The 72089-nt window shown below is 39.6% G+C and overlaps 1 protein-coding gene across 1 annotated transcript; it reads left to right on the top strand.

Annotated features, from left to right (window-relative positions):
* Positions 1-41521: 41521 nt before the first annotated feature.
* LOC150011509 (transcription termination factor 1-like) lies at positions 41522-44244 on the top strand. The gene is made up of 2 exons (XM_090275490.1): positions 41522-41578; positions 41841-44244. The coding sequence occupies exon 2, from the start codon at positions 41952-41954 to the stop codon at positions 44112-44114; it is 2163 nt and encodes a 720-aa protein (XP_090131616.1). The 5' UTR covers positions 41522-41578; positions 41841-41951; the 3' UTR covers positions 44115-44244.
* The last annotated feature ends 27845 nt before the right edge of the window (positions 44245-72089 follow it).

Below are 72089 nucleotides of genomic sequence, written 5' to 3'. Positions count from 1 at the left end.
TCAATACTTCTTTAGAGCTTAGTTGCCTTCAAACTCCTTAGGCACTTTCTGATTCTGAGGAAAGAAATATTATTCAAGATAAAAATGTTAGAAATTTAATTCAAAATTTATTTAGAAATACAGAATTCAAAATGAGTATTTGAGGCTTACAGACATATACTATTTTATCCCTGAATCAACAATATGCCCATTCTATATGTGCTTGGTTGTAAATTTCAACTCAGCTGCATAACCACTCTTAACATTCTCCCTTGCATTGCAGGGGGAGGAGCCTGAGAATTACATTTCCCAGAATCCATAGCCAGCAGATTTTAGATTATATTCCTTGATTAGAGGTTCTTCCTTGAAATATAGGAAAGAAAAGCCATTATTCTCCAGTGGCAGCCGTGGACAGGCAGGTGTGGGTTGGTGGAAGGTTCATGGGATGCTTTGCCAGTGGCTTCCAAGTATCCTTGGTGAAGAAGCTAATGTCAGTGGAAGAGGTTTTCCTGATATTCTTTCTCTTCTAGATTTCCTGAAAGCTTGCAGGGGCTTCCCTGACCTTTGCTCTCCCAGCCCTTCAAATAGTTTGGTAAGTCTTTAATTCCCAGTGTTAAACTCCATTTTGTTCAAAACACCTGGAGTGATTTCTGTTTTTCTGCCTGAACCCTGACTGAATGATCAGACACTGCCAAAACTAGCGGTGTGCATATCTGCTGCAAATGGTCTGGATGAGGCCAGCATACAATCTATTGTTAAACAGCCAAGACAATTGAGAGAAAAGAAGTAAATATTATGTCTGATCATTAGGGTTGGCTTCTTATTTGTCTTTATCTCCTTAGCATTTAGCACAAAGCCTAGCACAAATTAGTCACTCAGAAATGTTTGTTAAATCAAATTGGATTAAATAATCAATGAACAGATAAACAAACCAATTTTGAAGCAGACCGGGGCTGAAAAGCAGTTGATCAAAATAAAAGTAGACATAAAAAAGAAAATAATAAAATTATAAGTGACAATGAAAATATATATCTTGCTAAGGTCCTTTGGCAAAGAGAAAATTTAAGGTCAAAGCATTAATTAAGAATAGTCTTAGAATTATCCTGTAGTTATTTCTGGTTATATTTTACTTTTTAATGCTTTTCCCTACACTCCTTCATTTCTATTGCTGTCAACTCTCTCCAAACTAATTTCAAATCCATCCACTTCCTGCCATCTCGATTGTTACTAACCTAATCCAGGCAATGAGACTTCTGTGGTAACCTCTGAACTCATCTCTCTGTTTCCATTCAAGCTCCTTTCAGTTCATTCTGTAGACCTGCCCATCCCAGTAGGTAGCCACTGGCCACATGTGGCTACTGAGCACTGGAAATGCTGCTAACTTAAATCGAGATGTGCTGTAAGTTTAAAATCCACGCTGAATTTCAAAGACAGTATAAAAAAAGCTGAGATGTCAATAAATGTTTACAGCGATTACAGAATAATATGATAGTTTGGATATGTTAGGTTAAATAAAATATACTAGTAAAATTAATTGGATATGTTTCTTCTTAATTTTTAAAATGTGATTAATAGAAAGTTTTAACTTCCTGTGTGGCTTGCAGTATATTTCTATTAGACAGCACCACTCTAGACAATAGTCAGTGATCTTTTTAAAACAAAAAACAGCTCATATCGTTACCCTTTTCTCAACTTTGCACACAGGATAAAGACCAAAATTTGTAACATTACCCCTGTCTCACCTGGCCCTGCCCACTTCTCCAGCCCCATTTCATGCTCCTCACCCCTAGTCATTTTGTCTTTTTTTTTTTTAAGTATATTTTATTGATTATATTGTCATTTTGTCTTTCTTGTTGTTCCTCAGAGGCACCCTGCCTGCAGCAGTTTCTTTTCACATGTTCTCGCCTACCTGAAATGTAACTCCTATTAGACCCACTATTATTTTATCCTATAGCAATATTTTTTGTCCTGTGTAACAGTTATCACAATTTCTAATTCTATATTTATTATTTTGACATAGGTAGTATAGCAGAGTTTCTATTCAGTAAATGGTCGTGTTAATATTTCTACTGGGCTTCTGTAATTTCAGAGCCAGTGGGAGCCTTTGAAGTTACCTGGACAAATCTCCTTGTTTTAGGTATGAGAAAGCTGATGCTTCTAAAAGTTTTACCAAAAAAGGGGACATTCTTTTTCTAGGATTTACATCTTACAGAGTTAGTAACCTTTAGATGGGGAAACTGAAGGGGTGATAGGGGAAATGAGAAGATCTTGCCACAGTAAATGAGAAATGCACAGGTTTATCCCACATTTGGGATTATTTCATATGAACCTACTGTGGAATGCTGTGTGTGAGGCACATTGGGAGAATAAGGCTTTAAGCTTCAACAAAGCTTGGCCCATCCAAGTAATGCAAGTTTTTTTTTTTTTTCAAATAATTTATATTAAAGGATTGAAATGAATAGCTGAGTCTATCATTGCTCAGCTTTGTTTGTCTGAAAAAGTTTCCATTTAGCATTGATTTGTGAAAGATATTTTCACTGGGTATAGAATTCTAGGTTGACAATACTTGAAAGATATTGTCTGTTGTCTTCTGTCTTTCTTATCTTTGTTTTTCAGTATGTGATGTGTTCACTTTTCTCTTGTTGCTCTTAAGATTGTCTCTATTGCTGGTTGTCAAAAATGTGATCATGATATAACTTGCTGTGGTTTTCTTTATATTTATCCTTCTTTGGGTTTGTTGAACTTGGATCTTTAGGTCAATAGTTTTCATCAAATATGAAAAATGTTTAGCTACTCTTTCTTCAAATATTTTTTCCTATTCCTCTATCTTATCTCCTCTGGTACTCAATTTATGCATATATTATATCCCTTTATATCATTCTACAGGTCATTTTTTCAGTCTTCATTTTAATCTCTATGCTTATTTTGGATAACTTCTGTTGTTATGTCTTAAACTAAATTAATTGATTTTTTTTAGCAGTGTCTAATCTGCAGCTAAACCCATCCAATATAGTTTTTCACTTCAGATAATGTTCTCAAAAGTCCTATTTGGGTCCTTCTGATATCTTTTACTCTCTCCTTATCATGATTATGTTTTATTCTATATTTTAAATATATTTATTAAATTTACACTAGCATTTTAACATCATTGTCTTCTGGTTCCATAATATATGCCATTTCTGGGTCTGTTTCTCTTGATTAGTTTTTTTCTTGGTTATGAGTCAGATTTCTTGCTTCTTTGCATACCTGATATTTTAATTGAATTCTAGACATTGCAAATTTTACATTATTGGTACTGGATTTTGTTGTGGTCCTTTAAATAGCATTTGATTTTTTTCTGCATTCCATTAACTTACTTAGAATAAGTGAGTTCCTTTGGAGACTCAGCATTAATCAGCCAGAATGGAGGCAAAACAGTTTGTGGCCCAGCACTAATTTAACCACACTACTAAGGCCTTCTGAGGATTCTTACCATTGCACTGTGTATACAAGGTCTGTTTACTCTGGCGAGTGGGAACAGAAACTATTTCTAGCTGACCTATTCCTACACATTGTTTTGCCTATTCTTTTCTTGGTACCTCTATTTCTCCCTAGCCTTGGGCAGTTTCCTCACGTACATGCACGCTAATTAGTTTGGAGCTAAAAGACTCTGCAAATTTCTGGGTCTCTCTCTCTCTCTCTCTCTCTCTCTCTCTCTGTAGCTATCTACTCTTTGGTATGTTGCTCGATAAAATCTTGCCACCTTGGTCACCTTGAATCCTGACTTCTATACTCTCAACACAATGAGACTACCATGCTGTATTTGGTCTTTTCATGCCCAGTGCCCTGGAAGCTTTCTCTGGGCAGTAAGATAGTATAATCCTAGGGCTTGTTATGTGTGTTTAAAATGAAGAATAAATCAGTTTCCATTTTGGCCACTGTGATATCTGAAAAATTAGAACTGGACTAGAAGTTCAGTCAATTCTAAGTTCAGTGACTTCAAAATATATATTTATTTTGGGGGGGGGAAATAATTCAACAGAACCCTGCCTGTTAATATGACATGGGACCATGCTTTACTAGGAAATATTCCACCCATTGCCAAACTTATTACATGTGCCTTTGGTACTACACTTCTTACTAACCTTGCAGGCTGTTTAGGAAGCATGCTCCCTTTTAGTGGGTGAGACCATTTTGTTGTGGTTGTTTGAACAATCTTCCTAGTGCCTATGTGCTTTCTACCTCTCAGAGAAAATCAGAAACTGAGTTCCTACTTATTATTTTAGCTTAATCTTCTACTACAGTTCTTCAAATACTGCCTGCTTTAACCACATAATGATGTTACTATGTAACAAGCTCAGATATGTTAAGAATGTTGCAAAAGGAACATTTCCATTTGATACATGGTTGGACTAGATGACTTCCGAGGGTGACTGTCTCAGTTTTCCAGGGACTATTCCCAATTTTAACACTTGAAGTCCTCAAACCCAGGAAATCCTCAATCCTGGGAAAATTGGGATGGTTGTTTGCCCCTCCTGAGGTCCCTTAAATCCTAAGACTCTATGTCAGCGCTGTTCAGTAGAACTTTCTGCAATTATGGACATGTTCTATATCTACACTACCTAATTCCATAGCCTTGTTGGCTACGAAGCACCTGAAATGTGAATAGTGCAATTGAGGAACTGAATTTTTAATCAGTTTCAATTTAAGTAGCCACATGTGACAAATAGCTACTCTATGGGACATCACAGCTCATAGGTGAGGACTTGAAGATGATCACTAGTGACGTGCTTCATGCAGTATCCTTAAGGGAAGCACAGTAATCCGGGACCCTTATCTGTGAGGGATACGTTCCAAGATCCCCAGTGTATGCCTGAAACTGCAGATAGCACCGAACTATATATACTATGTTTTTCCTATACATACCAGTGATAAAGTTTAATGTATAAATTAAGCTCAGTAAGAGATTAACAATAACTAATAATAAAATACAATAATTACAACAATACACTGTAATAAAACTTAGGTAAATGTGGCCTCTCTGTCCCAGAATACCTCACTGTGATGATGTGAGATGACACAGTGCCAATGTGATGAGATGAAGTGAGGTGAAGGTCATAGGCATGGTGACTTATATACAAGCACTGTGATACTGTTACAGAACCCCTGGGCTGCTCCAATTGAAAACAAACCCATGGGCTCTTTAGTTAGGGGCCCGATTGCCCGCCGCCAAAATTATTAACTCTCAATACCAGAGTTTAGTGAAAAGAAAAAGAATTGTTTATTTAACAGTTATCTCTCGCCTCTCGGCAGCCGTCCGTCTCGAGAGACGATGGTGTAGCTTCTTAAGAGTCTATCTGCACCGCCGAGAATGGCTGTGCAGTCCAACTCGGGAGTGACACGGTATCTGTCTCCTCCCGTGTTGAATCGACATCTTGCGATGACGCTGGAGTGTCCTCTCCAGTGAAGCTGAAGCTACAGAGCCTGGGCAGGGTGATATGGAGGGTCTGCTGTTGCCCATGCAGCAAACCCCCCCCTCTCTTCGCAGCTGAAGGGTCCAAGGGAAAGACGGAGTCAATACAGCTTGGCTTCAGGTGCGCCGCAGGAGTTGCCGGTGTTGACTACAACGTCAAACCGCCTTAGGGACTCCGGCTCCGGATTTTCTGTCGGGGTTTACTCCCTTAGCCTTTCCCCTGAAGAGGTATGCCGCAAGGCAGCGGAGGTTTTTTGGAGTCAGAGTTTTCCTTCTCTGATGTGCCCTGACTGGAAGATCGAACCAGCGACACTTAGCTCGCAGGCCGACGCTCAATCCACTGAGCCAAACCAGCCAGGGTTACTTTTAACAGTTATATAGATTTAGTTATTTGCGGACTTCTGTTGTTAAGTCTTATGTTCTTTAAAACACCCATAAACACATATCCTTGCCTCCCCCTACCTAACCAGGCTAGTTTTAGGAAGGTTAGAGAAACCATTTCCCTACTTTCCACAGTTCAGCTTTACCAGCAGCTGCCAATCATTCAATCCTGATTGGGGAGGTCCTTTCTGTGCTGTGGTGCCCTCCAGCTCTCAATGCAGAACAGCCTGGATTCTCAGCCTCCTTGCAAACTGCCTTCTTCCTGCAAACTGCATGGATCTTCTCTCCTCAAAACCGCATGGCGAGAGCCTCTTAAAGCAGCCTGGAGACCCCTTCTCCAAGCCACATGGAGAACTTAGCTTCTTTATTCCGCATGGAGACGGCCCCTTCACCAAGCTGCATGGAGGGGGCGAGAGAGCGAGAGAGCAAGAGCAAGAGAGTGAGAGCAAGAGAGAGAGGGCGAGAGAGTGAGAGAGAGCTAAAATGTCCACAGCTGCTTATATATCCCTGACTGCAACCTCTGATGCAGTGGATGTTGCAAACAGTTCTGACCATTCATAGAACCTTACTGTAGGCTCTGTGTTCTTTTTCCATAATGTCCAGTGGTTCAAGACTCCTCCCATCTACCTGAGGCTTTGGATGCATTAAAGCCATTTTGCATAAAAAAGACACTAGCCACCAGCCTCAGGCATGTAGAGGCATTGTAAAAGCTGCTTCCTTCTCCCCATCCCCCAGCCGCAAACTCTGGGGATTTTTGGACTCCCCTGTTTCTGTAACAATACCACAGTAGTTCATCTGGTAAGGCAGATGGCTACTCCATGACCAAAGGGTGGGCAGCATATAAAATGTGGATACACTGGACAAAGGGATGATTTATGACCTGGAGAGTGAGATTCTGCAAGATTTCATCACACTACTCAGAATGGAGCACAATTGAAAACATATGAAATTTTTTTTTTTAATTTCTGGAATTTTCCATATAATATTTTCAGGCCATGGTTGATTACAAGTAACTGAACCCACAGAAAGCAAAACTGCAGGTAAGGGGGAAAACTATACAAGAGAAGTGGTATAATTGCACACCTGTGTGACACTAAGTCCTCAAGCTTTATGTCCTGGACCTATTGTTATACTGATAAGGCAGTATGATAAGGTTATCTAGGAATATCAATAAGATCTGTCTTTATCACACATGAGGTCAAAAGGTAGCAGTAATGATGGCCCTTAGAGAAATATGTGATTTAAGTTGTATAGTAAGTATTTCTGAATTTCAGTAGGTGGGTAACTACATTCAAATATAAACACGCTAGTAGTCAGTACTTAGTGGTTTTGCTGTTGAGACATTAATTGTGGCGTTTAGGTCTATGAAGTATGAACCAATCTTTGACCTAGCCTGGCAGTTTAGTGGAGGTAAGGACATTTTATCAAATTAAGTTCCAACTTGGCATAAGAACTGATTTAAAATTTTCTTTTGTAAGAGAAACCCAAGGAACTGAAATTTGCTTTATTATATCAAAGTAAGAATTCAACAGAGAGAAAAACACATTACATCCTAAAGGAGAACGAGTATTTTCTTGAAGTGCAGTATGTTGACACCATACATCTGTCTGACATCAAAGCTCTTGGTTATAAATCTTGCAGATAACTGATCAACCGGAATCCACAAAGGCAAAAGTTGAAAGAGGAGTTGGAACGTTAGAAGAAGCAAAGAGACTCCGCAGTCCCTGCAGGAGTTGAAGCCAGTTACAGTGTGACATATATCTTTGGTTTCTGCAGGACTTGGCTGTCCATTTAAATGCTAATGTGCAACTCTGGCATATCCTAGGAATTAAAAGTGCTGAAGCAGGCAGCATCACTGGAAATCTCAGAACACTGCTGAATATTTCAGTATCTGTGTGCTAAAGAGCTCAGGTATACTTTTAAATGTCAGAGAACAAACCACAGTTCTCAATATGCTCCACTACGAATTCTTTGGCAACATGCCACTTTTTGAAGAAAGCATGAGTGAAGTTCTGAGTTTTCAAAAGATTTGTATTGTTGTTTATTAAGCAAAACAAAAGGTCATCACCTAGAATTTTATGCATAGAATTTATGCATAGAATTTTAATTAAAAGAAAAAAATTAAATTCTTCTTGATTGAAAAAATATATATCTTAAAGTCTCAATCATCTTCAGCTATGAGAATTAAAAATTGTCAGGCATTTAGGTAAATTTCAACGTTTTGTCTCATTTTCCTATTCTGTATTTATTTAGCACATCAAAGCCATATTACTGTAATATCACTGAGCCAGCAACAGGCAGGCACTTGAGAGGTAGAAATAACTGTTACTGAAATTGGTGCCTTGAGAAAAGGAAGAAGCTATCCAAAGGCTGGGTCTCCAGAAGGTCAGTTATATAGGGAAGTATAATTGCTACATAGATAGCTGCTTTTACAGTCTCCAGAGAGCACTGGGTCTTGGCATTCATTCAATACTTAGATAATCTTCCACTTGTCAAGCATTGAGCTAGTTGCTGGGGATGCTCCTATAACGGAAGCCTGTGGGGAAATGTGCTTAATAAACTGCATGGACATCAGCTTTTCTGAAACACGTTGAGTCTGTGAAATAAGACTAAGTATTGACTGGGAGGGTATTTTTTCCCAAATAGAACACTTAGCTCAGTAATTTAGCAACTGGGTCTCTAACCCTCTCACCCCTTATTTGTTGAGTGGGAGGGGTGTGAATTGTATCTTTAAGGCCTTCTGGCCTCTTCTTTCCACCTTCTTTATAGCTTTTTTGCCCCACAAACCCCCAAGAGGAGACTACTATGCTAATGTGCCTTGTAGATCTCCAAGTGGGGGAACAAAGCATACATCGGTTTTCTTCTCTTTCTACCCATTTGTTTGTTTTCTCCCATTATCTCTTAAGAAATGTTTGCTGAGAGGTCATTTAATAACAGTTTAAGATGATAAGAAGGTATCAAAGAAAAGGAATTCTAAAATGCTAGGCAAGGGGGTCCATGATTTTGTGAATGCACTCTCCCTCACATCACTGCACACGTTGGCTTTCTGCTCTTCGTTTTAGGTCTGTTCCATTAATCTCCCATGAAGCTCTAGTTGCTAAAGTGAGATATTTATGTTATATCCACACCATGAACTTTTGAGGTAGTGCCTTCGATACAGTCTCATACATCCTTGCAATGGCTGGAACTGGTAGGTACCTGCTATACAAAAGAGAAAACAGAAAATGCCTTTAAATCTCCCTCCTCCCCTACTTTAAAAAAATATAACAACATGGAAACTTAAATAAATAAAGATTTGCAGATAGGTTAAGTAAATAAATCACTCAACTACAAAGCATTGTAGCTAAGATTTGAGCCCAGAGCTCATTGGCACCAAAGTCTGTGCTTTTCCACTTATACTAGCACCTCCCAAATTTTATACAGACATACATGAGGTCCACAAGGTATTAATAGTGTTATCCCTCCAAAGGCAACTATGGTCAAGTACATTTGGGAAACAGTGAACGTACTTGATTCCTTTGGAGATTCACAGTGTATATTTAGCAAATTATGACTTTAAGAAGTCCTGCTGAATAGAAAAAACAAAATCAATAATCTGTTTATTTGGCTTAACATAGCTTTTGGGTTTCTGCTCCCTCCCTGGTTTAAACACTTAAAACACTTGCTGTATGATGAAGAAAACTGAACTATGCAATGCATCAGTCAAAACAATGAGAAAATCAAGACAATTTCTAGAGTTCCCAGTGGAACCAAGGTTATCGTCTGGCTCAAGATGATCTTCTGAAATCTAGGGGGCAGTCTTAGGAACAGGAAGTGTCATGTAGGGAACGGAAAAGGTCCATCAAAAAGGAGAGTGTTCTAAAAACCTCATTGTGCCCGAAGTACTGTGCAGGTACAGTGCACTAAGTAGGCCGGAAGAGGCTACAATTAAAAAGACTCATTAGGTTATAATTTTATATGTGGTTAAGTTGACTTGTTTCTCATTCTATAGATCAAGAAGAATAAGAGGGATTGACTCATTTTCCTAGGGTGACCAATCATCGAAGTTTGCAAGACTTTCAGTCTAAAATTGGAAGAGTCCTGGGAAAACCTAGACAGTTGGTCACCCTACGTTTACTAAAAAATGATTATTTGCAAAGGTTGTTACTAATACTCAGGTATCACATCTATGTGATCTGAACACATTTTAAAAGTTTATTCCCTTTATCAAGGGAGTTTATTACATGTAATTGAGGATATAGTTTTGATATAGAATAAAACATACTTGTACATTAGATGTTAATGGTATAGTTTGAGACCTATCAGAGACACTCCAAATTTTTATTCTTAGCAAGTCAGAGCAGAGAGCAATGCAATAAATCTGGTTCCGTCCTGCTTAGTAGTGTAAACTTGACCCAAAGAGATCTGTGTCAATTCCAGCTATACTTGGGAGGCAGAAAGCACCAAGTTTCAAGGTTGTAACAACTTGCAGCAAGTGGTCAGCCACAGAAGTCCATGATGCAAGTTCAGAAAGACTGGCCACCTGCATCCAGCTGGCCTGTGGAAGAGCAGCAGAAACATGGGCCCTGCATTGGAATGCATAGCTACACTTTAGTTCTCAGGTAGTAGAACCAGCAAGAGTTGAAGAGATTGCTCTTGTTTTCCTAGATTTCTCATTGTTTGGATTGATGTGTTGCATAACCCAAAAGCAAGGCAAGTACAGGAGGCCCATGGAGACATCATAAAAGACTGGGAGGCAATGTGTGGACCCAGCACATGAGGCCTCACACCTGATGTAGGGCAAGTAGCCAGGTGTTTACTAGTATAATACAAGCCAATGATCTTTCTCCAGAACATTTAATATTAAAGTTTTCCTGACTGTGAAAAGATCAAAAGTCCCAGGCTCTTTAGATACTTCTTGTCTGAGAAGGGGGAGACTAAACATATAGATGGGATGACTATCAGAACCGGCCAGGGGAAAACAAGAAAGGAGGAAATGGGGTCTTCCAATTGCCAGGTGCAGTGACTGCTCTCTAAACTTCCAAGGACCTGGGAGTTCTGGAATTAAAATGCAGAGAAACCACCTTCAAAGTCACAGTAGTCTTCCACCCACTCAATTCAGTGAGGAATATACAGTTGACCCTTGAACAACACAGGTTTGAACTGCATGGGTCTGCACACATGGATTTTTTTCAATAAATACTGTAAATGTATTTCCTTATGATTTTCTCAATAACATTTTCTTTTCTCTAGTTCATTTTATTGTAATAATACAGTATATATTACATATAATATACAAAATAGATGTTAAATGATTATTGTATTATCAGTAAGTCTTCCAGTCAACAGTAGGCTATTAGTAGTTAAGTTTCAGGGGAGTCAAAATTTATACACAGATTTTCGACTGTGCGGAGGGCCAGCACCCCTGAAACTCCTTGTTGTTCAAAGGTCAGCTGTATATGAAGCATCCATAAATACTGTGTTTGCGCACCATCCTCTTCAGCATCCATCTAAGCTCTCCTGGAGAGCAGATGCCTGCTGTGGATAGGATTCCTCCTGGGGCAAGGTAATTGGAGATCATGGGACTTGGGCAGAGAGCTCCAAGTCATCTCACACAAGGGCCAATGTTAAATGGTTGGTTTGCTCCTAGAGGAAGAAAATGGCTTGGTGAAGCTTGGCAAATTTGTCATCCTCATTCTTTATCACGTAGGACCTCTTTTATAAAGGAGATAGCAGTCTGTTTTTTTTTTTTTTTTCCAGTTAAAAAGTGGAAGAACTGCTTTTTGAAATTTTGATGTTGGAGTTCATGGTCCTGCAAATCTTCTGAACCTACATAAAAATGTCTTGTTCAAAGGAGGCTGGTGCTGAATTATGATGCTGAGAACTGTTGCCACCACACTCCAAAAGCTTGCAAAATGCAAGCCCTTGTAAAGTCTCTGTTAAAATACTACGTTTTTGTTTTTTGTTTTTCCCCAACAAGGGCATCTTATAGAATGTTTCAAATGACTGGAGAAGAAATAAAGAAACTGATCACTTTATAAGCACCAATTAATGACTATGATATTGGTGTCTTCCTGGACAACCAATTTTTTAAAAGAAATATATTTCTAGGATTTACATTTTTATGCTTCAGCTGATGACTGTTTATTATTCCCTGGCTTACCTACTTGCTGGTTTATATCCTTAAAATTAAGTCTTTAAAATTAATTTCTTTATTTGAAAGTCCAGTTTCAAATTTAATGTTCTGTAGTCAGTTCCTCTAAAAGCAAAAATCTAGAAACAAAGAAGCGATGTAATTTTCCAAACGTGAGTCTGCAGATTAGGTTCTCAGTGTAGTTTCTTTGGGAAGCAACTTCTTTCAGACCCCCTTCTTACAAACCTAGGCTAAGCTTGGTATTCAAATGTTTTTCATTAAGGTCACTTAAAAAACATGTTTATTGATTTTAGAGACAGAGGAAGGTTAGAGAGGGAAACATCGATGTGCGAGAGAAACAATTATCAGTTGCCTCCCGTACGCACCCCAGCTGGGGATCAAACCCACATTCTTTTTTTTGGTGTATGGGACAACACTGCAACCAACCAAGCCACCCAGCCAGGGCTGAGGCCACTTTTAGCTACTCCTTTTAATGTGGATCATGCTAGGGTTTTGCAGTCTTTTGTGCTGTCTTCATGTGCTTTCTCTGGACCATCTCCTCCACAGCTATTACTTAACTGAGATCTCTAAACTGATGGCACAAAATTTATAGCTCTACCCTTAACTCTTTCTAGAACTCTCAACTGTCTACCAGACACCTGCCTTGAGAAGTTTCCCAGGCAGTTAAACTCAGCATGTCCAGAACCAAGACTGGCAATCCTCTATTTCTCTTTTATTGCCTATTTCAGGAAATGGCACCGCCAGCTATTAGGTGGCCAGGCCAGAAATGTGTGAGTTGTCTTACTCTCCTCTCCCTGCAAAATGACCCTCCACCACAAGTATTGCTCACAGTCCACAGCAATGGTTCTGACAAATCCCTTCCTGCTCCTCCATCTCGAACTGGGTGATGCCATTAAAGTTCTCTCACAGCACTAAGGCTGAGGGATTGAGCCAAAGCAATACCTCAACTGTAACTCCAATTCATTTGCATTCTCTCTCTCTCTCTCTCTCTCCCCTCCCCAGTTATGATTGATTCATGAGGCTGAGTAGAAGACAACAACCAAACTGCACTCAGAATCATTCCTATCTTCTAACTGTAAATGTGCTTCTTGATCAAATTTGTTCTGAAATTTTCAAAAAACACTTTAGGATATCAGTTTATACAAATCCAGAATGTTTGAACCCAGTTTAGGCTCAGGCTATGATATTGATATGATATGTGCAGCTTGAGGATCTAGGCAACTCCTGAATGTCTTTGTTTACCAGGTATGAGGCTATGATTTGAGAAGCTGGCTGAAGACCACTATTCACCTGTTGAGTAATAACAGTTCAAGCAGATGCTTTCCCAACATTTTGAGAAGTGCGTTGGCATTTCATGTAGAAGTCAGAAAGAGGCTCCCTCTCTCTGACCCCTAGAAATGAGACTCTTTGCTAAACAAATATGCCATTTGAGAAGTGGTTCTTTTATGTTCTCTCCCCACTGAAAAAGGACTATGAACATTTAACTTATATAAGGTGGTCTTGAAGTAGCAATACTTGTCCCTGTGGCCCTGCTAAACGAGGGCTGAATCACGCACTGGGCGGGGGTGGTGGTGGAATGTGAGAACATCAGTTGTACATATTGTCTGGCTCTCACTTGGAGTCATTGCTGATTTCAACCAATTTCCAAGGGATTGTTTTTCCTTCAAGAACCATTCTAAGTGTTACACTGCTCTGATAAAACAAAAGGTCTGAGAATTTTTCCTGACAATTTTGCTTTGAAGGTTAACTAAGCTTGCAGAAAAGTGTGCATTTCAGGAAGAGAGTCTGCCCTTTTGTATTAACTAGTACACATCATCTTCAGTACCTCAGCCATATCACAGCTTATATAGAGGAACGTTGGATTTATGATATTTTATAATTAAATGAGTGAAAGACTGCAGGTACAACTATTATAACTATCATTTGGCTGTCCTCTGATAAGCCCAGTGGAGTTACAATACTTTCAAACAGAGGTCATTCCTTTTTCCTCCCAACTCCTTCTGTCAAGTTTAGGGAGCATTATCAGCTTTTTTTTTTCTTACATTCTCCTACTTCCTCTTCATTTTTCATTTTCAACCCGAGAATGGTGTGATCCAGTTGATGTTTTAGGAGAACCACCCCGATATCTGAGAGGAGGATGGATGGGAGGAGAGACTGGAGACAAGAATTAGACTGGGGACAGATGATAAACCTAGGCAAGCTGCGACAGGACTGGAGTGCCATAACAACAGGACCACGTACAGGAGTAGCCATGACAACTCTGTTCTACTCGGGCGTAGCTTATGGAGATGGATGGGGGTAGATGGGGAGAGGGAGCTGCTTGGACAGAGGTGGCCTCAGGACATTCAGAGAAAGTGCTCAGAGGTAACTGTCTTGAGGGGTCTGGTGTCTGTAAAGGGTCTGAGTTTTATACATTAAAACAGATCTGAGCTTCCTCAGCAAACCCTTAAGTACGAAGTAACCAAGGTAGAAGGTGTAAGGGAAAGCCAAACAATATGTAAACATTGCCTTTTTAAATTTCTAGTTTCAATTATTCAACCTCTTGGGGTCAGTGCTAAGTTATTTTATTTTACTTCTTTTTTTCTTTCTTTTGAAGCCCATGACATCTAATTATATGACACAGCCCCACTTCTGTCTCTGTTGGTCATTTATTATCTCCGTGTTTTGAGAAGCAAAGAGAAGGCTCACCTGCCCAGAGAATAGACAGCAAGGGAGGGACCACGCTGGGTAAATCTGGGGGTGTCACGGGGGCCAGAGCTTAAGCAACAGGTGGGCTGTGTTTAGAATTTTGGTCCTTTTCGTAAGAGCAATCAGAAGTCTTCTAAGGGTCTTAAAAGGGTGAAATAATGCAATTTTGTTTTGCAAACTGTGGAATTGGCTGAGGCAGGAAAGAATGTGGGGAAGCTGTTAGAGGACAAGGTGGTAGTTAGGCCCCAACAAATTTCAGTCAGTAGTATCATGATCTTTTAGTCAGCCAAGGTAGATGACAGGGAGTCGTCTTTGACTCTTCACTTTCCTCAATTCAATATCAAACTCTATTGGCTTAATATCATATTAATTACTTACTTGTGTCAGGCACATCGCTAGGTGCAATAGATGCATTTTCCCAATCAATCTTTTACTACAGTATTCTTATTTTACATGTAAAAAATCGAAAACTTGGAGGTTCATAGCTAAGTGATAAAGTCAGAATTTGAACTCAAGCCTGTTTATTTACAAGACTCGTGGCTTGGTGTCTTTTCAATTTGCCCTTTCCTCTCTTTTTTCACTGCTATTGCCCCAGCTTAGGTCATTATAGTAGAAGCTCCATTAGCCAATCCCCAATTAGTCAAATCACCTCATTAACAGTGGTCTTCGATCCTCTTTCACACTCATCCCTGGGGACTAGCAGGAGACTGTCCGTTGTGCTGACTTTTTCTGGTCCCACCAATTTAGTTGTATGTTTACCAAGAAACAGTTGTATTTTGTCCACAAGCTGGTCAATGCAGTTGTATTTTTTATTTGTTACAATATTTAATTAAATAGTAGGTAAACCAATAAAAATTGAGTGTGAAAGAGAGTGTTTCTATGAAAACTAAGTTGAATACTCTGGAAAGCCCTGGGAGTGAGTGGCTGAACCAAAAATGATTGGGAAAAACTTGTAAACATTTCTTTAAGATCCTGCACTCCAATTGCCTTTTGCTGCAATTTAAGGAAACAGAAATATGGGTGTGGGTTATGCAAAAAAAAAAAAAAATACCAATACAAAACTCCAATTAGGAGACCTATATCTAAGGAACAACCTTGGCACTTTTGCTGGATGAATGTACCCTTATGTGTCTTCAGTTAAAATATAATGTCTTATCACAGGTTTTAAATTACGTGCCATTCTGAGTTGTGATGAAATCTCGTGAGTCCCTCTCTGTCCAGCCCCTGAACGGGAATCGTCCTTTTGTCTGGTACATCCACCCTGTATATGCTCCTGGCCTGGTAGTCACTTAGTAGCCATTTTGGTTATCAGATAGTGTCATGGTTTCCCAGTGCTTGTATTAAGTAAAACCCTTATTTCACTTAGTAATGACCTCAAAGCACAAGAGCAGCGGTGCTGGCAATTGGGATATGCCAAAGGGAAGCTGTAAAGTGCCGCTTTTAAGTGAAAAGGTGAAAGCTCTCAACTTAGTAAGACAATTTATCACTTCAGATCATCACAACAAAGATGAGTGCAGTAAGATATTTTGAGAGAAAGATCACATTCACATAACTTTTATTACAGTATATTGTCATAATTGTTTTATTCTTAGTTATTCTTAATCTCTTACTGGGCCTAATTTCTAAACTTTATTATATGAGCCCCCCCCCAAAAAAAAAACCTTGGAATTTATTTATAAAAAATTGTGTATTTATTCTTACATGTTTAAACTTACGTCACCTTCAAAGTACTCTTCATTTGATGCAATACACCTATCGAGACTTTTTTTTCCATTGCTCTGAACAGTTTTTGAATTCGTCAATTTTGATGCCTTTAGTGCTTCTGCTGTTTTTGGTTTCACCTCTTCCACAGCGGCAAGACATTTTCCTTTGAGGGATTTCTTTCATCTGGGGAAACAACCAAACAAATGAAACATCACTGAGGGGAGAGAGCGGGTGAATAGAGAAGGTGGAGCATAGGGGTCATGCCGTTTTTGGTCAAAAACTGCTGAACACTTAGTGTTGTGGGCAGGTGCATTCGTAAATTACCCATCATGAAGTGGGAAAATGCATTGAGTCTTCAAAAAAAATTCACTCAAGCCGGATGCTGCCTCTCACAACAATGCCACCTGATACAGTTGGGTTCCTAGAACACTTGACTATTGGGAAAAGCCTGTACTGTACAAGAGGCCCACCCTCCAGAATATAATCTTGAGGGTTTTTTTTTTTTTTTTTTTCGGTCCTGCCTCGTATGTATAGGACAAAACATAACATGTATAAGGCTCAGAACTACCCATGGTTTTAGGCATCTTCTGGGAATCTTTGAACATACCCCTGGTGGACTGCTGTATCTATCTATGGAAAAATAAAATTAAGGAAACACATAAAAATGTTAACTGTGGTTATCTTCATCTAATAAATTTTAGAGTTACTTGACTTTTTTCTTCTTCTGATGGAAGTTTACTGACCTTATTATGGGTAGGTGTTTGGGGGTGGTCAGAGAGAGAGAGAGAGGGTCATTTCATGTAATAAGAAAAAGTTAAAACCATAAATAGTGAATTGAGGCTTAAAAATAATAATAGTTACTTTAAAAGAGAGATATGTGTGTACTAGAAACCTGAAATAACATTGGAAACCATCAAGTTAAAAAGAAACTCTAAATAGTCTGAGGACAAAGTATTATTTACTGTTTGATTTGGTCAGTTTTCCAACTGTAATAACTACGGCTTTATGACAACATTTTCATAAGCCAAAATTAGGTGTTAAAATGAATCATCAATTTAGATATTGATTGCATTTAATGATCTCATTCAGAAGAGTAATACTATATTCCTTTATTCTAAGTAATTTGTTACTACTGTGTTCGAAGATTTGCAGTATATAAAGGAATTGTGCATTTGGGAGGCTACATTAGTTTTATAAGGAGAATGAGAGGAAGGATGTGTGTTTGGATGTGGTTTCCATTCCCTGACTTCTCCCTTTGGAGGAATTACATCCTGGTTAATCCTTGAGAGAAGAGTCTGAAGCTAATATTTATCAACACATATTAGCATTTACATCAGGCTTTGTGCTGGTACGTTTACCATTCACACCACTCCTGTAGACAGGTATTGACTATTTAAGAGACTGGGGCTAAGAGAAATGTTTTAACTTCTCTATGGTTACATAGCCAGTAATGTGGTGGTGCCAAGATTCATATCCAAGCCCTTCTGACCCCAAAGACTGCTCTTTCCAATTAGGCCATTGTTATAACCTTCCATTGTGGTAGATGGTGTTATTTTTCAAAATTATGACCAAGATAAGGTCAGTTTGAGGACAGATTGCTAGGCAAATTTGTTAAAGTAAGTGAGAGAGAGATAGCCTTGCAGGGAAGGTTATTATCTGCTGATGGGGAAAGGGATGGCTGGTGTTCTTCAGTTCCTCTGCTACTGCACATAGCGCTCTTTCTCATGCCTCTCCTTGGATGCATTGCACTGGTACAGAGATGCCCTGGTAGGACAGTGTTAGCTTTACTAAAGACCACAGTGCTGAAGATTTGGGGGAAAATAACCACATCTTAAAGATGTAAAGTTTAGAATTGTTTAGGCTTTGGCTTACTTCAGAACTAACAATAGTCAGAAGCAAAAGCACAGTGCAAAGTGAAGCCTTTGCAATTTTACCAAATTGCTCTTCTTGGCACGCACCAACACAGGGACTTCTGGGCAATTATCACACCCTTTTTTAGATCACATTATGGTAAAAAATGTAAGGGTCCAAAACATCTCCCAAAATGACCACAATAGCCTATTGTTACCCTTGACAGAAATTAGACTATAAAGAAGGTAAAAGTTTGATCTGTTTCAACTGTTGTTCACTCCCTAGGAAATACAACCAGCATTGTGGACATTAGTTGCCTGGTAAATATAGCTTATCTGACTGAACTATATATATAGGGTGACAAGCCATCCTGGTTTGTCTGGGACTGTGGTTTTCCCAGGACATGGGGCTTTCAGTGCCACTGAAACTGCCACTAACCTGGGATAATCCCTTGACCATTGATCCCCCAACAAAAAGATCCAATTTTTCAGCTTCTGTTTATATGCTAAATTTGTATGAAATGTTTAAATGCTAAGAAAAAAAATTGTTCTCTTATTTTTAAGCTATAAATTTCTTCTATTTAATTGTTTTAAATTACAGATTTATTGGAAAATATTAAATGATTGCTTTTTTAGAAATACAATCATGTAATAAAACATTACCTTCTTCATAAACTGAAGATGGTTTTTTATAGCTCATAAAGAGTGATTCAATCATTTCATTACTTTAAAGGGTGTCAAGATTTGGATTTAAAAATAAAATAACTAACTAAATAAAGCAGCAACAACAACAAAAATCACAGCATGAAATGACTTCTTAAAACTAACAGGGAGAGAAGCTATAGTGATGGAAGCCAGAACCTCTCACCTGGGATATGTTGAGAAAAAAGGCTAGAAGACGCTGCTCGGCATGGTTATACTTGGAGATGCAGCACACCACGGCATATGTCATTGCTGGAAGAAAATGATGGGGTGCAATTAGCCACCCTGCCATGCCCTCCCTGATAGAAGGATATGTTGCAGTTGAAGTGGGAAGAATAGGGGGATAGAAATGCGCACCAAGACCTGAGGATCATCCTCTTTTTGTGCTAAAGAGCAGGGCTTTGGGTCATTCTATTTATTGCATTAGAGTGTAATAATAGGCCAATGTTTGTGAAAGTACATCTTAGAAGGAACAGTGCACATGTTTGTGATTCATGTTAATTTAAAATATAAGGCACTCTATTTTCATTGTTTGCTTTTATATTGTGCTAACTACATTAATGGAAAATTATTAACTTTGCCAAATGAAAGAAGCTATATACAAAGCAAGATGAAAATTATGATTTTGATTTTTTTAAAGAGCATATTTTATATATACCAACAAAAAAGGAATAAATCAAATTTACTGAATGTTAATAGTGTAAATTATTGTCAGACTGAAAAATAATAAAATTTCTCTAAAATAAATGTGACTTCTTTTTAGAGTAGAAATGATGTATTGATAAATATTTTTCCCCAAGGAAAATGAATCAATGATTATTTTTATATCTATTAAAGAAAGTGATAAATTAATAAGCATTTCTTGACCATTGTGTACAAATAAAAAAGGTGGTATGATCCATACCCTCAAAAAGTATAAAATATTTCAGAAAAGGCAGACTGAACTCAAAAAAAGAAAACCATAAATGTTAGCTTGTGGTAATAAAAGCCAGTGTTAATGATTTTGTGATTATAAAGGCCATTGTCATTCAAGTTCATTAACTGAAATAGTAATTTTAATATTCTTTTGTTCCATATACTACTTCATACATACACTGAAAAAAGTCACTATTATTAGAATTTGCCTGTATCTTAGAGTAAAAAATATGTTCCAGAAAATCCCTCCCCCAAACATTTTATGCCTAGGTTCCCAAAACAGCATGTAGTCTAAAATAATCCAGTTTACCCCAATTATTTATGAATGTTTACTTCAGTCATTTCCAGGCTTTCCATTTGTTACTCACCTCACTATTTTATCATGTCAGTGAAAACCAAACCAAATGAAAAAGAGAAAAAGGCCACATTGGCAAAGCTTTAGAAATCATCTGTTGAGTTCTAATTGGATCTGCTTTGATTACAATTCTGATCACTTGAGTTAGTCATTTTCATTTTGGTTTGAGATAGATCAGCCATAATGTGGTGATTTATCTCTACTCAACTGCAAAATGAAATAAAGTGGATTGCCTCTCTTCATAAAAGAACTATAGAATGAAGGTGATGTTATACTCTGCTTGCTGATAAAAAAAAAGTACCTTCTCTTAAAATAAGTCTTTGTGGGAAAATTAAACTTTAAGGCAAATATAATGGATGACCATTAAGTTTTTTAAAAATAAGACACTTTTTTTTTTTTTTGTACCCAAATAAATACAAACATAAAAAACAAGAAACTGGTCCCTCAATAGATCAACTGAAAATAGTTTTTCATCTTCTCTAAGAATGCAAGCTGGTTATTGTTACTATGGCAACAGATTCAGTATGAAGACTAGAGTTTCTCTGGCCAGCCTGATTACTGAACAGAAGGAAATAGAACACTTTATTATTATTATTTTGTTTTTTTTTAATTTTTTAATCAATAGTTTTATGCTCTGAAATGTTGTTTGAGAGTACAGGTTTAGTAATAAGAACCATATTACAAAGGAAGTTGAGCAAGGGGACACGAAGAAAGTGAGCTAGTCCTCAGGACACAGAGTTTGTCATCTGTGAGTACTGGTGGCTGGGCAGTGACTTCTTGGTTGGTCTGACTGGACTCTGTATCCCTTCACTTGGCCTCGTTACCCTATCTCTGATTGGAAATGCTGGGTTGGTGATAATGTGTGGATAAGAATTCATTCCCTCACCAAACAGCAAGTGCTTGCTGAGTGCATGCTATGGGCCAGGTAATATTCCAGCCCTGAATGCAGTGTTTGAACAAAAGGACAAAATAATGCTGTAATGGACTCACATTCTTGGGGAGACAGACTAAAACCAAACATTAAACCCACAGAAAATATCAGATAGTGACAGCTGCAATGAAGAAACATAAAACATATTAAGGTAGTAACAAGGAACTTTTTGAAAGAAGAGGGAAATACTGAAAAACAGTAATTTTCAGGGAAATCATAGCATTTAACTAGGCCTTTGGTATATTTTAATGTAGTTTCTTACAGAGAACAGGCTTAAAAATTTCACTCTCTGGCTTACAATTTCATACAGCAAGTTCTTTTATAGAACTCGACTTTGAGAGGTAGTAGTGAAAGAAAATATAAATGGATTTGGAAAGAATTCGAATAGATTTGTGAATGGCAGAGCCATTCCCAGGAACTGAAAGATGTTAATGGTTTGGAGTGTGCCTTCCACTAAGAAACCTACAAAACAGAGGCCCCACCTCAGGTTGAAGAGAAGAGGAGATCTGGGAAAAGGCCCTGCAGTGAGGAAGGCTACCCAGCCCCTCCCTTCTCTGCTGAGGTTGTGCTGGCAACAGATGACTGAGCTGCTGAAACACCGGACCACCTAGTGTGGCGATTCCTGTGTTCTTATCCAATCGTATTTATCCCTTATTGTCTCATAAAGAACCTGGCACTGACTTGGCAACTTTACTGGACAACATATAGGCATGATGTTTGTACGTGGCCATAAAACAACTGTAAGCCTACACTGCTTTTTTGGTTATCAGCATTCAGCGTGAATTATAATTGAACTGTTTGCTTTTAACCTGGGTTGAAGATTATATTCTGCAAATGATTCTAAGGTGCTTTATAAATACTGCAGGAAGCAACACAGAAATGTTTGTTTTAATAACAATAGCCAGGGTTGAGCAAAACAGGGAGTTCACAAAGAACTCTTGGGAAATCCTGATTTTAGACTCTTGCACAGATAAATTTCTAAGGTTACAAGCTGCTCTTCCCTTCCTCTAAAAGTTTTCTTGTTTGCTTGGGAGTTTTTATTTGTTTGTTGTTTGTTTATTTTGTTTTAAATGCTCATTCACCTTCAGATTGTCACGTCTATTGCCCTTGGGTTAATCTTGCTAACCCAGATGGGAACACGACTCTGTTCTGTCAAGTGCCCTTGAGAACCTCATCAAGCTGAACAGCTGACAAACTGAGACCTACAGCAGTTCTGATGAAACTTTAGGGGGAGAAAATACTATTCACATATGGGCTTGTTTGGCTCTGGTCCTGTGCTCAGATTTCTCCTTCCCATCTACTCCTAGTCGTCCACATACCCCCATTAATTACTTTCATACTGGTGCGTTTGTGGTCTTTCCAATTCAGAGAGTACTGGCAATAGGAGTGCCATTAGTACAAATCTGGGTGGTGGAACACCCTGTTTTGGCCCATTTCCTTTGATGGTACAGCCTGTGCCAAGAACCGCAACAACAGCCTTTGGGAGATCTTCTCAGTCAGTTAATTAGTGGCAGAGCTCACATATGCACATGGGATATTATGATATGTCCCTTCTGAAGGGTTATTTCTATTCACATTCCAAATCCTGAAAAATTGAAGTCAAAATGTTAATAAGCTAATAAGCCCAATTGTTATTTTTTATATTTGAAAATTGATCTTTTCAAACTGCAGAATTAACATATTCTTTTTTCTTTCTACATTAATTGATTTATTTTGAAAAGTATGGACTGTGAAGATGGTGCAAATTATAATTTACGGCATCTCAACATTGCCCTGTGCTACTACATACAGCATTGACCTGCCTTTTTCAGCTTCTCTTTGTTTTCCTTAAATTCTATCCTAGCCTGGATATGGGCTCATTTCTCTTCCTTTTTTATTTGTTCACCTTCCACAATCCAGGCCAAGACTCAGCTATTTCCTTTTGCTGACACTTAGTCCTCCAAAGAGCCAGGTCCTACTTTGACTTGTCGGCCTTCAATACTTCACCAGTTCATATTATTTTGCTCAGGTAATCTTGACATACTGCATCATTTCTTAAGTTGTTTTCTTACATCCTTGCCTGTGATTCTGTTTGATCAGATAAAAGCAGCAGAGCTATTTTGGCCTCACATTTGAACAAAAAACTGCTCTTGCATGCACACAGGCAAATCTGCACTGGAGGTTAGTGGTGGGGTGAAGAGTGGAGGGTGAAGGGTGATGAAGAGGGCAGTTGGAGAGAAACCTTCTTATGCCTGTGGTGTCAGCAGCTTCTCCCCATTCAAAGGAGAATTTGAACTACACCCTCCAAACTTCTGCCTTTCTATGCCCAAAGGACTCTGGGACAGAACTGGGCAACCTCACACTGAGATTTCCCAGGAAACAGGGAGTTTCCCCTGAAATTGCTGCCTGGGTTACTCTCCAAATCCAGGCAGTCTTGAGGCTGCTTTGGCAAATAAAAACAAAGAGATTTCTAGAAATAGAATTTTGTTTTGGTAAAGCCCAAAACTTGTCCAGGCTGATTTTTTTCATTGTCAAGCTGGTAAAAAATGGTTAATTTTTCAAATTTCCCTAGAGCTTGTTCCATGTGGGAAAGAGGGATAAAATGGGCAGAGAGAAGGAATATATAATCATTCAAATGTTATTGATTGAAAACATATGGAAGTGAACAGATCAGGATCATTCTTTTCATTGATAGCACACTGAAGGTGAATGATCTGTACACAGTAGGCACTCCAAAAAATATTTAATTCGAAAATATTTAATGTTTATTGCTTACCAAAAAACTTTTGGGGGGGATAAAATATAGGCTGAAATATTTTGAAGTAGCTTTCAGAGCTCCGCAAGCAACAGTCAGGCAGCGAAATGAACTAACCAGTGCTCAGCAAACCCTAAGAAAGGGCTGGAATAAGGAATACAGGATAATCCTGCTTAGCATGTTCTTCAGGGGCCACTGTCTGGCTGGTGAACTGGTGTCTCCAATGTTCCACCCTAGTTTGGTTCCATGACCCCAGGCTTTGAAGGGTCACTGTGAAAGGTGATCTCAGCCATAGGTGCCATGGTTACTGACCTGGCATGACCTCTCCTACATCTGCCTAAACCCCCAAGTTAAGGAAGCTTTCACACTCCCAGATCCCAGTAACTCTGTGGGTGTCTCAGTCCTGACCAGGATCTGCCTGCAGGCTGTTGTCCTTGCTGACCCACTCCTAACAGGAAGCATGAAATCAGGCAGAAGCTATTTGCCTTTCATCTACCCCCACATTCCTCAGCCCCCCTCCTTTCTACTCATGGAAGCATTTCCCCTTAAGGTTTGGTCTGGCCTACTATCAATGCCAGTCAAACCAGGACAGGACAAAGCTGAGAAGTTTTTGCCCTCTCCTATTCCTCTCCCCCCAGACTCAGCAGATGAGGTCTGGGATTCATCTTGCAGATACAGATGACAGAAGCAGAAATCTGAATATGATTTCTATCCCACCTGTGCCATACTGGCCCATTCTGTACAACTGTGTTTATACCTTGGACTTCTGTTGACCACGTCAATACCCTGAAATCCTTCTTTACATCTCAGCTCAGGTGGCTATCTGGGCCCTGCCACCCTGCCTTGTTTTTGCTCAGCCCTGTTGTAAAATCTTTCAACAGACTAATCACTTGGCCTCATCATGGTGCTTTTTACCTGATTTTCTGGGTCCCTACTCCCTGAAGCCCTGCTTCTAATTGCTTTGCTGCTCCTTTGGGTATCTACCTAGGCTGAACTAGAACTTCAGGTGGCCACATCCACTTTTGACTGCATATCTGGTCTGTTGGATACTTTCTGGGAGGTCAGAGCCAAAGCGGTTCAGCTTTCACAGCTGTAGCTTCTGTTTCCTCTTCCTGCCTACTGGCATTTTCCACTGAGGTCCCAGCATGCCTTCATACATCTGTGTGCAGATTATGAGTACAAGCCTTTCTTTTCTACTTATTGGTACTATCTGAGACACTGTCCAAAACTCATGTTGCCCATAGCTGGCTATAGGCCTGTCCTGCTTGGCTGGGCATGTCCTGACTCTCCTAGCTAAACCTTTCCTATAACTTGGCTGGACGGAAAGTACTTTCAAGCCATTCTTGTTCTTAGTGATTCTTCCACTTACCAATCAGCATCCTGGGATATTCCATGATCTTCACTGAACCAGGTAAATCTGGCCAAGTTGCATCAAGAATATCAATGCTCAATAAATATTTGTTGCTATTGATTTGATTCAATTTGTCAAGTTGTGGTATGCCTTGTTATAAGTTGTAGTCTCTCAATGAAAATGAACTGAGCTATGACAAACAAATCAGGTGATAGTTAATGACTTTAAAAGTGCATTATTTATGAAAAATATCAACAAAGTGCCTGCCCCTCTATATAGAACCTTTCAGGTGCATTTTAACTACTAACAGAGAGATGGAGGGACATAAACACAGTGTCAAGAATATTACTGATTGAAAATTATGCAGACATAAAGGCAAAGTATATTTGAATCTATAGGATTAGCTTTTCAAAGTTTTATTCAGCCACAGCTAGACAGTAAGATTAAAGAAAAGCAGCATTAGAAACCAATCTGTGTATCACAGATGAAAATTTCTATGTTCCCCTTAAACCTTGAACTGCATGCCCTCTTAATGCTGTAAGAGGTCAGAGCCATAGCTGGGCCAGTTTGAAGTTACTCACTGTCAAGGTCACCCTTCATCTTTTTTCTTCCCTCACAGTGTTTCTACACGACTCCTCAGCCTTTCTCCTGGAGGCAGCATGGTACAATGGGCAATGAACATCGGGTTTGGTGTCTAAAAGGTTGTATTTGTCACTTACTAGCAGCGTGGCATAACGATATATAAATTACTTATCTAAGCATAAAATAAATTGTTTAAAGGTATCTGTAAAATCAGGACTACATCTAGCCAGCTGTTTGTCATGACCAAATGATAAAATCTATGTCAAAACGTGGTGGTTTCTTATTCCTTCTTTCTCCCCTTTCATAGTCTCTCTCATAGGAAGGGGAGCCCACTGCAAGGCTGTCATGCCTCTTGTGCTGACATACTGCCCCAGCCCCTCAGGTCATTCCCTCACACAGCTGCCCTCTCATTAGCATGCATCTCTCTTTAGAAAGCACCTTCTCTCCCGTCTTGGAGGGGCAGGTATATACCCCGGTCTTGAAAACAACTTCTATCTATTGTTGTCTTCACTTCTAATTCAAAGCCAATATACTAAAATAAGTGGTGTATTTTCACCATCATTTTTTTGCACCATATGTCATCTCCTTAATTTTTTTTTCTTCATCTCCTTAGTTCTTAATTGCAGAAACTTTTAAGTCCTTCTAGAAAAAAAGTTCCAGAGTCTGGAATGCTGTCATTCTGGCTTGGTGAAATTACTAGTACCTTTGAAGTACCTTTATGCTCGTTATATGGTAGGAATGTTTTCATATGTATAGAGAGTTAAATATGTTAGAACTATGGCATTGAAAAGGCTGTCTTAGAGGAAAAAGAAGATACAAGAAATTCAGGTCATAAAGTTTGGAAATTACATAATCTTATATTTTTATCAACATTAAAAATAGTATTTTTGAAGCAAGGTAGAATTTCTAAATTGCCCAATATAATACCCTATAGGAAAGGAGCTTTAGATATAGATGAAAGGAAGAAAAAAAAGAAAGGAAGAGTATTGAATTGTGTTAGTGTCCCTTTAAAAAACACATATTATTTTGACCTCTTTTGAATAAAGTGAACCTTTCCAGAAACATCATACATTATACATTTGGTAAATTATAATTACCAAATAGCACTTTTACCTAAATGCTCCTTTAGGAGCCAATGACCCCCTTTGCTGCTTTGCTTAAAATACTTAATGCAATCATCATGGAGAGAGCGTGCTCAGTCTCATAAACTGCTTTGTAAATTCACACTTAGTTTAAAATTAAGTGCAATTACAAGATGTCTTTTTAAAAAAATTCTAATCAATCTAGCATACTGTAAGCATTACTTATCCTTACACATTTGCTAAAATTTGTGAAGGTGACTTTGGTGAATGGATTTTTGTCTTTAAATAGATTCAACTTGCTGTATATGCAAAATGAGTTGTGCAGAATCAACCATGGAAATTCACTGAGGATGCCCTTTGTGCTCATAGGACTGAAAATCACAGCATAACCTGTAGGACCTCATTTAGTTAAGAAATCAGTGTGTGATTTACAAAAGCACCATGTAGAAAACTTATCAGGGATCTATGCCCAGCACACTTCTCTGTTATAATTACTATTTGTGGAGGTAGATTTGTGGGTTGGATTTTCTTTTTTTTTTTTTTTGAAACATACTTAACTTTTTGGCCATTTAACAATATGTAAGCTTTGCACAGCAAAGGAGACCATCAACAAAATAAAAAGACAACCCACAGAATGAGAGAATATATTCGCCTCTACATTTGAGAGGGGGTTGATATCCAAAATGTATAAAGAACTTAAAAAACTCAACACCAAAAAAACAAACAATCCAATTAAAAAATGGGCAAATGACCTAAATAGTCACTTTTTCAAAGAGGACATACAGATGGACAGTAGATATATGAAAAGATGCTCAATGTCACTAATCATCAGAGAGATGCAAATTAAAACCACAATGAGCTCCATCTCTCACCTGTCAGAATGGCTCTCATCAATAAATCGAGGACTTCCGGCCAAGATGGAGGCTTAGACGGACACGCTAAGTCTCCCTCTACAACTAGAGAGGAATACAACTACTTCAAAACAAAGGATAACTAGAAATTCCAGAAAATAAAACTACACGGAAGCCCAACATATGAAGTTATAAACCAGCGGTGCCATTCGGGCAGGTAAGAGTTAAAGAGGGCAAAGCTGTTTGCGGAGCAGCGGGGGGCGAAAAATCCCGGTGGCAGTCAAGCCTCTGGCAGTGCGCGACCCCAGCGCTGGGGAGAGAGGCCACCGCATCGCCTTGAACAGTGAGACCCAGGGGGGCGGGAGGACGGATCCCGGTCTCCTAGCTGAATAACTGTGTGAATCCATTTTGGACCCCCGCCCCCAAAGAAAGAAAGCACCACAGGGCTGCGAAATAGGTCGCAGACAGGCGCCAGTTGCTGACTTGTGACGCCAAACGGCGCCGGTCGCTGGGTCATTACGAGTACACAGGCACTGCCCCCGACAGCCGGCCCAAGAAAACAAAACACATCTGTCAAAATGTGGCAGACAACTATAGAAATACCGGTGACACAGCTCACCAGGCAGCAGATAGAGAACCTGACAGATGAACAGATAAGAAACCTGTCAGAGGCTCAGTTCTGGGCCATTGTTATCAGGTGGCTTACAGAATTCACAAAAGAGCAGGAAAAAGATAAGAAAGAAGCGAAAAACTTTCATAACGAAAGGAACAAAACCGCATACGAGACAGATGGTGAGGAAAAAAAATCCAGAGTTCATTTCAACAAACTGGAATATGGAGAAGGAACAAGCAGTCAACCAATGCAGCGAGAGGAAATGGGAAGCAACAATGAGAGGATCAGAAACCTCTGGGACAGCTATAAAAGACCCAACATAAGAATCATTGGTTTGCCAGAGAATGAGGAAGATGAACTAGAACTTGAAAAATTGAGTGAAAATATAATAAAGGAGAACTTCCCAGACTTGGGGAAGGGAATAGACTTGCAGGTCCAGGAAGCAAGGAGAGTTCCCAAGAGACTGGACCCAGGGAGAACCACTCCAAGACACATTATCATCAAAATGTCAAAAATTAAAGATAAAGAGAGAATCTTAAAAGCAGCAAGAGAGAAGAAAAGAATTATGTACAAAGGGGTCCCAATTAGACTATCAGCAGACTTCTCAAGGGAAACCCTACAGGCAAGAAGGGACTGGCAAGAAATATTCAAAGTAATGAAAATCCAAAACCTACAACCACGAATACTCTATCCAGCGAAATTGTCATTCAGAATAGAAGGACAGAGAAAGTGTTTCCAGGACAAAATAAAACTGAAAGAGTTCATTAGATCCAAACCACTGTTATATGAGATGTTAAAGGGACTGGTTTAAAAAACAGAAGCTAAGGAGATGAAACAAAGGCAAACTGAATAGGCAACGAGAGTGGAAAAGGAACCGTGGGTACGGGAAGCATATTGGGGGGAGGTCAACAGGGAGGGGGAATGGGGAAAGGGAGGGAGATGATATAGGAATTGGGGATCATGGTAGGAGGGAATGGAATAGACGGAGAGAGGTTGGGAGGAACTGTATGCACAACTAATGGACATAATCTAAAAGGGGGGGACAACTGGAGGGAGGGGGGCCACCGGGTGGAGGGGAGCAGAGGGAAGGGAAATTGGCACAAATGTAATATTTTAATCAATAAAACACATTAAATCTGAAAAAAATAAATAAATAAATAAATCGACAAATAACTGCTGGTGAGGTTGGAGAAAGGAGAATCCTATTGCACTGTAGGTGGGAATGCAGGTGGTGCAGCCACGGTGGGAAGCAATATGCAGATGTCTCAAAAAATTAAAAATGGATTTGCCTTTTGACCCAGCGATCCTAATTCTGGGAATACATCTGAAGAAACCCAAAACACTAACTTGAAAGAACAAAAGCATCCCTATGTTCACTGCAGTGTTATTTACAATCACCAAGATATGGAGGCAACCTAAGTGTCCATCAGTAGATGAGTGGATAAAACAACTATGGGATATTTACACGATGGAATACTACTTGGCTGTAAAAAAGAAGAAAATTTTATCATTTGTGACATCATGAGTGGATCTGGAAAACATTATGCTGAGTGAAATAAGTGAGGCACAGAAAGTCAAATACCTTATGATTTCACTCATATGTGGAATCTAATGAACAAACTGAACTAGCAAGCAAAATAGAGACAGATTCATAGAGAGCAGGAAGGAAGCTATGGGCAGGGGAGGTTAGGGGGTGGAGGGATTGAGCAAAAAGGAAAAAGGATTTATAGACATGGACAAGAGTGTGGTTATTGTAGTGGAGGGAAGGAGGTATAAGGGGGTTACACGGTGATGGAAAAAATACATTAAATATAAAATTAAAAAATAAAAATATGTAAGCTTCATATAGCTTAAAACTAACTTTCTGTAAAAAGATGAATAATATAGTTTAAAACTACTTCTCTATTTATAGGACCCGAGAATGTAGAGCTGGAAGGGACCTAAAAAATAATATATTCTAATGCCCTTATTGGACATGCAAACAAAGGAAGGCCCACTAGAGATCAAGTGACTTGCCAGGATCTGTTCTTCCCAGCAAATTGCTGACCAAACTAGTAAAAAGCCTAGTTTATGAGATACTTTATTTCATGGGGAAGGGGAGGTACATACACACTTATGAAAGGATTTTTAAAAAATTTAAAACATATTTCACCCAGTTCATGGCAATATAATAGAGAAGAAAACAAACTTAACTTGGAAAGCCATTATTTTAAGAAGATGGTTTTCTGTATATATAGAATATTTTTTTCCAACTGAATTTTGTATTTTTTGTCACATTTCTTTTAAATGAAAATGAGTATACTAGCCTCCCCCCCTTATCTGTGGTTCTGCTTTCCACAGTTCCTGTTACTTACAGTCCACTGCAGTCTGAAAATATTAAATGGAAAATTCCAGAAATAAACAATTCATTCTAAGTAGCATGATGAAGTCTCACATTGTCCTGCTCCATCCCACCTGGACATGAATCATCCCTTTGTCCAGTATATCTATACTACATAAGCTATCTGCCCATCGGTCACAGGATTTTCATTTAAGTTATCAGATATTTTGAGAGAGAGAGAGAGAGAAAGACCACATTCATATAAATTTTATATAGTTTAATTGTTCTATTTTTTTATTAGTTATTAATGTTAATCTCTTACTGTGCTTAATTTATAAATTAAACTTTTATCACAAATATATATAAGAAAAAACATAGTATATCACATATCAGGTTTGGGAACATCTACATTTTCAGGCATCTACTAAGGGTCTTGGAATGTATTTCCTGCAGATAAGAGTGAACTACTGTAATTCAATAATTCTTTTCATTCAGGTTTTCATGAATGATTTAATTAATTTTAGTGATATAAGAGAAATTTGTTAGGCAAGTGTGGTATATAAAAATTATAATGGGAAAGTTCACCTACATAATTAATCATTTGCAAGTATTCTCTACACTTACCTATTCATTATAAGAGATTATCTACTAGTTTAACCTACCTTTGGTGGTACTGAAAATAATGAAAGTGGTAGAAATGAATATAGACGATTCTTTAATTCTAACTTTTCACTCATATCAGTCTGTATTACAGTATACAGTGTTTTATAGTATAAAAACTCAGAGGATTTGCTTACGGTGATATTCCTCTGAAATATGATGTTTCCTTGCTGGATATTGGCAGTCTACTTTGTCCTCCTATAATAATCAAATCCAGGGAGAACTGAACAAAACAAAACAAAACAAAGAAAACAAAACAAAACACAGAGACTTTGGTTTAACACATATTGGTGGCAGAGACAACTACCAGTTGCCCTTCTAAGGGGCTTTGAGAAAATCATAAGTAAAGAAAAGATCTTGGGGCCAGGTTTGGTACAGACTGTTCATCAGCAGGAAAGCAGAAGACCATTTGAATGGGAGATTAGCTGTTATAAACAAAGATGAATCCGGGAAGATAGAATAATCAAGTGACAGATTAGGTGCAGGGAAGGGGCCAGTGCCACTGGAGAGGGCTGTGAGAGATCAGAGAGAGCTGAGAGGGAGGCAAACATTGGGGTGGTGCTAGTACCTGTTTAGAAACGCTGCACTTAATTATCATGTACTATCTGCAAACAACTGGCCTGCTCTTACTGGGCTGGAGTAGGTTGGCCACCCCACACCATCTTGACCACCACCATGTCTCCTAGTTTTTGGTTCACTGTGTATTAAAAACATCTACTATGTGTGTGCAAGGTATTAAGACCACAAAGAGGAAGAAGACAAAGTAATTACTCTTAAGTTCAATCTAATAGGTGGCAAAGGAAACTCATATACTATGTTGCAACTCACCATGTGCCAGGCATGGTAGAAGATATTTTATATACACTATCTGATAATTGTGGCCTCTGAAAAGATATGTTGACGTGCTGACCCCCCGGTACCTCAGAATGTGTCCTTATTTGAGAAGAAGTTTGTTGCAGTTGTCAATAATTAAGGTGAGGCCATACTGAAGTAGGGTGGGTCCTTAATCTAACATGATTAGTGTTCTTATAAGAAGAGCAAATGAGACACAGAGACATAGGAAGACCATGATGTGAACACATTGTCAGTGACTGGATGGATGCATGTATAAGCCCAAAACACCAAGGGTTGCTGGCTGTCACCAGAAGCTTAGAGAGGCATGGAACAGAGTGTCCTTCAGAACCCTCAGAAGAAACCAACCCTGCAGACAACTTGAGTTTGCATCTGTAGCCTCCGGACTCCGAGGCTGTGAACTATTGTTTGAGGCCACCCAGTTTCTGGTCTTTTGTTACAACCACCCTCAGAAATTAATATACCATCTATTATAATTTAGTTCTTGTAAGAATTTACATGGTAAGTAATGCTAGTTCCACTTAAAAATCAGATTTATAACTTGCCTTATTCCAAAAGAAATAGCTTTGGGATTAGATAGAAATTGAATTCACATTCTGGTGTGCCACTAACTAGCTATAAAAATTTGGAAAATGTGTTTAAACTTTCCTAAGCCTACATTTGGCTCTATGTTAAAGAGAGATCATTCTATTGGGGTTCATACTTCCTGAGTTACATGGCTGCTAGGAAGCTAATAACCAATTTTGTAGCCCAAGTATACAGGATCTCAGGCACACTTTTTTTGTGTTTTAAAATCTTTTGTTACCATATAATTTTTGTAAGCTCCTGTGAATTTGGATTGGGGTAAATTTAGCTAAACATAAACATAATTTTCAATAAGGCTGATGCCAATAAAACACCGTTCATAGATTACAGGACAGGATTGAACACATTCTACTATAGTCTAAATGAGTGGCCTTCAAAGCATGGTTTTGCACCCCATCAGATGATCTGTCGGGGTGAGGAGGGAAATGCAAAAACTAGTAATTGTATTTTTACTTATTAAAAAAAGAGAAAGGAACTAAGATTTCCTCATAGTTACCAAGTTTTGGCAATGATACCATCACTTGGTCCATATTGGGGCAGTCAGGTGTGAGACAGCCAGGGGAAGCAGGGAGTTCACAGTTGACTTCAGAGCATGCCCTGGGTCTTCAGTGAAGGTCTGTTGTGAAGTGTTGCTCCTGATGTTTGTTACTTAATTGGACTTACAAATCACATAGTCTAATCACAGAGTCTCATTTGGTGAGAGTCTAATCACAACTCTCACCAAATGGGCAAGCAACTTAAAAAGAGGCCTGCAAACGAAGGGTGGATAGGAGATGGTAGCAAATGCCAATGAACCAGGAAATGGTAGAGGAAACACTTCTGCTCCTGGCAAAAAGCTCTTTTTCAGTTATGTTGTGAAATTAAAATAATGATGATTCAGGTAGATATGGCAAGAACTTATCCCCTGAAATTCAAAATTATAAAGAAGATTACTCGAAATGTGAATTTATATAAACTATCATTAATGAGCCCTGATTATATACTGTACTTTGAAATGTTAGTTGAAAGAAGTACATATTTTAATAATTTTATAAATAAATGCTTACATTGGGAATTATTGCTCAAAAGTGTTTACTATAGCAGTGAACAATTATAAAAAAGTTTGAAGATCAATTGCCTACACAATGAGTACACAAGAGGGGACCCCAAAAAATCCAGGATTTATTTATTAAAAATTGTGTATTTATTTTTACATGTTTAAACTTCGGTCACCTTCAAAGTACTCTATATTTGATGCAATACACCTATTGAGACTTTTTTCTCACTGCTCAAAACAGTTTTTAAACGTGTTGATTTTGATGCTTTTTAGTGCTTCTGCCATTTTTTGTTTTACCTCTTCCACATCAGCAAGATGTTTCCCTTTGAAGAATTTTTTCATCTGGAGAAGCAAAGAAAGTCTCTCAGGGAGAGATCAGGTGAATAGGGAGGGTGGGGTATGGGGTCATACCATTTTCGGTCAAAAACTGCTGAACACACAGTGCAGTACGAGCAGGTACGCTCATAAATCACCCATCATGAAATGGGCAAATGCGTTGTCTTAAAAAAAAAAAAAAATCACTGAAGCTGAATGCAGCCTCTCACAGCAACACCAGCCAGTACACTGATACAAATGGGTTCCTAGAACACTTACCTAGTGAGGGAAGCCTGTACTACAAGAGGCTCCACCTTACAGAAGATAATTCTATTTTTTTAGGTCCCCCTTTATATGCTAGGCATCACTTTTTTTCTCAATCTCTCTTTAAGCTTCCTTACATATTTGTTTCTACAATTAAAATTTTACCACAAGGGAGAGTCATCAAAATGTTTTTGAAGAATGGATCTAATATGATAGGTTCAGAGACATATGTCGTTAACAGGTTTTAATATTCTCTTAGTGTCTTTACCAGAATGGTCCAGTGGAACTTTATACAGTGACAGAAATGTCTTTAGCTGTGCTATCTGGCATATGAACCATTAGCTACATGTGGTTATCAATCCCTTAACATGTGGTTAGTGTGACTGAGAAACTGATGTTTTAATTTTATTTAATTTTAATACATTTAAAAAGTTAATTGCAATAGCCAGATGTGACTAGCATACAACATTGGATAGCACACCTCTAGAATAATGAGATTATTAAGAATGGTTACTGAGTTCTTTCTAAAATTCTCCACCACTTAACACAGTGCGTGGTATGTACTTGGCAAATGAAATAAGAAATCAGCAAATGGAACATGTGTTACAGAAGACAAAGAACACTTTCCATGGCACACACACATATCATTATAATGACTCCTCTACTTATTAACCTAATATGGAATGTAGGAAGAATTTACTTAGGAAAATAATCATCAAAAGGCCTTTGCTTGTGGGCTAATTCATATACAGTAGAATTTTAAACGATGAATTTTATGTATGATTAAGCTGAGTTACCAAGCAGATAAGATCCCATAAAACCTATAAAAGCTTGTTAGAGCCCTGCCAGGGCATGACATCAGTATGCTCACAGCCTGATTTCCTTTTACAGTGACTGCCCCGCTGGGTATACCAGGTAGGAATACATTTCCATTTCATGCTGTGTGTTCCAAGTCAACTCACTGAGATAGCGGCAGTAAAAGCCTTCCTGTCCTTTCACTAATGTGTAGCTAAGAAGACCTGGCTAACTGCATTGTTACTGAGAATTTGCATGCCAGATTTCCAGGTCTGAGTATAACAGGAGAGAGACCGGAAGAAAGATTGGGGGAAACTATATTCAATGGTAAGCAGGAGTAGGCAGCATTGGCATTTTCAGAGTCAGGATCCACCTCACAAATGGAAAATGAATTCTGGATTTTCCCATCAGGCAATGCGCTGGCTTACCTCATTTCCTTGCTATGCTGTTGACACCTGACGCTTTAAAAAATGGAGAAAATGGTCATATTTGTCATCACCATTGATAAGAAAGAACAATATTTTTTTTCAGAAATGTGGAAATGGAATTTCTAAGATAATGAAAATGGCACAAATTGAAATGCTTTTTTTGAGTAAAACAATGCACTCTTTTGTGAAGTGAAAATATCTTTAAGAGCTATATATAGTATGACCCAGGGATTGTAAAAATAAACATGCATATGTAGACTAAAAACAGGAAAGAAATGTTAAAGTGTAAGCAAAGGTATCTCAGAAGTGGACTTTTGGGTGATTTTTATTGTTTCTTTTGGCTTATCCACATTTTCTACATTTTCTCCAATATACATGCATTACTTTTATAATGAAAGCTAATCTTTTTAAAGAAAAAACTACATTATCTGTCTCAAATAATTAAATAACCTTCTAGTAATAATAATGGTAATATAATAATATAGAAGACAAAAAATCGGAGGGAGGAGAAGATAAAAACATCTTCAGATTTATCTTCAAGACTCTAAATTTATCAATTTTCAAAATTATTTGAGAGTTGCTATAAAATTCGCTATTTTTACCAGACTCTGAGAGTCAAGAGGAACCATTTTGGTCAACTGAGGACTGTTTACTCAGTTTGAAGACTTTAATGGAATAAGTGTATTTTAAAAATAATAATAAATGATAAATAAAAATAAAATAAATGTGGTTTTTCTTGGTATATAATACCAGGAATTCAGAAGATAATAAAACTAATTGATTTACTGGTTCATACATTCAACTGTTTAGTACTAGGAACTATGCAATATGCTATGGATAAAAGAGTAAGTAAGATAGACATAGTCTTTCTGTCACAGATTTAATTACATACATGTTTTTATTTATAGTGCAACTACTTCCCCAAATGGTTTGTGTTGGATTTAGAAATTGTATAAAAAGTATTTTTTGGAACATGGCATTATGAAATGGTCAGACTGTTAGATATAAAGCATCAAACCCCTATCTTATCATTTTAAAAAGGACACTAAAAGTCTGAAAAGTTACCAGGAGAAAATCCAAATTATTTTCATTCCAGAAGACGAGAAAAGGCATTTTAAAAGTATGCTCCCCTTTTCTGTTTTTTTTTCCCCCCTAGTTGATGGGTTTTAGACAAGGTATATTAACCACCTCTCAATGTACTAGATCAGCAATTTTCAACTGTTGTTCTACAAGAATTTTTAAAACACGCAATACCTGATTATTTAGTCAGGAGCACTGACCTCTTTTCTTTTTGATTGTCAGATAAAAAAGATAAAATTACAACAGCAAACACAACAATAGCTGTCCAGTGTGAATGAATAAAAATTATTCCTTTTTTTCTTTTGTAGAATAAGCAAAAAATACATTTTTTGGTGTGCCGCAGAATTTTAGTAATTAGTTTATTGTGTGCCATGAGATGGAAAAGGTTGAAAATTGCTGTACTAGTCTATGTTAGGGAGAAATTGTCATATTGTTCAAATTATAAAGTTTAAAGTCTAAAATGCAAATACACACTCTGAAAGCAAAGTTTCTGGAGAAAAACTGGTTTGCACTTAAACTTCATGAGCCCCAATAGATCCTCACCTACTTTAGAAGGATTTTTAAGGCCACTAGGACATTATACTTGGAAATATTTGTAGCTTGCTACTATTGAAATTGTTGTTGTGGCCACCTGTTCAATCAGTGGTGATCTCTCTCTAAAATGTGTTTACTGTTTCCTTGCTGCATATCTTCAGTCTCTGTTTTCCTCCTATAATAATTCAAGCCAGGGAGTTTTGAAAAGCCAGGGACTTCGAGTTAATAAACATGAATGGCAGATATCACTATACCCAGCTGCCCCTCAAAGGGCCTTTGAGAAAAGACACAGGTTAAAGAAAAGATCCAGGGGCCAGGTTGGGTACTGGCAGTCCATCAACAGGAAAGCAGAAGACCGTTTGAAAGGGAGATTAGATTCTGTAAACCAAGATGAATCTGGGAAGATAGAACAATCAAACAACAAATTAGGGGCAGATAAGAGGTCAGAGAGACTGAGGAGAGCTGAGAGAAATCAGAGGGAGTTGAGAGGGAGGTGAAGACTAGGAAGGTTTCTGGAGTCATTTAGAAATGCTGCACTCTGTCATGGAAGGTCTATGAACATTTATTTTTTTTGGCAAGTTACACAGGTGATTCTTTACTTATTCAAATGTTCCATAAGAGCTTAAGTAAACACACAAACATACAACAGACCAGAGAAATGCAAATGATAACCACCTTAAAACAGAAGGATTTAGGAACAGAAAAAAAAAGTCACCACAGCCTGTACTTGATGGGCTGGAAGTAGGTCTGCCTCCCACACCTTCTTCACTACCACCATGGCTCCTAGTTTGGGGTTCATCATTAATTTAAAAAATATGAATCCAGGTATTGTGGTTCTTCTCCTTCCTTCCTTCCTTCCTTCTTTCCTGCTTCCTTCCTTCCTTCCTTCCTTCCTTCCTTCCTTCCGGAAAAGTTTATTTAGAAAGTCACAGAAATAGAATTGAGCTGTAGAAGAAATGGGCTCAGGAAACAAGTTAGGGAGGCAAAAGAAGCGCCCTTGGAGCTTAGGAAAAAGAGCAAGGCGTGGAAAATGTGCCAGGAGGGAGGGGATGGGGAAAGGCCTGGGCATGCTCCATAGAGAAAGCTGCCTTCTGTAATTTTATTTCTGACCTCTAAACTGTCACTAACCAAAAGTGAGACCTTCATTCCTACCATTAAAAATCATCAGTTATGATGTAATAACCAATCCAGGTTTCACTCTCACCCATAATAGCCCTATAAGGAGAAGCCTTTCTTTGCCCTTCTGGTTTGACATATAGACCTTCAACACCAGCATTCAGAGTAAAAGCTCCCTCAAATGTATCCGAAACTGCATGCAGCAGCAGGAACATGACTCCTTATTTTCACAGTGGTTAATATTTACTGAAAACCTATTATTTCCAGGCACTCTGCATATATTACCCTTTTTAATGCACACAACAACCCTTGTGAGAGAGGCAGTAGACATAGCCTGGTTTATAAGAATAACCCAGGGTTCAGAGTGGTTCAGAACTACACCCCAAGACATATAGCTGGTGCATGTCCCAGCTAGGGTTTGAATCGGGTTGCTTTGACTTTAAGCCCAAACTTTTTTTTTTTTAATGTTGCGATGTTGCTCTATTGTTCAGACCTAACGTTATGCAGTCTCTTTACCATTCCATTGCTGAATTAGCACGTTACCAGCTCACTAATCACCTGGCTCCTTCTTAGTCACACATAATTGTACTCTCTTTCAGCAAGCTGGGCCCAGCAGGTACTTTGATCTTTTTGAAAAGGCTGCACTAAATGCAAAGTAGTATGCATGAGCAATCTACCTCTTAAAAGTGAGAGCTTGTTCTGATGGTCGTACCTCCAATCCTTTCAGCTCCCTTACTCTAGCACCTCAGTTATAATTATTCCTTAATTTTTTGAAGCTGCCAGTCCATTCATGCTGCCACTTTTTCACAATCTTCACTACTCTCCTAAATTAGCTTCTCTTTTTACCCAGCTTACAATTCATGAGCCATTATGAAAACAATTTACTTGGAAACACACTCAGTTCTCTGGTCCCACTCTTCTTGTGCTTGCCTGGCTAGACCCCAACCCTTCGTGAGACTACTAGCCATCTTCTTTACACCCATATCTACTAGAGCTTATATCACAACTGTCCGCTGGTTGCATTTTTTTTTTTTTTTTAAAGACAGGGTGTTGCCCCTCTGGCAAGCTTAAGAATCAAGATTAAGAATCAACAGGATTCTTTTTTTTTTTTTTTTAGAAGATTTTACTTAGTTATTTTTAGAGAGAGGGAGAGAGACATCAATGTGCGTGAAAGAAGCATCCCTCAGCTGTGTCTCGCATGCCCCCAACCAGGCATCCGTCTGCAACCCAGGCATGTGCCCTGACCTGGAATCGAACCAATGACCTCTTTATGCACAGACCAGCACTCAATCCACTGAGACACCCTAGTCAGGGCTGCTGGTTGCACTTTAAGTTTGTGAACCCAAGCCTCAAATATGCCCTTATTACTGCCAAAGTGTCCTACTACTTTTCCCTAATAGAATTCCCTTTTAAGACATTGAAATAATTGTTTCATATTTCCTCTCTCCTCAAACCTCCTTCACTTTCTCCCTCCCCATTTTTAGCTGATGACTTACACTCATACTTAGTTGAAAAATATTTGAGCCAACATAGAAGAATGCCTGCATCTTATCTACTCACCTCGCAGTCTCTGGGCCCGTATTTTCTCTGCCTTCCCTCTTTTTGAAATGGAATAAATGTATCTCCTCCTATCAGAGGTCCATCCTTCCACTCACGTGCACATCCCACCCGCTCTCACCTTCCCAAGGATTTTTGCTCTCATAGTTCACCCCCTCTATTCCATACCATCAATATCTTTCTCCGCCCTGGGTCATTCCAGGCAACATACAAATAAGTTCTATAATCTCCCAAATTATAGCAATCAAAGCATTTCCCCTTGACTGTCATGATTCCCTTTGCTTTATTTCTCCATTCTTTCACAGCAAGTCTCAAAATACTTTATCAGCTTTCATTCACTCTTTGGTTACTTCATCAGTCTTCTGCTTAACCATTCACTGAATCTGCTCTTGTCAAGGCAGCAGAAATATCTCATTACTATTTTACTAGAATCTGGAAACACTTCTGCTTTCACCTTCCTCTCAGCAACATCCAATCCAGTTGCTCAATCCTCCTTGGAAAACTTTCTTTCTTTGTTTTTTTTTTTATTTTTGGCTTTTAAGACAAACAATCTCCCATATCTAACACTGGCCAACCTCCCATCGCCTTTTTTTGTTTTGTTTTGTTTTGTTTCTCCTCCTTTACCTGATCTCTAAATATTGGGATATACCAGAGCATAATGCTGGACTGTCTTCTGAATCTATTTACACTCTATCCAAGTGATGTCATCCAGCCCAAGGATTTTAAATATCAGCCATATGCAGAAGACCTCACCTGCCATCCATCTGACACTCTTGCCCGAATCCCAGACTGACTACATGTTATCTCTACTTGGAGAGCATAAGTTTTTGCTAACACTTCCCAACAACTATTCCTCCCTTCTCCCTTGCTGACAGAAACCTCAGTTTTGTGTAGTTACCAGGGTGTCATACTAGGGATGATTGGACATCTGGGTGAAAATTGATTAGTCACAGCCCAATCATGGTTATAGTTCAATTCCTATTTCCAGCAACTGGTTTAAAAATAAAAACGTATGCAACACCATTCTGGCCAATGAATTGAAAGGAAAATCTGCTGCAGAACCTCCAGGAACATTTTCCTTGCCATTAAAAAGGAATTTGTAAGTCAGATCCTATCTCTTCCCAGTTTATCTCCTGTCCTGTTGTCTGGAGGGCCCTCCACCATCAGGCCCTTGCTTATCTTTTTTTTTATTTCTTGCCACTCTCCTTTGCTTACTCACCACTCTGGCGTCCTCTCTATGTTTCCAGTATCCCAAGGTTTCAGGGCCCTTGACCGCTCCAGTCCCTCTGCCTAAAATCCTTATTCCACAATTCTGTATATGGCTTGCTTCTTATCATGCAGGACTTAACTTAGGCTACTCTGACTCATTCCATTGTGACTTATTTACTGTTTAACTCTTATCACAATCTAAAGTTGCTATTTTTATATGTATATTTTCTTGTTTATTTTGTTTCATTCACTAGAATATAAAACATGTGAGAAGCTTCTTTTTGAAGAAGTATTAATCTTCCTTCAAGGCTATGATCTTGTGTGATGTTTCCAATACCTAGAACAGAGATTGACACATCATATTTTGCTGAGTCATTGAATGTGTACTGACCTCTTGTATTGAAAACACACAATAGACATGACATGACCAAATAATGCATTTGAAAATACAGTCTGGGACGCTTGGGGACGAGGTAACCTTCTGAGGTCAGAGGGCGCTTGGTGTTCCCGCTGTGAAGACACTGGTGGGTCCTGCATGCTCATGTGGGATGGAGTTCTGGGGCGTGGCTTCATGGTGGCAGAAAGACAGGGAAAGCTTGCTTGAAGCTGTGATGTTGCAGCCCAGCTCTGAAGGCTGGAAGGAGGCAGGAAGGCGGGAGGCAGCCGAGAGAGTCCCAGGCACGGGGAATCACATGCTGTCAGACCTCGAGCCAAGGAAAGGATTGTGGCATGTTTGGGGGACCAGAAAAGAGCACGTGTGGCTGGAGCCTAGAGTTGGGAGGAGAGGAATAAAATGGAAGGCAAACCGAGCAGATTGGAAATCTACACTCCAGTTTTTGACAAGAAAAAGAAAAAGAAAAAAAGAAAAAGCATTCTGTAGATGAGGAGAGACATCAGATGCGTGCCCATGAGAACTTCAGAGACTCCCCCCTGGCACGAGAACAGCCTCACAAAACGAAGAGGAAAAAGAAGAGAAAGGATCGCCAGTTTCTTACTTCTCCTTTGGAAAAATCAGAACCCTGTGAGGAGACCAAAAAGGCCCCTCCTGTGGCCAAAAAGAGGGAAAAAAAGGGTGTCTTGGGGGTGCAGGACGAAGCAGGCTTCGAGTATGTCATGGGGGATAAAGAAAACGTTGAGGACACACAGAAGAAGGTTAGAAAGGGTGTCGATGTCATTTATATTGACATGAGCAAGGGACGAGCGTCCGCCAGAGAGCCTGAAGCTGACCGGCCACATGCAGTTCCTAAGCGACGCAAGGGTGAGTCGGAAGAAGCCCGTCACAAAGTAACGGAGAAAAAGAAGCGTCGGCAGGAAGCTGCGTCCCGCGAGGATGCCGCGCAAGGGGACCGGAGCGCCAGTGACAGCCTGCCCCAGCCGCCACCCCCGCTTCCTGTGGGCCCAAAAGGCCCGCTCACCCCACCGCCGAGGGCCTCTCATGAAAGGAAGTCCCAGAAAAGAAAGAGAAAGAAGTCACATAACCAGGAATCGGAGAAGCCCGCGGCGGAGGCCTTGGGGGCATGGCCTGCGGGCCCTGCGGCGGGGACTGCGGACTTCGGGCAGGAAGCCTGCAGGCCGAAGAAAAGGGCTAAGAAGAGGAGGCGGAGGTCCGGTGTCGAAAGCACCCTAGCGTCCGGTGGTGGCTTTTTGGGGCTCCCCACGAGCTTGGAGGGCCCGGACCCACCCTCCGATTCACTGGAAGGCCGTGGTTCCCCAACCGAAGAGCATGGGACACCCGGGCCACCAGAGGAGAAAACCCAGGCGCGGTCAGAAGAGGCGCAGAGGTCAGGGCCTACGCGTGAAGAAGGCAGTTTGGCATCAGCTGGAGGCTCTGAAAGGCGGTGTTTGCCTGAAGACTCCGGAGACTCGGGTGCGGCCGACGTGGACTTGGCCTCCGCCGTGGAGCAGCTCCAAGAGTTCATCCCGGGCATCGCGGCCAGAGCCGCCACGACCATCAGGCGCATGTACCGGGACGACCTGGGCCGCTTCCGGGAGTTCAGGAAGCAGGGTGTTGCCATTAGGTTTGGCAAGTTTTCTGTAAAGGAAAATCAGCAGCTAGAGAAAAACGTGCAAGAGTTTCTGTCCCTGACTGGAATCGAGAGCGCGGACAAGCTGCTGTACACGGAAAGGTACCCCGAGGAGAAGGCTGCGATCACGGACCTGAAGAGGAAGTACGCCTTCCGTCTGCACATCGGGAGGGGCATCGCCCGGCCCTGGAAGCCCGTGTACTACCGAGCAAAGAAAATGTTCGACGTCCACAACTACAAAGGCAGGTATAGCAAAGGGGACACCAAGAAGCTGAAGATATACCATTCCCTCCATGGCAACAACTGGAAAAAGATTGGGGATTTGGTGGCTCGAAGCAGCCTCTCCGTTGCCCTGAAGTACTCCCAGATCAGCAGTGAAAGAAACCATGGTGCCTGGAGTAAGACAGAGACCCAGAGACTCATCAAGGCTGTGGAAGAAGTGATTCTAAAGAAAATGTCTCCCCAGGACTTAAAAGAGGTAGATTCTAAGCTCCAAGAAAATCCCGAAGGCTGCCTGTCGATTGTTCGGGAAAAACTCTACAAGGGCATATCTTGGGTTGAAGTCGAAGCTAAAGTAGAAACCAGGAATTGGATGCAGTGTAAAAGTAAGTGGACAGAAATCCTGACCAAGAGGATGACGAAAGGCCGGGACGTCTACCGAGGAGTTAACGCCCTGCAGGCCAAGATCAACCTGATTGAGAGATTGTACGAAATAAACGTGGAAGACGCTAATGAAATAGACTGGGAAGATCTTGCTAGTACCATAGGTGATGTTCCTCCGTCTTATGTTCAAAGTAAATTTTATAAGCTGAAAGCTACCTGTGTTCCCTTTTGGCAGAAGAAGACTTTTCCAGAGATCATAGACCACCTGTACGAGACGAGCCTGCCTGTGCTCAAGGAGAAGCTGGAGAGGAAGGTGGAGAGGAGGGGCGCTGCGCCCCAGACCCCTGCCGCGCCCAGGCGGGTCTTCCTGTTCCGGGACATCTTCCACTGCGACAGCGACAGCGAGGGAGAGGACGGGACTGGGAAAAGCTAGGGGTGCGGCATTTCCTGTCCGTTTTCCAGGTCTGGCTGTGTCTGCACGTGTGTCGGAAAACTGTTCCCAGCCCCTGGTTAGGAGAGAGACACGAGCGTGTGAAGGTGGCGGCGTGGAGCACCGACACCGTCAGGCCCGGGGTTGTTTGATGAGTAGGAGGCGCATGGGCGTCGGTTTCACACGTCTGTTGCAGTGAAGACGCGTGGCTGACGGTTCTGATGAAACCACCATGTCCAGGCTCCCAAGGCAGCGGAGGGCCGCGGGCTGACAATGTGCCGCTGCGCGTGCCCCCAGCGAGAGGACGAGGTCCCCTGCGTCGGGAGCGCACGCTCTTCTGCTTTCGGCCCTTCTTCCCCTGGCCCCTGCGGCTGGGCTCTCGGCGGTCGGCGGTCGGAAGTATTAGGTGAATGTCGGAGGGGAACCCCGGCTGTGCCATGGCGCGTGCAGCCCGTCTTCCTGAGCGGCCTCCTGGTGGTTAGAGGCGTGTGCTTCCCACACGAGATGTGCTCTCTGCGCCTGCCACTGACCTCATCTGCAGTCTGACCGCAGGCAGGAAACCCGCACCATCTTCCGTGGCTTCCGGAAAAACCGGCTGTTAGGCATGGACAGGCGCAGGCCTCCCCCCTCGGTCTGGAAAGCAGGGCACTGCAGGAGCGTCACGCAAGGCTGTCATCTACGGCTTTAGGCTACGAAGTCGTTCATCAGGGTGGGGAGCAAAAGGGAGGCCGCAGCAGCCTCGCTGCCCGCCGGGCCCCCATGCTGCCCCGCAGACTCTGGGCTGTCCCTTCTCTGTCTCCCATGGGCAGCCCGCAGGCAGGCCCCAGCTGGCCGGGGAGATAGTGATTCCAGGCTTCTAACCACATCGGTACCGGGCACAGCACAGGAAGGAAGGTGTGGGCGAGCAGTGTCCCATACAAAGTGACGTCCCCGTCTGCGACACGGTCCGACTCCACTGGGCCCTCGGTTCTCTCCATTGTCACTCGGGTTACGTCATGATGTGCTGCTGGTTAATTATCTACAAAGCTAGACGTTTCCCCAAACCTGCCGTAACCGGTTGAGGAAGAATGCAGACAAACCGGTGGAGGAGTCCTGGGTCACCCGTCTCCCCACGACCCACATGGCACTGTGCAGATGTGGACCCTCAATAAATACTCAGCGAGCAAACAGATTTTTTCTTTTTAAAAAGCATTTTGTCTTAGTCGCCTCCTCCTCTCTGTCAAACATGCCAGTCTCCATGCCGACAGGAATGTAAGTTGTGTGTTCCTTTTGGAGGACAACCTGGTAAAACACAGTGAATCTTGAAAACTGTACATGTTCTGTGAGCCAGCAATTTCACATGTAGAACCTCGTGAAATAGTAGGAACGAGTATATGAGAATGGTACATTTATCATATGAAAAACAGAAAAAATGTAAATGTTCCTTAATAGGAAACTTGTTAAATAACTGTATTCCTAGAATGGAATATTATGCAGTAATGTTAAATGCTGACAGATTTGTTTAACACAAAAAGAAGTGAACTGTATTATCAACTGAAATATTTCAGAAGAGTTTCTATATTTTCATCAATTTTATAAAAATAAGAAAAAGGAAATTGTGTGTGTGTATATACGCACGCGCGCGCGCATGTGTGTGTGTGTGTATACACGTTAAAACGTGGGAAGAATTAAAAAAAAAAGAAAATACAGTCTGATTAGCAGGAAGTATATGAGTTATTACAGTTGACTGCAATTGAGCTCAGATTGGTGTTGAGGCACTAGCTCTGACGCAACAAAAAATTCTCATGAAGCAGTTTCTCAATGCTTTTTTTTTTTCCTGAAGCGAGGACAGAAAAGGAGCCCAAAAGACAGGTTCATTGTTTGTATATCTGAAGGTCCAAAACAAAACAAACATTACCCTATTCTTTAAAATATTATTTTTTGAATGATGTTTAAATCATAAAATTATTTTGGTTAACACAGGGAAATATTTTTTAAAGTTTTGGATGAAGTATGGTAATTAGATTAAAGAAGAGATTGTGCAGTGAGCAAAATCTCTTGGGTTGAAGAGTTGGTTGCAAATTCACAATTTTTTAAGTATAAGTCAGTCCAAGCTACTTTTAAAAATGATATTGGAGATACAATATTTCTTTGAAGAAATTTATGTTTTAATCCTTGGCCCATTTAAAAAGTAGATTATTTATCTTTGTTCAGTTTCAAGAGTTTTTAATATAGTCTGAATTCAAGCTGTATTTTCATATGAATGTTAGGATCACATCTCGATTTCTGAAAAAAGGGGCAGCTAGAATTTGTTTAAAAATAACTCATTTATTTGTTTGTTTATTGTTTGCTTATTTATTTTATTTTTAGAGAGAGGGGAAAGGAGAAAGAGGGAGAGAAACATCACTGTGTGGTTGCCTCTCACTCACGCCCCCAACTGGGGACCTGACGTGCAACCTAGTCATGTGCCCTGACTGGGAATCGAACCAGCGACACTTGGCTTGCAGACCGTAGAATTTTTATCATATTGCATTGAATCTGTAGATCAATTTGGGGATTACATTTCAACAATATTGTCTTCCAATCTATGAACATAAAATGTCTTCAGTTTACTTAGATACTTGATTTCTTTCAACAATGTATTATCACTTGCAGAGTGCAAGTTTTACATTTCTTTGGTTAAATTTCTTTCTGTGTATTTTATTCTTTATGATACCATTATAAATAGAATTGTTTTCTTGATCATGATTTTGGTTTGGTCATTACTAATTGATAAAATTACAAGTGTTAATTACTAATGGATAGAAATACAATTGATTTACATACACTGATTGTGTACTCTGTCACTTTGCTGAACTCTCTTATTAGTTCTAATAGTTTTCAGTGGATTCCTTAACATTTTCTATATACAGGCTCATGCCATTTGCAAATAAAGATAATTTTACTTCTTCCTTTCCAACCTGGATGCCTTTTATTTTCTTGCCCAATTTATGAATAGACTGAGCTGAAGAAAGAAAGAACTCATGTTTTTGGCTACACCCACTCATTGTAGTTCTTCCATTACATTGAACTGGGGAGTGGGGATGGGAGCAAGCCTTGGCTCAAATGCCAGAGATACCACTGTTCTTAATGAGATTTAGTAAATTTTCTCACGCCAATATTTATCCACTTTCTATATGTCCTTACAACAATTTCCAAAAGCTTTAAATGGTTGTTTTTATAATTTTTATTAGGTGTGTTTTTTTCCACCAGGAAGAGTATCCATAGAGCTCCTTATACCACTGAAGAGAAGTGCTTCACCTTACTATAGTACATTAATTTCTTATAGGTGCTGAACAAATTGCCACAAACTAAGGAGCTTAAAACAATGCAAATTTAGTCTTCTACAGTTCTGGAGGCCAAATGTTTGAGATCAATTTCACCGGGCTAAGTAAAGGCAAAGTGTTGGCATGGCTGGTTCCTTCTTCAGGCTCAAGGAGAAAATCCATTCCTTGCCTCTTCCAGCTTCTGGAGGCTGCTAGCGTTCCTTAGCTTAGGACCACATAACTCAATGTTTTCTTCTGTTGTCACAAAGCCTTCTCTCGGACCTTCACTCCTCCCGTATCCCCTTGTGAAGGACCTTTGCTATTATATTTGACCCACCAGATAATCAAGGATAATCTCCACACTTTAAGAATTTTAACTTGAGTTCCATTATTAATTTTTTGAGGAAATTACATACTGTTTTCCACAGTGGCTGCAACAGTCTGCATTCTCACCAACAGTGCAGAAGGATTCCTCTTTTTCCACATCCTCGCCAGCATTTGTTGTTTCTTGATTTATTGATGATGGCCATTCTGACAGGTGTGAGGTGATATCTCATTGTGGCATTAATTTTTATTTCTCTAATGATTAGATGTTGACCATCTTTTCATATATCTATTGGCCATCTGCATGTCCTCTTTGGAGAAGTGTCTATTCAGGTACTTTGCCCATTTTTAGATTAGATTGTTTGTGTTCTTTTGGTGTTGAATTTTACAAGTTCTGTATAAATTTTGGATATTAAGTCTTTATCATATATGTATTGGCGAATTGTGTTTTCCCATTAAGTGGGTTGTCTTTTCATTTTGTTGATGGTTTCCTTTCTTGCACAAAATCTTTTTAGTTTGATGTAGTCCCATTTGTTTATTTTTTCTTTTGTTTCTTTTGCCTGAGGAAATATATCAGAAAAAATATTGCTATGAGCAATGTCCAAGACTTTACTGCTTATGTTTTCTTTTAGGATTTTTATGGTTTAGAGTCTAGCATTTAAGTCTTTAATTCATTTTGAATTTATTCTTGTGTGTGGCATTTTTAAAAAGTGGTTTAGTTTCATTTTTTCTGAACAGATCTGTCAAATTTCCCCAACACCACTTATTGAATAAACTATCCTTAGCTCATTGTATGGTTTTGCCTCCTCTGTCTGGGAATTTATCCCAATAAACCCAAAACACTAATTCAAAAGAATATATGCACCCCTATGTTCATTGCAGCATTATTTACAATATCCAGAATTTGGTTGCAACCCGAGTGCCCATTAGTAGATGAATGGATTGTACATTTACACAATGGAATACTACTCAGCCATAAAAAAGAAGAGAATTTTACCCTTTGCTATGGCATGGATCAACCTAGAGACTATTATGCTAAATGAAAGAAACCAGTCAGAGAAAGATAAGTGTCATGTGATTTCACTCATATGTTGAATATAATGAACAAACTGAACCAACAAGTAAAATAAAGACACACATAGATAGAGACCAGGCCGACAGCTCTGGGGAGGCTGGGGAAGGTGGAGGGATCAAGCAAAAATGAAAAAGAACTCAAGGACCTGGACAACAGTGTGGTGATTGAAGGGAGTAGGGGTGGGTGGAGGTAGAAGAGGGTATAAAGGGGTTAAATGGGAATGGAAAAAATATAATAAAAACTATTAAAAAAAAGAATTTAACTTGATTACATCTGCAATTTTCCTCTTGACATATAAGGTAACATTCTCAGGTCCCAAGGATTAATATGTAAACATTTGGGGGCTAGAAAAAGAGGCATAATTTTTCAGTTTTTTAGAATTGTACGATTTTAGTGATTGGAAGGAGCTTCCGTCTTTGTAGACAAAGACACTGTAGCTTAGATGGGTTATAATCATACTGAAGGTCATACACTGAATGTGTGACAGAGCTGGAACCAGGTCTCCAGACTCCTGTTTCAGAACATAAAGTGTGAATGCTTAAACAAAACTAAAATTCATATTATTTGTAGATTCTAAGCCATAGATACAAATTTGAAATTGGTGAATTATGAAAGTACAAAATAGGTTTTAATTAAAACTAGCTATCTGAAGTCAATTTAAAAGTAATATATGCACTTCAATCATTATACTCAAATCTCATCTTTTAGAACATCCTTTGCCTTTTAAAGATAAGGATTGGCTGCAAGCAAGGTATTTCCTCCAAGTTAACTTAAGTCACGTTCATGAATATATGCAATAAAATATAGTTATTATCATATGCACTGTGCAATAAACATATATACATTTAGATACTTTATGGATAATGTGTCCTTTGGTGATCCCATATGAGAGCAATCATCCACAATTTCAGAAGGAATCTGGAAAATTTAATTGAAGAGACTGTGTGTGATGTGGGAGGGTCTCTTTCCAAAAAATATTTTCATTAAATAAGTTTATAAAGTATGATCCTCTTCAGCCCTTTTCTCTAGGGTTGTTTTTTTCCCACAGCTCCTGAAGGACATTCAGGGCATGTTAACATTTCTCTTGTGACATAAAATTACCCATGGAAAAAACTGATTAATGATTGCACACAGTACTTCGGGAGAAAAGTCATCACGAGAGTTGGAACTGTTCCTTTTAACAACAATGTCTGCACTTAGAGTTTTTCAAAGCCATCTCACTGAAGAAAAATAGAAGAACAAACCTCCCTCCCTCCAAGGATGGCTTTCACAGGCACATCATCATCTTCAACGAGAAGCTGAACAATAAACTATTGTCAGTTTTAAGCAGTAGTTACAGGGAAAGAATCTCACCCTTGAAAGGGATGGATTTCACTGCCAAACAGATTTGATCTGATCCTCTTGTTAGTATGTAAAATTCCCTTTGTAGTATCAGCTCAGAGAAAGGCAAAAAAGGTAGTATGGGGTGTTTTCTGGGCACAGAATTAGGTTCTGTGGAGTAGATCTTTTTTTTTTACTGTAGAATATTCTTTACTAGACTTACTGATTTACTACTATTCTATAAATAATACAGTGCACGAGTACATCAAACATTTTCTCAAATGACTGAATTTAAAGATCTCCTCCAACAGAGTCACAAAACAAATCTCTTTAATTAAGAAAAAGCATTGCTGGATGGTTTCTCAAGTGATGCTTGAGATTGTTTTTGAGGTTTCAGATAGGAGGGGCAGAATCATTAATGATTATTCTGTTGAAAGTTCTATCAGCTGCACTGAACTCTGTGTCCTGGAAATAAACATGGAGAAATAGTGACATAGTATACAACACATGCTAAATAATTACATAGCAAGGTTTCCAATCCTCATTGTATTCTGTCCTTTAAGTAATATGCACATCACCTTTTCAGTGAGAAAGGACAAACCTGTTATGCTTCAGTTATTGCTGTTAGGAAACATTCATAGAGAATCACTTGCTATATTAATCAGACTATTCTTAATCCATGTTCACTAAATGTGGATTTCACAACAATCCTACACCTATGGAAGTGAAGGGTTATACTTATTGTTTACAGAAGGGAAAATATCATTAATATGGAAGTATTGTTAAGTCATGATCTGTTCACTTAAAAAATCTTTCAGTATGATGTACACCAAAAATATAGATATTGTGATTTTTCAGATCGATTAATTTTTACAAACTCAACACACCTGTGTAACCAGCACTCAGATCTGGAGACAGCATCCCCTAAGCCCCCTTTATTTAATCTTTTAAAAAGGATTTGATAGTGCTTGTTTAGAACTTTGAAAGGCTGAGTGGTCATTTTGGGATACATTGTTTTTCTTAGGCAGTTTAGAGGGATCCAAACTTATTTGTCATACACTTTCAGACACACGAAAAAGCACACTAAAAAGGAAAAGTATACTTTCTTTTTTCATGCAGTAAAGGAGGAGGCATTTCATGAAACAGGAGAAATGACTCATTTTCCGAAGAGGACTGTATTATTATCAGTTTTACCTCCAGAGACTCAGGCTGTGACCTGAGGGAACAGGGGCTCCACGCAGCTGGGCTGCTGAAGGCCACCACTAGAGGGAGGCAGAGATAGCACCCCGGGCTCTCAGGCTGGCTTTGGGCTGTCACTTGGGCCTGCCTGGGTGGTGGTGAGACCAAGGCCCAGGCAGGACTCTGGCAACCAGCAGGCCACAGAAGCTTTCTGGACAGAGAAATGTCACTGCTCAGATGTGGACATGAAGGCGACGCGTAAGCAGAGGAACCGGAAAAGAGCAGCTGTATGTGATTAAGCAGAACCTGAAAGGACCTGAAGTGCGGCGCGGTGGGCGGCAGCTAGAGGAGGCGGGGAAGCTTTTCGAACCTCTCAGAGATGACATTCCTGACTGTGGGGGCATGGGGTCCATTTTGCAGAAATTGTTCAGTGACTTTCCTGACGTTAGAGATACGAAATCAGGTGTTTTCAGTGGCAGGGACGTAAATGGTGACGCTCAGACCAAAGCACCCCCCTCCTGGCTTCCAGAGCTCATTTTGTTCTTTATTATATTACTTGAGTCAGGTCATTTTAGTACTCAGTATTACTGAGTTGTGTTGGAAAGGCGTTATGGTTCAGGTGACTGGCAAACACAAGCTGAAAATTTAGGGCCAGGCAGTTTTGAAAACAACCGGAGTTTGGTAGGGTTGCTGTAAAAGTAAGTCACATCATTGTTGAAACAGAGCTCACCATGCTAACGTTATCCTCAGTTGCCTAGGAAAAAAAAGAGCAAGCATGAATGAAAAGAATCTAGCTACAGAGATATGCCCATTAACACTCTCCTCTAGTGTGTGTATGTGTTTGACGTGCATGTTTATGTGTGTGCCCAATACTCGCGGATCTATTGTAGCTGTTGCAATGTTATTATTTACTTGTGGTCTACAGGATTCAGCTTTTCCTTATATCAACTGAAAATAATAGAAAGTTGGGTGACAAGGGCAATGAGTAGACACTGGGATGCTTGCCTTTAGACAGACGATACGGGTAACTTGTGTAACAAAAAAAAATGAGTCTATGGTCTGGATCTGTTTTGAAATCCAGGTCACGTGGTTCAGTGTAATTAGTTTTAAACTAAAGAACACACACCACCTAAAAAATGCAAATGGTAGTTGGATTCTCCTTTACCTGGGACAAACATTAACATTATTAGAAACTTGTAAAACTTGGTGGATGAGTTAAGGCTGTTTACTTAGCTCCACCCTGTGAGGCTGCGGAGCTGTGGCTTTTTTTTTTTTTTTTCCTACTTTAAACAAACCAAGGTCATTGGTTTAGCCTTTATATTAACTCTTTAGCTTTTGCCTATGTCACAATTATGGGCTGAGTCCCTCTTTCTAGTTTTGTTTTGTAAAGGAATGTTTCTGAAAATAAGGGAGACCAATGAAAATTGGGAGATTTTGGGGAACTTTGTAGGCAAGTTAAGACTGTGTTCAGGTTAATACTGATGGCAAGCTTAAGGGTACTTTTAAGCCTAAGATTTATGATTCTGAGTTAAGGATTGTTGAAAAAAAATCACTTACTCAGGAACAACTCAAATTAAATCCCTATCGATAGTGTGGTGGTTGTGTGCTTTTCATGTGAAATGTGTTTTCAGTGCATGTTGAATATAAGGATAGTCACACAGAGCTCTTGTGGGTCCAATGCAAGTACGAGCCAAGCTTGACATGAAGTTATGTTAGGCTTGCACAAGCCCAATGTGAAAGGGTGCACAGATGCAGCTGATGGGGTACCTGCTGTGTGCACATGCAGCCACAACCCAGGGAACCCCAAAGGCCATACTCAGGGAAGCTGAAATCTGTCATCGGGCCCAACATTTGAGTGTAGACAGCAAAGGACAGGCCACGGCAGTTGGAGCAGAGCTGGTTGGACCCTGGAATGGGAATGGGAGAGAGAAAGGGGGCGAGTGACATGAGAGGGCCTGTGGCAGGTGCTGTAAACTGCCCGAGGGTGTGTTTTTCGTGTCTGTTGACCATGTATGTGACACACTGGCCAGAGTACAGGAACCTAGGAGATACCCAATATTATTGGAGAAGGAGACATTTCACTTCAAATAAATACCCGAAACAAGCCATTTGGAATGTATACATTCATCATTTCCAGGGAAACCTCTTAAATGGATTGTACATTTCCTGAGCTCTTAAAGCAGAGTTTATGAGTTTAATATAGATTTACTGGATGACCCTGACTTTAAAATAGTGAAGCTTTAAAAAACAACTAAATAAGATAAAATAAAATAGTGAAGCCTTCAGGTTTATTAAGCTCTGAAAGACTTCTTCTCCATGTAGGAAACATGAAGTCTTTCCAGACTTTCACATTAAAAAACAAAATACCTTGTGTGTTCTTTTTCCCTCTAGCAGTGTGATGGTGTCTCTTATTACATCTAACCCTTCTTTATTAATGCTCTTTCCTTCTCCTCTTCTGCCAGCTTATTTCTGATTTGTCTGTCCAGGGCTACAAAAACAGATGTTCAAATTTGTAAAAATTATGTGTAGAATAAGAGAGGGTGGTTCTGAAAAATATCTTAAGAATTAAGCATATAAACTTTAGTGCATGGACATCAAACTTCAGACATCTATTTAAGCTGTTCCCAATCCTCTCGATGTCTTTATGTTCTATTTTGTTTGTTTTTATAGTTGAGGTTATCATAGGTCATCTCTGAAGATGTGAGGTACTTAGTGTAATCTGAAATTGCTGTCATGTCTTTTCTAGAACTGTGACTGGTGCAGAGTATAGGCTTCACAGATATTTATTGTATGAGTAATATATTAATGAATAAATTCATCAGGCAGGATGTGTAGTTTCTGCTCTCCAAAATTCAGCTATATGCCCAGCTCAGCAGATGATGCATGTAAGTAGTAACTAACAATAATGTGGACGAAAGCCAATGATTCTGATATCACATTGCAAGGGTCACAAGCTCAAGGTCAAGGGCAACACAGACCAGCACAGCTTTTGTTTTATACCAGTGCCTGTGGATCATGCATGAACTCTCCAGTTCACTGGCCTCACCACTGCTTTTTTGTTTTACACTTGGTCAAACCATACAGTTACCTGCTGGGTGTATCCTGAGAGTGTTCGAAAACATGTTCAAACACCCAGACTCTTGATTCCCCTCCAATCCTAAGCCTAATTTTCACAGTCTTTCCCAACTCAGTAATGTCCACTTTCAAATGCCCAAAACTATCAGGCTCTCCTTCACTTTCTTTCATATTCCATGTCCACCCCATCAGCAAATCATATGACTTTTGAAAGATATTTAAAACTTAACTATTTATCACCCCCATTGCTGCTACCTTGGTCCAACCTACCATTGTCTCTAGTTCACCCTTCTCCTTGTTTGCTATAAACACACCATCTCTGCAGCCCCTATTGTTTCTGGAACATTCCCAACACACTTTTACCTCAAGGCCTCTGCACCTGCTTTTTCTTACATTTTCATGCTCTCCAACTAGATAACCAAACAGCTTATTTCCTAGGGATCCCTCCTTCAGGTGTCTGCCCAAATGTCTCTGTTTTGGACAAGCCTTCCACAACTACCCAGCCTAAAACAGCACTCCCACATCATTTTCTAGCCCCTTTGCCCTGCTTTATTTTCTTCACAACAATTCATTACCTGGTATTAGATATTTATTAGTGTCTCATCCTTCAGGAATGTAATCTTCCAGAGTGGAGGAACTTTGTTCATTATTGTATCTTGAGTGTGTAGAATGAGGCCTGGTTTTATGGGCACAAACAACATTTGTTTAATGAAAAAAATTAATAAGGGAGAGAAAAAGTGGGCAAAGAGATTTATTCATTCAAGCAACATTTATTGTGTGTTAACTATATGTCAGGGACTGATGTAGGCCCTGAGAATACTCTAGAGAATAAACCAGAGAAAGCTTGCTCTTGGAGAGTTTGGGTGTGGCAATGGATAGAGTTGAAGACCACAGACAGAGAGGTAGCCTAGGACAGTACTTAGGCGCTCTGATGTCAGCTCTCCTGGGCTTAGGTCCCCTCCCTGCTACTTACTCCACTATCTTCAACAAGTTACTTAAGCCTTTGATGCTTTGGTTTCTCTCTTTCTGTAAAGCTGGGGTGATTTGTCTATTGTATAGCGTTGGAGGATTTAATGATATAGTACACATAAAGCATTTGACGCATGTCAAGAATTCACTAAATGTTGATCATCGTTAGAGCAAATGAAAACATGGAAGCCAAAGAGTAGTTGCTTTGGAGTTGGATATGATCTATACAAGGTTTTAGGAGACAACCGAGGTGACCTGGTGCCTGAAACTGTAGTATAGAGTTTAGTAGTTTTATGTTTAAAAGAAGAGGAAGTCAACTCAGAAGAAGACACATAGAGAAATGTCAAACTGAATTACTCTGTGAGAAACTACTTGGAGCAGACAGGTGCAAGACATGTAGTAGTAGCAGCAGAGTTTTTGTTTGCTGTGGCAGAAAAATTTAGTAAATTTACTCCTATGTTGTAGAAGAAAAAGAAGTATTTACATTGAAAAGGTACGTTTTACCATGTTTCCTGTCTTTCAGAGAAACAAAAAAGATAGACCCATAAGATTTATCTTGCAACTATAAAAATTAGAATTGAGAACATAGAATTAAATGGAGTTAATTTAATAAACTAAGAGGATGTTGAAGTTCCTGTTAATATTTTTAAAAGGGCTGTTTTTTTCTTTTTTCTTTGTTTTGTGAAATGCTTCTTAAAACATTGTATGGAGACCTGCCATTGGAATTGCTATTCCATTAAAACACAGTCACTTACGGGAATATACAGTTTCCTCTGGGGGAGCAACTCACTCCTAACTGGAAGTAAACTATGGCAGGAGCTAAGTTTTTTTTCCCCTGCCTTCTCAGCACAGTACAAAGATTTCCAACAGGGTTAAAGGAGAGTTTAAATCATAAAATACATAAGGTCATCTATGCGTATATTTCACATCTCTTGAATAAAAAAAGCTGAAGTTTTTGGAGATGCAGTATTCAAAGGTTTCCCTGAAAGGGGTCAGACACTTCTACTCTAACTCTGAGTTATTTGATTAAAGCCAGAATTTAAATGTAGGACAGAAATCTTACTATGAGCATTTCAAACAAGGAGGAATTAGCAAATCTACCTCTGATTGGCAGTGGTGAGGTTTCTCTTGCATCAGTATGCTCAGGACAGCTTGACCAGCCATTTTGCCTAAACGAGTCCATCCCTGGGGGAACCAGCAGGGAGAGGAAATGCAGACGTGTCAGGGAGGGCTCCAGGCTGCTCATAGTGCTGTCTTGCCTGCTGAGGGCTGCAGATTTGCTTTGGAAAAATGGCAGAATGAACACCTGCAATCTTAGATCATTCTTTCCTGGACCTCAGCCTGACTGCCATCAGCCAATCTGCCCTGAAGAGCTGTCTGGGGATATGTATAGTCTCCTAAACAACTTCTTGGAGCAAAAACAGAAGAAGAGGTGTGTGTGTGTGTGAGGGAGGGGTGTCTTGGTCTCTCAGCCAGTTTATAATCTGATTACAAAAGGCAATCTTAGAACTAGCAAAGGTCAGCCCCTCCACTAGTCCATGAGTTCTCACTCACTTCTTTTCATCCACCAAGACATCTGTCTTCCTGGGCCTGACCAATGTCAGGAGGAAGGTGTCTGGTGTTCGTAGTGCCTTGGAACCAAGAGGCAGATGTTGTTAGGGATTGTACAGGGACACCAAAGTTCTGTAAAATTCACCTATTACCTAGGTGCTACCTATTAAAAAGAAATAAAGAAAATTCCTATACTCAGCAGGGGCTCAACTTTAATATTAATTTAATATTAAAGTTAAAATTAGTGTCAATGCTAGCTCCAGAAAGCAAGACAGCCAGCATGTGAGTCTTACTGGCCGTGTAAGTTATTTAACCTCCCTGAGCTTCAGTTTCCTCTTTTGTAAAATAAAGTATTGTAAGGATTAAATCATACACAGCTTAGCACACTGTCTACCATATAGTAAGTGCTTAATGAATACTGACTATTATTGATTTATCTAAGTCTCTCCTTAAATATTTTTATTAGATTACACTGTTTAAAATAGTGTTAGTCATGTCACTATCTATTCTTTTATCCAGGCTTATTTATTTTCTTCATAGATCTTATCTGTCTCTCTGTGTGTGTGTGTGTGTGTGTGTGTGTGTGTGTTTAGTCTGTCTTACCTACTGAAAGTAAACTTCATAAGGACAAGAACTTTGTTGGTTCATTGCTAGATAGAGAATAATGCCTGATACATGGTTGGTATTTAATAAACAAATGAATGATTATATTTTACATGCTCATAATTTTAGGTGGAATCATACTAAACTCACCTGAAATAAAACACAATTTATCTTATTTTTAAATTCAGTAAACTAGTGCAGTTCTTGTCCACTCACACTGTTAAAAAAATATTTTCTTATGACAACTAAGTTACTGGCATTCAGAAATAATTTACGACAAATCTGAATTTCTTTCCTTTTGCTCTCTAATTTATGGATTGGGGAAGTGCTGCCATTCTCTTCCAAATGACCTTTTTTTGAGTTAAAGAGCATTAATAAATCCCCCCCTCAGCCTCCTTGTTCCAGGACTGAGAATCTCAATGTCTTTGCTTTCTGATGATTAAAAATATGTAGTTTTATATGGTTCTCTTCTGAATCTCACCCAAAATCTTCACATCTCTCTTTGGTTTGGAGTTCAGAAAGAAAGCATATTGTGTGCCTGACCACTGCTAAGCAGAATTGCTGAATTTACCTCACAAGTTCTATGGCGGTTCTCCTGTTTACAGATCCAGAAATGGTGCTTTTGTGTTTCATGGAGTTAATGGCTAACTTGTGGTTAGTACACTACTCACAATGACCTCGGGAACTTTTTCCGCCCAACCTGCACATACCCAGCCCGTCCTCATCTGGTGAACAAGAAGTTTATTTTAGTACCGGTCTTTGGCCACTATTATGAATTGTGCCCCCCACTCCCTTCAAAAGGAACGTATATGTTGACATCCTAACCTGCAGTACCTCAGAATGTTTAAGGAGACAAGGCCTTTAAAAAGCCAGTTAAGGTAAAATGAGGCCACTGGGGTGGGCCCTAATCCAATATGACTGGCGTCTTTAGAAGAAGAGATTAGAATGCAGACACATGGAAAAAACATATGCAGACGGGGGAGGGTGCCTATTTACTAGTCAAGCAGAGCGGCCTCGGAAGAAACCAACCCTGCTAACACCTTGAACTCAAACTTTTAGAGGCTAGAACTGTAAAAAATTTAATGTATATTATTTGAGTCACCCACTCTGTGGTACTTGATTATGGCAGCCCCAGCAAACTAATATAGCCACCTTTTCTATTTATCAAGCTACTTCAAAATCTGATCTTGTATCTCATGGTCCTAGACCTGTTTGCAACAGTCAGTCTGCTATTCTTCAGTTAACCTCTGGCTGCCGTGTTCTCTTCTGGGGTTGATTCTACAAGGAAAGCACCCAAAAAAGAATGGGCACCAAGTTTCCTGCACATGTTAAGGTCATGGTAAGTAAATTAAACTCTAGTCTTGGTCACAGTTCATGGCTGACTACTCAGAAGGATTTCTGGGAAAGCACCCAGGAGCAGTTAGGTGTGCTGGAGGTAAGCATTAAAGGTATCACTGATAATTGAGGATTTGGGATGAAATTAGTTTATTAAGGAAATGCATCTACACAGAGCAGGTAAAACCAAGGACTAAGCTATAGGAAGCATCAGGGCTCGTGGAGGGAAGAGTAAGAGAAGTCAGAAATGGAGCCAGAGAAGCTGCTGACCAAACAGGAAGAGAACCAGGAAAATGCTTAAGGAGTTTCACAATTAGAAGCCAGAGAGAAATGGAAAGGTAGTTGTCACCCTCCTCCACCCTCACCTATCAGCCTCCTACCACCACTGGACACTAAGTGACTTACCTCAATAAACCCAATGGACACTTTCCGCAGACCCTGTCTTTTTTTTTTAATTACATTTTATTAATTATGTTGTTACAGTTGTCCCAATTTCTTTTCCATTTGCTCCTCTCTTCTCAGTACTCCCTACCCTCCATCAATCCCAACCCCCTTATTTCATGCCCATGGGTCATGCATATAAGTTCTTTGGCTTCACCCTACTCTATATTCTTAACTTCCCCCTGTCTATTTTGTACCAACCAATTATGCTTCTTAGTCCCTGCACCATTTCCCCATTTCTCACCCTTCCCTTCCCAGCTGATAACTCTGAAAGTGATCCCAACACATGTGATTCTGTTCCTGTTCTGGTTGTTTGGTTAGTTTGTTTTTGTTTTTATTTTTTAGATTCTGTTGTTGACAGTTGTGAGTTTGTTGTCATTTTAATGTTCATAGTGTTGATCTTCTTTTACTTAATTAAGTCCCTCCTTTAACATTTCATATAATAGTGACTTGGTGATGATTAACTCCTTTAGCTTTACCTTGTCTGGGAAGCACTTTATCTGCCCTTCAATTCTAAATGATAGTTTTGCTGGGTAGAGTAGTCTTGGTTGTAGGTCCTTGATTTTCATCACATTGAATACATCCTGCCAGTCCCTTCTTGCCGGCAAAGTTTCTTTTGAGAAATCAGCTGATAGTCTTATAGGCATCCCTTTGTAGGTAACTCTGTGCTTTTCTCTTGCCGCTTTTAAGATTCTCTCTTTACTTTAACCTTTGGCATTTTAATTATGCTGTGTCTTGGTGTGGTTCTCTTTGAGTCTAGCTTCTTTGGGACTCTCTGTGCTTCCTGGACTTGTATGTCTTTTTTTTTTTTTTGCCAAATTTGGGAAGTTTTCCTTCATTATTTTTTCACTTAAACTTTCAATTTCTTGCTCTTCCTCTTCTTCTGGTACCCCTATGATTCACATATTGGCACGTTTAAAATTGTCCCAGAAGTTCCTAAGCCTCTCTTCATTTTTTTCAATTCTTGTTTCCTCGTTCTGCACTGGTTGACTGTTTTTCTCTTCTTTATGTTACAAATCATTGATTTGAACCCCGGTTTCCTTCCCTTCACCATTGGTTTTGTGTGAATTTTCCTTTGTTTCATTTAGCATAGCCTTCACTTCTTCTCTTATGCATTTGATATACTTAAGCATATCTGTCAAGCCTGTGAGCATCTTTATCACCAGTGTTTTGAACTGTGCATCTGTTAGGCTGGCTATCTCCTCATCGCTTAGTTCTCCCACGGGAACCTTGATTCATTCCCCGTTTTGGACCATAGTTCTCTGTCTCCCCATCTTGACAGGCTCCTGTGTTTGTTTGCCTCTGTGTGTTAGGTAGAGCTGTTGCACCTGTTACATTGTAAGGGGTGGAGCCTAAGGTATTCATCAGTACAGGGTGATCCGTTTCACCATGTTGTGGCGCTGCGTGTGGGGGAGGGGTCTGAGAGGGAACAATGCTGCTTGCTCATCACTCGCCTCTTTTCCAGGCACTTCTCCCACTTCCATATGGGACCAGCACCTCTCTAGCTGTTGCCCTGGCCGTTGTTCCCAGAGTGGGTGGGTCTTTGGATGTTGTAGGACAATGGGGGCCCTTTAAACAAGCAGACTCTGCTGAGAGACCAACAGTTTTTCCCTCTGTCCTGACCCCCACTGGTTTGCACAGTCATAAGCAATGAAGCTTTATTGTCCCTGGTCCTGGAATCGTGAGCTATGTGGTCAGTTCTGGTGCTGGAATTGCTCCCAGGGTGCCCCTCTTGACTTTTTAAAATGTTTGCCAGCCTGCTGCTGCTGCTGCCATCATACCACGTCCTTTCCACCCCAGCTCCGCCCCTCCTACCTGTCTGGATGAGTATTTCTTCTTTATATCTTTGTTTGTTGGACTTCCATGTAGCTCGATTTTCTGGAACTTCTGGTTGTCTCTAGTTTTGAGGTAGTTGTTGTCCTTCTTAGTTGTGGAGGGAGATGCAGCATGTCTGTCTAGGCCTCCATCGTGGCCGGAAGTCTCCAAAATAGACCCTGTCTTTTTAATCTTAACCATCTGGTAGCACTCGATGTCAACAATCACGTTCTCCTTTTTTGAAACATTCTCTTCCTTTATCACAACACTCTTTCCTGGTCTTCCTCCTATTGCTCTGGTTGCTCTCCTACTGATTCTCAGTTTCCTTCTCCTTTAGGCACTCTTCAGATGTCAGCTTCATTTAGGAATCTGCTCTCACCCAACTTCTCACTCAACACTTCTCTCTCACATCAGCCACTTCTGTAGCTCCCCATCCCCATCAAGGTGGTACTCTATGCTCTAAACTTTTCCAAATACTTTGTCTCTTCCCACTATTTACTTTGTCTGGGACCCATTCTCAACAAGATTCTACTGGTAACTAATATTGTTTTCTAATAAGCCAAATTCATTTTTTCATTCATTCCCTCATCAACCATGTACAAAGTGTCATATGCCAGACACTATTCAAAGCACTGAACTGCAATGTTAAAGATCAGGGATGGCTCATTTACATTTTACCAGAAGCCTTCAATTCCTAAGTCCAAAACAGTAAGTAGCAATAATAATTGTTTACATTTTTAGTACAGTTTACATAATACGTATATTATGTATATTATATGACATGATGCCTATAACTGCTTCATGAAGTAGATTGGGAGGGTATTATTTTAACCTCAAGAAATTTAAGCCAGTAATAGAGACAAAAATCTCTTTCTGAAAATTGGCAGAGACAAGTTTAAAATTTTTTTTAATTATATAATATTTTATTGATTATGCCATTACAGTTGTCCCAATTTTCCCCACTTTGCGCTCCTCCACCCAACACCTGCCACTCCCTCAGGCAGCCCCCACAACCATTGTTTATGTCCATTGGTCATGCATATAACTCCTTTGGCTACTTCATTTCCTATATGGTACTTTACATTCCCATGGCTATTCTGTAACTACCTATTTGTATTTCTTAATCTCTTCCCTCTTCACCCATTTCCCCACAGCCCCCTCTGATCTGGCAACTATTAAAATGCTCTTTGTATCCATGATTCTGTCTCTGCTCTTCTTGTTTGCTTAGTTTGCTATTTAGATTCAATTGTTGATAGATATGTATTTATTGCCATTTTATTGTTCCAAGTTTTGATCTTCTTTTTCTTATATAAGTCTCTTTTACATTTCATATAATAATTATTTGATGGTGATGAACTTCTTTAGTTTTTCCCAGGAAGCTCTTTATCTGCCCTTCAATTCTAAATGATAGCTTTTCTGGGTAGAGCAATCTTGGCTGTAGGTCCCTGCTTTTCATGACTTTGAATATTTCTTGACAATCCTTTCTAGCCTAGAAAGTTTCTTAGAAATCAGCTGACAGTCTTATGGGAACTCCTCTGTAGGTAACTAACTGCCTTTCTCTTACTGCTTTTAGGATTCCCTATCTTTAACCTTTGGCATTTTAATTATGATATGTTTTGGAGTTGGCCTCTTTGTATCCATCTTGTTTGGGATTCTCTGTGCTTCCTGGACTTGCATGTCTATTTTCTTCACCAAATTACAGAAGTTTGCTTTCATTATTTTTTCAAGTAAATTTCCAATTTCTTGCTCTTTCTCTTCTTTTCTGGCACCCCTATGATGCCAATGTTGGAATGCTTGAAGTTTTCTCAGAGCCTGCTTATACTTTTCTCATTTTTTTTCCATTCTTTTTTCTTCTTGTTATTCTGATTGGTTTTTTTTTTTTTTTTTCTTCCTTATGTTCCAAATCATTGAGTTGATTCTCAGTTTCATCCACTCTACTGTTGTTTCCCTGTAAATTGTTCTAAATTCACTAAATTTCAATTAGCGAATCCTTCATTTCTGACTGGATCTTTTCTATGCTGTTGAGGTCCTCACTAAGTTCCTTGAACATCCTTATAACCAGTGTTTTGAACTCTGCATCTGATAGATTTCTTATCTCCCCTTTGTTTAGCTCTTTTTCTGGAGTTTTGATCTGTTCTTTCATTTGGCCATATTTCTTTGTTTCTTCATTTTGGCAGCCTCCCTACATTTGCTTCTATTTATTAGCTAGAGCTGCTTTGATTCAATGTCTTGGTAGTGTGGCCTAATGTAGCACAGCCTTCCCTATCACCCAAGCTGGGTACTCAAGGTGTGGCCTTCATGTGGGCTAAGTACACCCTCCTCTTGTTTGAGCCTTGGTTGCTGTTGGCAGGTCAATGAGAGGGGTTTACCTAGGCCAATCAGTTGCGAGGATTTGCTGTGACCACTGTCCACCAACCTCTGCCCTCCATGGAGAATCAGCTGTGCAGGGGCAGGGAGGTGGTGCACTGATGTGGTCTGTAGCTGTATGGGTACACAGGCCCTGGGGTTTCCAGGGTGGTGCAGGCCAAGGTCAGTGCCCACCTGTGCTTTTCCCAGGGCCACCCTGCCTGAGTTATAAAGCAATCTGAGATGGCTGCAATGTGTGCTTGGCTTAGAGATTCCCAGGTGAAGCCAAGCTGTGAATCTAGGCTGGCTGCTTTTAGTACCCTGAGGGGGCCACTTAGCAAGAGGTATGGGGACTGGGGGGTCACTGAGGCCAGCAGTTGCTTGTTTGAGAGGATTTAGGAAGTTGTGCAGTAGGAGCCAAGACCAGCCATTCATATGGAAAAGCTACTGGTAACAGCTCTAAATCGGGTGGGATGGAGCCTCAGGGGATCACCAGGGTGGGGCAAACATTGTTAGTTGCCCTGATGGAGTCTCTGATGTGGCACCTGCCTGCTGGCTCTGTGGCTCTGCCCACCTTTTTGTTTGGGAGAAAGTTGTCCCCCAGCTCTTGCCTTGATGCCAGACACTTCAGTTCCTCTCTGCATGCCACTGGTGTCTTTCAAGCTGCTAGCCTGGTGCTGGAGCTCAGAGGGACTGAGTCTGAGTAAGTTTGTGTCTGGGTTCTTTAAGAAGAACTGCTGGGACTCCAGAAGTTTCTTCCACTAACTCACACCCTGCTTATATTTGCAACCAGAAGTTATGGGGACTTATCTTCCCGGCACTGGAACCCTGGGCTGGGAGGCCTGGTGTGGCCTGGGACTCCTTGCTCCTGAGATATCCCTCCCTAATTTTTATCTCCCACATGTGGATGTGGATGTGGGACTAGTCTGTTCCACATCTCTGCCCCTTATACCAGTCTTGATGGATGAAGTTTCTTTAATTTCATAGTTATCAGAGTTTCATTCAGCTCCATTTCTGCTGGTTCTGGGTGATGGTCATTCTATAATTTAGTTGTAATTTTGATGTGGTTGTGCGAGAAGGTAAGTTGTGTTTACCTATACTGCCATCTTGACTGGAGGTCAGGCAGCGTCATCATTTGAACACAAGTCTTTTGCTTCCCAAGAAAATTCCTTTCCACTCCAGAGACTATGTCAGAGTTAGCTGTAATGGTGCTTTAAAATGGCACTTTTGTTTCCTATTGCTGCTGTAACAAATTACCACAAACTTGATGGCATAAAATAGCACATATTTATTCTTTTATAGTTCTGGAGGGTCTACAGAATGTGTTCATTGGACTTATTGAGTTTCACTAGGCTGAAATCAAGGTCTCTTCAAGACTGTATTCCCTCCAGAGGCTCCCAGGGTATAACCTGTTTCCTTGCATTTCCCAGCCTCTGGAGGCCACCATTAGTTCTTGGCTCCTGGCCCCTCATCACATTGTCTTTTCAACCACTTTCATCACTATACTGTCTTCTTTCTCACCTATCAAATCTTCCTTTAGCCCCTTCTTATAAGGACCCCTCTATCATTAGAACCACCCAGATAATCCAGGATAATTACCCCATCTCTAGATCCTTAATTTAATCACATTTGCAAAGTATCTTTTGCCATATACACTGGTTCCAGAGATTAGCATCTGGATACATTGGGAGGCAATTATTCAGCCTACCCCACATGATATTCTTTAAATTATACATTTAAAAAAGTATTCTTTTCTTAACAGAAGGTCACTCTAGACCCCCGTCTTACTTTTCCATTTCTCTGCATTTAGATAGGTTCATCAGTGCCTCATTCATTCAGCTGACAAACACTCTGGAGCTCCTATGTGTATGAGGCATCATGTAAGGTATTGGGCATACAACAAGCAGACAGTGATAGTGAAGGAATGTGTGAGGTATGATTAGAGCTTGCTTTGCCTGAGTGACTCAACAAAGGTTTTTCAGACATGGAATTGCTTGAGCTCAGTCTTAAATAGCAGTAGGAGTTTGTCAGGCAAATAACAACTAGAAAGAATTATAGGCAAAGGGACAGAGACCAGAAGTGTGAACCCCGCAGTGTATTCCAGGAACTGTAAGTAGTTGTTCAATACTGCTGACAAAGTGTGTGTGCAGGTATGTGCATGCATGTGTCTGTCAGGGACCTCAGAGAGCTCAGATAGAAATGGTTAATTATAGGGAATGACATGCTGTTGTTCAGGCAATTTTTTAGTTTATTTCCATAAGAAACATTTGCATTTCTATGAAAAATTCTAATGTTTCTATGCCACTGTCAAATGCCACAGTATTTTTCTTATTCTTGCAGTTAGAAATAGAAAGAAAAGCTCTACCTCATTGAACACACACAAAAAGTTTTGAATAGCTTCAATTATGTTAAAGGCTAAAGTGGGAAAACAAGCTTAATAAGCACTCTTTATCCCTGAACTGAAGTTTTGCTGTTTCAAGGAAAAGTACCTTTGACTAGTAGACGTTTGCTCTTTGATTCTACCAGATATAATGAAGGGAAAGCAGCCAACATGGTGAGCAAAGGAAATTCAATTTATAAAGAACCATTTAAATAAAAAAATCAGATTGGCATAAAATGAGTCCTATTCTAATCTAATTTTTTTAATACAAAGCTCTTGTTTTCTCAGGACCTAGAATAAGGCTTCTGTACTGAAAATGCTCACATTTTAATTTTTAATTTACTTGCCTGTGTGAAAAAAAATTTACAGTCAATATGCAGTTAATTTGGCTCATCAAACCACTTGCCTGGAAAGATAGAGTCAGAAAATATTTTGGAAGCTCTTATGGCTCTGAGAGAGAGAGAGAGAGAGAGAGAGAGAGAGAGAGAGAGAGAGAGAGAGAGAGAGAGACGGAGACAGAGGTAGGGCAGGAGAGGTTGCCCTTTGTTTCTCAATTATATTTTGGGAGTTTTTTCCATTAAATGTGTCCTTCAGGGTAATACACTGTAAATATTCTTAAATGCTCTGAATACTAGAGCTAAACAATTATGTTTGAGTAAAACTATGGGTAGAATTATACTTAACTATCTTAACCTACCTACCTAGTCAAGGATTCCAAATGAACTTATTTTCTTCCTCTCAATCTCCTCCTCTTCACAGTACCCTTTCACTGCCTTTGCTTAGGTCTCCCCATCCTAAACCAAACAAAGCAAATAGCTTCCTTTTGGTCTGGTTAAATTTCTTAACCTGACTGGCAATTTTTAAAAGTCATTATTTGTGGTCTCCCCTTCCTCACATCCTGTTCACATCATAATATCTTATGTAATTTATCCCTGAGGCCCCACTAAAATTCCCTTTTATAATATGTATTCTTAATCACCAGATGTGATTTGTGCTTTGCCTTAGTTTTTATTCTTCTTGATTTTCCTGGCTTTTGATGATAAAACTTTATCTCTTCCTTGACATCTCTACCCTGCATTATACTAGTTCTCCTTTCTCTTCTTCTTTGCTTCTTCTGATTCCTGCAAGCCCCTAAAAGTAGGTGTTAGTCAAGGCTTTCTTTTCTTCCTTCCTTCCTTCCTTTCTTCCTTTCTTTCCATTTTTTTAAAAAATTTATTTTATTTTATTTTCCATCACCATTTATCCCCCCATCCCCTCTTTCACCTCCACCCATCTCTTTTCTTTAAAGGCATTACTTTGAAGATAACTCTCCCCCCAGTTTTGATGATTAAAGGAAGATGGCTTCCCAATGTTCCTCAGTCTTAGCCTCTGCCTCAAACTTCTTCTCTTTAAAACCAATCCCAGCATCCTTTCCTGACAGCAGGTATCCTTTGAGACATACTCTTTATATCTGATTGATGATACCATCAATCTCCCAACCCAAATTAAAAGCCTTGCAGATATCTGTGGCTTGCCGCTCTCTCTCTCACCTAGTGAGATGCCAAATCTCATGGCATCTACATCTTTAAACCCCTCGCATCGCTGGCTGTCCCATTGGCACCATCAGGTTGCCTTAAATTAATCTCACGTTGCCTTTTTCATGGACCATTACCTTGGTTTCCTTATAATCTGCCCCCTCTTTGTTCTCTTCTTTTTAAAAATCCAACCTTTGCCACTGCCAGGTTTAAGACTATGTTCAAAAGCTTTCAATGACCTTGTATTGTCTACTGAACTAAGTCTAAATGGAGATAGCCTTCGACTGCCTCAGGTACACCGTGATGTCTAGCTTAGGGATAATGGGGTGAGGAGGGCTCCATGGCACATTACTGTCTCCAGAACTGTGTCCTATGGAGGTGTTTCACCTAAAGGGCATGTAAGAAACCCAGAGCTCCGAGTACAGAGACCAGGATGGAGAAAGATGGGTGACCGTGCCAAACAGCAAGCAGTTTGATATTTTGGCCTTTAGAACCACAGTAAAAAAAAAAAAAAAAAAAAAAAAAAGATAGCTAGCTTTGAAATTTGAATAATCACCATTTGGAAAAGGACTTCTGTTCCATGTGGCTGTAAGAGGTAGACCTTGAACAAATAAATGGAAACTATAAGAAAAATGACTTGATTTCAATATAGAGAGAAAACAGAACTAAATAAAGTTGGGACAGAAACTCTCAAGAGGTAACAGATTCTTTGTTAACAGAGGTCGTTATTTAAACTGGATGCATTTGTAAGGAAGTTATAGAGTTGATTCAAGAATATAATTCTGTTCAGTCGTGCCAGTGTCTATTTGTTTGTGTGGCTCTTTCTCAGCATAGCCTGCAGCACCAGCCCACCTTTCCAGCTTCCCCTCTCAACTTCCTCACATGTCCATGCTGTTCCTATCTGCAGTTTCCTTGACACAGTTTTTCCTTTCAAAATGTTGTCCATTTTTTAACCTTGAGTAATAGATAATTAACTACAAAATAAGTGAAAGTATTACTTCTTAAGGGGGGCCTACAGGGAAAGGTCTGCAAAAGGATCACCCCAGGCAGATATTCTTAGGCAGAAAGCCAGAGTCAGCTGATTATTCTCCCAGGCAAGTAATAATAATGCCAATGAAAATAATGTGTTCACTAATTTAGGCATTTCATGAAATTAAAGCCACAAATATGGCAGTCTCACACCCACTTGAAATCAATAGATTTTTCTCAGGATTAAAATAATAACACACAAAATTTTATCCATTTTTCAATGGCCAAATCAAATGTTACTTTTCTATGAAAATTTCCCTCCTCACATCTAAGACACCACCATGTATAAATGAGTTGTTCTACTCCAAAACTTTAGTACTTCATTTATTTATTTTAAGGCACTTAGTATTCTTGCTAATGTTATTTAGATAGATTTCTCCTTTTACCTAACAGGATGTCAACTTCATGAGGCAAGAATTACCTTTGTATTGTTACAACCTCTATAGGGCGTCCTCTAATGGAATTCCCTTCTTTTATTCATTCAGTATATATATCTTTTTATTTAGAATTAAAAGACTAGACTAAATTATCTCTAGGGAATCTTCTAACTTTAAAACAGCCCATGAATCTGGTTTTAGACTTATTTAATAACTAATGTGCAAAAGGCCTCCTTATCCCCATATTGACTATGAGAAGTCAGATACACTGATGTCAAACCGGTTTTGTGAAAAAGTTTTTAAAATCTGATTCTGAAAAGTAGGTAACCTTATTTTTCGAGAACTTTTGCAACATTCCTATTGAGATATTCACCACATGTTCCTGATAGAACATTGAAAGAATTGTACATCTGGTTATATTTTTATGAATTTAAATGACACTAAATCAGAGCTCTACACCATTAAAGGTTGTATAATTAAGGACATCGGAAATGTAAACAGTGAACTCTGGCAAGACTTAAGAAAGGGAACATCTTATTGTGCTATGTCAGCAGTTTACTCATTTATCTCAATCATTTCTTCCTGATCTTTATAACAATTCAGTACATTTCCATTGGTGCTGATTTCTGTTTGGCAAATTGCTGCCAAGAACCCAGATGTTTCTCAGTGTGGATTTATAGAAACTTGTGTTGCCAAATTTCAGAAGAAGGGCTGCTAGACTAGGTTAGATAAAGCAAGGGGTGGGGAGGGGGGGAACAGAGCAACTTATGTCAAAAACTAAGTCTGAATTCTTTATTTGTTTCAACTGCCCCTCCCCCCACATTTTCTCTTTCCCATCTGCATTCAGTTCTCAAGTGACTCAAATTAGGTGGGACTAAAAGCCAAATTATGAGTTGAAAGGCATGACTTTGGCCTCCAAAAAATCCAAGTATTTAGGAATCTGGTGAGAGAGTCTGAATAAGTCAGAAGTCTCTTTTCCTTTTGGCACTTCTTAGGAGATAGTCTTCTGAATCATTTGGTTGTGGGACATTAAAAGCCCCTTAGAAAAACCCAAAAGAAAGCTCTTCTAGGGGGTCTGAGGCAAATGTGATGCTGCCAGGAAGACAAAGTACTGTGCCTCCTGGACCACATTGGCACCTCAGTAATGAACAAAAACTCAATGATTTTCCTCTAAGAATATCTTATGTTTTCAACTACCTCGCCCTCCTATCTTCTGACAACCCCCTTCCTCTCAGCCTAAACAAGAGGAAGTCAAAATGATGTGGTCCACAGTCAGTGGGAAGGTTACAGGTATTCTCTTTCTCCGTTGGATGCATGCCTTAAAGAAAGAAAAAGTTAGGATTAGCAAGTTGCAGCAGAGTTATGTTGCCCAATTACAAGTTCGATTTCATACTTTTTTGATAGAGTGAAGAGGCTAAAAGACATTAAAACTTACTATGTTTCCATCCCCCCCTTTTCTGGCATCAATTAAAATAAATGTCTAGATATAAAAGGAGCATGGTTTGAAATAATCAAACATTATTTAATTAATTAAAGCAATCTGACGTTATTACCTAAAACATGCTTTCGAACATTATGGCACAGGCATTAAGATGTTGACAGACCATTTGGAAAAGAATTAACTTGGTTTTCAGCAAGAGTGGAGCATGAGGACTGATGATTAAGTATTGATTTCTTTTCTCATAAACGTGTATCTTGTGTTCCAAAGGCATTAGCTCTGTCTTGTAGGAGAATTGAATCTTCTCTGGGGCTTTAATCTTCATAGATGTACTGGTTCTCTGTAGTAACATGGGTAGGATATGTGGTGGCTGTCTCAGGCTGAGGTTTGGTATTTAACACTCTGCCAGGGCAGGGACGCACAGAGTAAGCAGATGTAGGGTATCTGCACACTGACTAATTGCTTTAAGCCATCTACACACTCTTTGGGCTAATTTGTAGACTAGAAAGCAGTTTTATAATTATTCCAAGTGAAATATTCCTGCCATGAGTATTTTAAACCTCACAATCCCTTCCTGGAAACCTATTTCGTATTTAGAACATCAAAACAATAATCAGATTCTTTCTTTTTAATGTAAAAAAATTATATAATGAGACCTGAACAGTGAGGCTCAGTTGGTTGGGTGTTGTCACGCAAAGTGAAAGGTTCTATTCCTGGCCTCGGCACATGCCTGAGTTGCAGGTCTGGTCCCGGATTGCGTGTGAGAGGCAACCGAAAATGTTGCTCTTACACATCGATGTTTCACTCCCTCTCTTTCTCCCTGCTTTCCCCTCTCTTTAAAAATAAATAAATACAATCTTAAAATATTTTTTAAATTTATAAAATGAAATCTGTAACATATTCCAAAAAGTACATGTAAAGTATATGCAATTTAAAAATTAGTAAAATGAACAAATTGCTATCTACCACCAGCTTGAGAAATAGGATAGAACATTAACAATGTCTCGAAGTCACCTGTGCACTTGGCCCCCATCCCAGCCCCTAACGGGCACCCTCAGCTATTACCCTGAGTTTTATATTTATCATTTTCTTCTTTTTCTTGGAAACCTTACCACTTATGTACATATCTCTAACATGTGTATGTATCTGTCCATATAATTTTGTTTTTAAGTTTATATAAAAAACAGTGACTTGTTTTTCTTAACATATATATGATAGTCTTCATGTAGATGTGTGTAGCTCTAGTTCATCTATTTCTGACTGTTGAATAAATGGAAACATTCTTCTTTCTCCTATTGATCAACATTAGGGTTGTTTCCAGAATTTTGCTATTATAAATGATGTTGCAATGAACATCCTTGCGCATGTGTGTTGGACAGTAATTGCTGGATTATAGGGTATACATGTCTTAGCTCTGCTGGATTTGCCCCAGTTGTCTTTTATTTGATTTCTCGCAGCATTAAGGAACTTTAGTTCTTCCATAGCTTCACCAAGACTTGATATTGTCATAGTTTATAAGCACATTTGGTGGGTCATAAATGGTATCTCACTGAATTTTTAATTTGCATTTGCCTGACCACTAATGATGTTGAGCATATTTTAAAGTTTTAATGACTACTCAGTTCTTATTTTTGCCCATCTTTCTATTGGAGTGTGCCACTTTCACTTATTGATATACAGGCATTCCTCCCATTTTAATTGTGAAATATAACATGCAAAGAAAGCTACATGTAACATCTATATTTTTGTGTAAATACAACCTATGTTAAGAAATAGACAATTCTAGGACCCCAGAAATCCCACGTGTCTCTCTCTAATTCAACCCCATCTTTTGCTCCAGAGGGAACCACTGTCTTGATTTTTCTGACAATAATTTCCTTGCTTTTGGATAATTTTATGAGCTATGTATGCACCCCTAAACAA

Source organism: Furipterus horrens, unplaced genomic scaffold (assembly GCF_987537825.1).
Source record: "Furipterus horrens unplaced genomic scaffold, mFurHor1.1.pri manual_scaffold_4, whole genome shotgun sequence".
Taxonomy (NCBI): domain Eukaryota; kingdom Metazoa; phylum Chordata; class Mammalia; order Chiroptera; family Furipteridae; genus Furipterus; species Furipterus horrens.
Note: the sequence above shows the minus strand (reverse complement) of the source record. Positions and strands in the feature narration are given on the sequence as shown.

Excerpts from the sequence above, each read along its gene's own strand:
- LOC150011509 (XM_090275490.1), top strand. The coding sequence starts at position 41,952 with ATGCGTGCCCATGAGAACTTCAGAGACTCCCCCCTGGCACGAGAACAG.